The 72089-nt window shown below is 38.6% G+C and overlaps 2 protein-coding genes across 4 annotated transcripts; both read left to right on the top strand.

The window, feature by feature from the left end:
- The first annotated feature begins 19702 nt into the window (after positions 1-19702).
- Positions 19703-24163, top strand: LOC136228397 (uncharacterized). Of its 3 annotated transcripts, none has more exons than XM_066016940.1 (2): positions 19703-19805; positions 21150-24163. In XM_066016940.1, the coding sequence occupies exon 2, from the start codon at positions 21276-21278 to the stop codon at positions 23583-23585; it is 2310 nt and encodes a 769-aa protein (XP_065873012.1). In that variant the 5' UTR covers positions 19703-19805; positions 21150-21275; the 3' UTR covers positions 23586-24163. The 3 variants fall into 3 exon arrangements, with proteins under 3 accessions (XP_065873012.1, XP_065873011.1, XP_065873014.1); XM_066016939.1 differs by having other exon boundaries at positions 19760-19823; XM_066016942.1 differs by lacking the exon at positions 19703-19805 and adding an exon at positions 19880-20078.
- A 591-nt stretch (positions 24164-24754) lies between these two features.
- Positions 24755-28510, top strand: LOC136228433 (nuclear transcription factor Y subunit C-1). The gene is made up of 2 exons (XM_066016943.1): positions 24755-25675; positions 28252-28510. The coding sequence occupies exons 1-2, from the start codon at positions 24990-24992 to the stop codon at positions 28253-28255; spliced, it is 690 nt and encodes a 229-aa protein (XP_065873015.1). The 5' UTR covers positions 24755-24989; the 3' UTR covers positions 28256-28510.
- Positions 28511-72089: the final 43579 nt, after the last annotated feature.

Below are 72089 nucleotides of genomic sequence, written 5' to 3' on the forward strand. Positions count from 1 at the left end.
TACTTAACAGCCAGTAGACCGGACATTCAGTTTTCAGTATGCTACTGTGCTAGATATCAATCTAACCCTAAGGAATCTCATTACATTGCTGTAAAAAGAATCCTTAGATATTTGCAAAGCTCAGTGAACGTAGGTTTGTGGTATCCAAACACTCATGACTTTACACTTATTGGATACACTGACGCTGACTCTGGACGGGATAAGCTGGAACGAAAAAGCACCTCTGGAGGATGCCATTTCTTAGGAAGCTGTCTTGTATCCTGGTTCAGCAAAAAGCAAGCGTCAGTAGCCTTGTCTACCACTGAAGCTGAGTACATTGCTGCTGGTCATTGTGTTGCTCAAGTCCTATGGATTAAGCAACAGCTTGAAGATTATGGTGTTCAAACGAAGACAATTGAAGTCAAATATGACAACAAAAGTGCAATTGATCTCTCAAAGAACCCAATTCAACACAGCAGAATGAAGCATGTCAGCATTCGACATCACTTCATTAGAGACCATGTACTCAAGGGTGAGATCAAGCTGATTTTTGTCCCAACGGACGAACAGCTTGCGGATATCTTCACGAAGCCACTGGCCCGTGATCAGTTCAGCATACTGAGAGAAGCAATTGGTATGTTTAATCCTCTTCAGTAATTTCCTGTGCTAAATGATATGAATGCTGAGTGATTAATTGTTTGCTGAGTAACTCATCGAAACTGATTGAATATACAATGCTGAGTATACTTGCACACTGAGTAAATTAGTCTATAACTTAAAATTAAAAATCATCCATAAATACAATACTGACCACTCAGAATATCAAACGCTTGACATTCTAAATACTGAGTGATTGATCCGTTAGCATAAATGCAAAGCACGCGTATAGCATAGGATGACGTATTCACCGTAATGTGTCATAAATGCCAGGATCATTGTCGCTACATGATCCCAAGGCAAAACTGACACATGGATTTGATTAAGATCCACACCGTTCACTCCGTCTATAAATTATGGGAATTTCCCCATCTTTTATTCTTTACGCTTAATCAATTCTAAAGGCAAAGAAACCACTTTGAACCTTCTCTCTCGCAAATTCCTCTAAGTTCTCCATATTCGAAGAATGACTAAGTTGTCTTTCAACGTCTCCGGTGCCGGCCACCAAAAGTCCAGCTCCGATGAACCTTCACGAAACCCTTCTACACCGAGCAAGGGTAAAACTGGCCAAACTTCTGGCCAAGGGAAAGCTGTTAAGATCAGGACCTACTCCAAGGTCTTCGACAATGTACGTGAATGGAAGGTAGAACCCTCCAGATGGGTTTCGGAGCACTTTGTACAGAACGAACAGCCATTTGCTGAGTGGATTTCCAAGAACTAATGGACTGGGCTGTTCTTGGTCAGGGATGAGACCTATCCTGACCTAGTAAGGAAGTTCTACCACAATCTCAAGGTTGCCAGTGACTCCGCCGACTACCTAAGCACTGAAGTAAGAGGGAAAACCATCTTCATCAACCCTCTGTACATAGGAAATCTCCTCCAGCTCAAAACTGAGGGAGTAAGGCTGAGGAAGTCAGGAGATCAGGACAAGACAAACTATGTCCACACCTTCTGCAAACCTGAGGGTTACTCAGGAGAAATCTTAGCATCTTCAATGGGTCAGCACCAGAAGATGGCTCACTATTTGCTGACGTACTTTATCTATCCCAAGATAAACTGCACTACATCAGCAACAAACTTTGAGCAGTGCTTCATCTGGCACATGCTGACGTACACCCCCATCAACCTACCAGTTTTTCTCGTTGCTGGGTTTCTACGTAGCACTGGTACACTAAGGTTGGGGTCAATCATCACCAGGATCCTCATCGACCACAAGATTGACCTCGAAGGTGAGGAATCTTTCAAAGGAACCGAGATCACAGCTGCCTCGCTGAGGGCACTGAAATTTGGGCAGCCCTTGAAGAAAGGAAAAGCTGCTGCTGCTGCTGCTGGCCAAGCTGGCCAAAATGAGGAAACTGTTGCTGAGCCTAAGAAAGGGCGAAGAACTAAGGCCCCAGCTTCTCGCAAGAGAAAATCTACTGAGTCACCGAATTTTGAGTCTCCTGCAAAGAGGCAGAGGTCAGCTGGAAAGTTAGCTGAGAAGAGAAGCAGGCAAGATGAGCCTGGCACTGAGGAAGCTGCTGAGCTACCTCAGAAGAAGCCAAAGACTTCAACACTGGCACCTCTGGACGTCATGCCGATCGACTTTGTTGTACCGAGTGATTCTCATTTCACTCAATGCCAAGGTACTGATGCTGAGGAAACTGAGGTCCAGTTAGATGACCACTTCATCTCCCAAGTTGAGGAAGAACTTGACGGAGATAGTACTGAGGAGGAAGAGGAAGAAGAAGAAACCAGCGGTCAGGATGACGCTGAGGACTCAGAAGAAACTGCCAGCGAAATTGAAGCTGAGGATGCTAACACTGGGTTAGCTGGTGGAAATGTGCAAACTGACACTGAGTTAGCTGCTGGAGTTGAGCAAGTTGAGCAAGTTGATCAAGCTGACCAGACCCATACTGAGGAAAAAGAACCTACTCCTACTCACTCAGAAGAAGCTACTCCTACTTTCACTCCACCACGAAGAAGGCGAAAGCTGGTTAAAGCCAGTGAGAAGATGGTCAGTGAACCTCCTGTGCAATCACCATCTATTCCTGAACTTGTCCTCTCCAAGACAACAAAGGACCCTTCTACTGTCAAATTGACATTCTTCAAGCGGCAATCCACTTTAACTTCCTCCACGCTGTTAGAAAAACAAGCCTCTGTTTCTTCTCAACAGGAACATGCTGACCATCATACTTCAACCACTTCAACCAGTCAGGTTGAACCGACCACTGCTCATGTTGTCTCCTCAAGCATGGTGCTGACTCCCCATCCTTCCGCCATCAGCACAGACAGTGTTCGGGTTACTACCTCCACAATAAACCTCTCTGCTGATCAATCTACATTACCTCCAACTCAAGTGCAGATTGAGCCAAGTCATCCAGTCATTGACCAGGGCACTCCCTTCACTCCACTTCCTTCTGGTCATACTGATGTACATCGGGATGCCACTGAGTCCGGCCAAAAGCTCATTGACTCAGTGCAAGCACTTATCCACGATCTTCAACATTCCGCTTCGTCTGCTGCTGGATCTTCAATTCCTGAGACAACTCAGCTCTCCCAGGTCACTCAGCTTCTCAACGAAGTTAATGGACTCAAGGATCTGCTGAATGTAGTCTTGTCCTTCCAAGCTCAGCAAGCTAAGCAGGATTCACTTGCCAAGTTGGCAGAGATACAGCTGTCAACAATTCAACATCTGAACTCTCTCCATCAGCAAGTTCAGAAGTTGTCTGCTGTGAACACTGACTACGCCACTTCCTCAGAACTCAAAATGCTTTTTGCTCAGCTTTATACTGAGCAACTTAAGACAAATGAGCAAATGATGTCCTATAGTCAGTGCTCAGTCGAGCAAATCGGTGAGGCCATCAGGCTACTTAACCTCAACAAGCAAGAGATGGATACTAACGTGTTGAAGCAGAATGAGTTGCTGTCTCTCGCACAGCAATCTTTCAACCACATCCGTCATAATAATATCCAGCGTCATCATTATGACTCAGCTCTCTTGAAGACTTTCCACCAAGTCTTTGCTGGCCTCTCTGAAGCTCTCATCTGGCAAGCCAAAGCTCAAGCGTTCAGCATCAATATGCTTAGTGCTGCTGATCTTCGAGTACCAGTCGAAGTATCAGCTGATGGAGTTGCCATTTTTGATGGCGTCAACGATAGTGCTGACAAGCTAAAAGAGCTTTCACAAGAACTGACTCGCGCTGTCTTAACCGATGCGTTCAAGCTCCCTGAAGTTGACAAAACGGGGGAGAAAGCGCAAGCTGCTAGGGCTCAGCATGAGCGACGTCAGTACGAGCGAAGTCAGTCACAGGGCAAGAAAAAGAAATAGATAGGCTAGCATAACTTAGGCCATACCAGTGTAATCTATTTCTCTAGTTTATTTCTTTTACTATGTACTTGCTGACTTCTTTCAATATATATCATACTTACTTTTCTTATTCAAATACCGAGTTATGATATATGCTATTAAGTACTGAGTTGTTATGTATCTTCATCTATATCAGCTATGTTTAATACGTATAATATTTATTGACTAAATGATATGCTGATAACATGTTTGACATTAACCTATGTACTTATGAAACATTCTGATAAGAACTCATTGAACAACAAATTACTCAGCGCGCTCTATATGTCTAAAACTTCCTCTTAACACTGAGTAAATAGAATATGTGATATAGCTGACCTATATCTGAAAACTGACCTTAGACTTACTCATTTAAACCCTTAAATGTTTTAAGTAAAACTAAGTCAGTAGCTCAACCCTTACGGGGGAGTCTGCTAAATTATACTAGGTCAACTATCATGGGGGAGCTCATACTGAGTTCCTTGCTGAATAGTTTTGCCAACATCAAAATGGGGGAGTTTGTTGAAACACCTTTCCACATAATTTTGATTTGACAAAATTGTTTAAGTATAATTAAAATACATATTCTAAACACACTAAGTTTAAATGCTTTGATTTATTTCTACTAATGTGTTTGTTCAATGTTGAGTTAAAATGTTATAAGACATAAGAATCAAAAGGCCCAGGCCCAATACGGAATCCAAGGCCCATGTCAAACAACTCAGTACACTCGGCCCGCGTATGTCAAGACGTTGCCGTTTTGAATGAAATCGCAACTCAGCAAACGGAAGGATCTAGAAGACCTTTGGGAACAACTTCAAGATGAAGCTGCTGAGTAGTCTCGACAAAGCGTACAAAACAGCAGCTGGCAAAGGAAAACTTCCAGACAAAGTGTTTCCTCTTTTGGCAAAGTTCAGACGACACAGTATGCTGTCTAGTTGACCTTACCATAAAAGGAGAGATCATCTGCTGAGCTGACCAAGGACAGAAGATACATGATTGTGATTGGCCGAGAGCTCTGTGCAAGTCAGGATGACAACGACATATAGCCGTTTCCTTCCAACGGTTATTTCGAAATTCGAAATGACCAACGACCCAGACATCTCTATAAATAGTGCCATCACAAGCTTCACAACATACAGAACTTGATCAAGCCATTACGCTGACCAAATCTCTACAAGTTCTGCAAGCAAGAAGCAAAGCAAAATTCTTACACTACATTTCTCATATCTGTGTAAAAGTCTAGAGTGATTGTAAATCGTCTAAAGTGTCTTAGCACATCTTTGTATTAGGACAAAACACTTATCATTTATAGAGATAGAAAGGAGAGGTTGAGTACTCGGTTTTAAGTACTCAGCGAGAGATTAGGATTGAGTAGAAGTATAGAGGAAGGTACTCTTGTCATACTCAATTGCTGATATTGTAAAAGGTTTGAGGCTCTACCTTTAAAGAGCTCAGTAGAGGATTTGAAATCTCGGAACATGTTCCGGGGACAGGACGTAGGCTTAGAAGAAGCCGAACCTGGATAAATCTGCTGAGTGAAGTATTTCTAAACCTTTAACTCCTTATTTATATTGCTTGCTTAAATAATCAAAAACTGACCAAGTAAAGAGGTTAAGTTGAGTTGTGCGCATTAAACGTAAGAGCTCAGGAATAGACTCTAAGTGCTATTTCCTGACTCAAGCTGAGAAACTGACCTAGTCACCAGTTGACTAAGCCAGTATCTTGCTGTTTACTCAGCGCTGCTGTTCAAACCTTTTTCCTTAGAAAAAGAAGTCTGCCCTAATTGTTAAAAAGTTTAAATAGTTCCTAACCCCCCCTCCCCCTTGGAACTATACTTGCAACTAAACAAGGGACCAACAATGTACGCATGTGGGAATGACATGTTTACTATTTTTGATGCCTTATTTATCTTTATTCTCTTTCTGTAGAATGCTTTAAGGGATGAGCGACTGAGGAGTTCTGAGTTGGGCTGCCAACTATCGCATCATATTCGTGCTTCTAGGAGCAGGAACACCATCACTGTGGATGTCGATGATGAGAACTCCAATGACAATGAAAGTACTAGTCAAGAGGAGGCTAATGCTTTCACCACCCCCAGCTTGTGATGCAACGACTTGTTATTTGCTGGTTTCTTTTTTATATTGTTGCAACCTACAGGGTAAAGTACATTGCAGTTCTCTAAGACAAATACTTTATGTGTGACATGGGCCTTTTAGTGCCCATTTTTTTGAATAATTTTTTTTTAGTTGTGCATTTGATGTGTCTTTATTTGCATTTATCTGCATTTTTTTCCTTGCATGGTGATCTTTCAAATGAAATATGATTTTCTACCCATATTTTCTCTTGAGAGTCGATCGCCTCTCATCAAGGTCAGTCAGCCTCAAGGAAGGTTGATCGCCCCTCACTTAAGTCGATTGCCTACTAATATACATGCCTCATGCTAGATTCAAGGGGCGGTAGACCTTCCCACTTTTTAGGTGAGAGCTGATCAACCTTCAACTGCATAATTGTCCATTTAGTCTTTGTTTTGTCAGCATGGACCTCCTTGTCGTTGAATTCAAGGAGTACCTCCATAAATTGTTTGCCATAGACTGGGCGCAAATTTCTCAATTCCATTTCCGCAATCTATAGGTATACACAACCATCGTATCAACCCTATCTTCTTCCATGCTATTTTATTTTTCTGAGACCCTAATACCAGTGTTTTCCATTTATCTTTCCATGAGTTGTGCCCCTTAATAGAGGAATTAAATGCCATTTTAGGTTTTCAGGCTGACACTACCAACCACATTGCCATTCCTTTGGTTGGCTAGTACGATATTAGCCTCTTGGTTCCTCTCTTCGAAGTTCCCTACCACCGGGTGCATGCTCTTCTTTCAGACGACCCTTGCCACCCTGGCCTTAAGGAGAAACAATAGTACATCTCTACATGAGATAAAACACTAATGGTGTCTCTTGGGTGCCCATGATGATCCTCTACTTCTTGCTTCTATTTTTTTGCACCGTAGAACACCCAATCTGCAACTTCTGACTTCCACACCTTGACTCAAATTCTTGAGGGCAGTTCCCCAGTTTCCTTAATGCTAGCTAAGATGCTGCTTGGGCTTACTAGTCATGCTCAGGGTGCCACATATGCACTCACCGGAAGTCCCATCATGCTACTAGTGAACCATATTTGTAGAATTTATCTTTATTATGATCTCGTTTTCTACCCAAACTGGCTCACGGCTGGTCTAATGAGTCACCCTTATTTTGCTTAAGCCGCCATTTTCGGGTTTTCGAATTAATAGGTCTTTTATTTTTCCATTGATTTTCTCATCAAACACTTATTTCGTGACTTAACAAGCATTTTATTTTTATTATCACCATCTTTTTTCCCACAAATATGGTTGACCGAGAAGCTTGAGATTATTGAGGCTCCTCAAGGAAATTAGGCTAAGTATACACCAAAGAATTTCTTGAGTCGAGGGTGTGTTTTAGAAAATTCCCATGACATATCTGTCAGCACAGACTTTTTTCGATCTTAATGATGAAATTTAAGTTACATGTGCTCGGTATGTTATAAGTGGACCCCATGTCGCTTCGAATGGGATCAAAGGCCGAAACTAAAACTCATTTCTCTCAATCTTAGAGCTTAAAGTAATATATATCCCATTTTGAGCCTAACGCACTTTTTCGGGCTCAATTCGAAGGTCAAACGAAGAAGTTATGACTATTCGAAGTTTTCCGGACGGTCTTAGAGCCATATCTTTTTATCGGGTCATTTTTAGCCTTTGACTATAAAATATCAAATGTTTATATAATCGAGACGAATCCAACAGTATAAGAATCATCAAAATCTGAAGTTGGAAGGTTGTATTCAGAAATCGGAATGATCTAGGGATGTTTAGGAGAAAATCTGTCCCTAATTGACTCGTACCCGATCGGGGACCCCCGTAACCAATCGGGGACCACCCATGCCCGATCAGGGGATTGTCGAGAAGCAGTAGTAGTAGTTCTTTTTATAAAAACTACTATAAAGTACTCCAAAACCGCCCAAAACTGCTCTAATTCGGGATAAAAAGGCAACAAACTGCCAATTTCATGGGGGGAGGATCATTTTTGAGAAAACGTGATAGAAAAAGGTGAGAATTATAGAGAGATAAAGCTTCTGTGTTCTTCATCTTCTTCAAATTCAAATCACCCAAAACACTTTCAAATCAATCCCAAATACTTGCAAATCATCTTAAAACATCATTTAAGTTCAAAATTAAGAGTTTAGAGAGAGGTTTCTAGAGAGAAACACTTGAAAGTTAGTGAAAGTGAGTGAAAACTACATTTTCCTTCACTGATTCTTTGGGTAATCACCTAATTTGACATTTTAATCCTTCCACTAGGCAAGGAAAGGGATTAATTCAATCAATTAATATCAATTTAGTTCTGTTCAGGTCCAATTCCACCACTTTAGGAATTTGATCTCGGGTTTCGGTTGTTCCGTTCGTCTGTGTTCGTGAGTCTACCTCTACACAAAATTGGATTATAGCGCCAAATGTAACACTCTGAACGATTTAAAAGCCTTTCGTTTACTGTGTTAATTGATTTCATTTCGATTTATTTAGTAATTACCGGTGTCTGAATTACAGGATTCTATAATATTATGTACGGTAGTTGATCGGCCACCTATAGTAGCCAAACAGTTACTGTCGTAGAATTATAGAAATCTATAATTTTCCATTTTTGGTAAATTTATATTTAATTAGGCGTATAAATGCTCAAACATGTAAAATGTGATTAATTACAAGTTTAGGGGTATTTCTGAAATAAATATTAAATATATTAGAATAGATAGATTTAGTTCACGGGTTTAAATGCATACTATGTGATTAGACAATATGATCAGAATGAGTCCTAATTGATCGAGTCTGGCATCGTAGTTAAATCTGAAAAACAAGCCCTAATGTCTCGCAGCTAATGTTTATTTGTTTTATAGGTTTAATAGATTTAATTTATAAGGCTAGATCGATTATATAAGGCTATTTGTGCCATTTGATTATGCTGTAATTTAATTTATTATTCAGTATTTATTTATTGCTTTCGTATGATGAATGATTATAAATTGAAAATGAATTAGATTATAAATTATATTCTAACAGAAGTCAAGTCTACGTATTTATTAAGTAAACCCTTTAACCATTTAATTTACGAACCTAACTCTGAAGAGATGGAATGTAGTGAGCCCGTGTACCATCTAATCTTTTTACATGTTCCCAAACATTAAAATTCAGGTGGCGACTCTGAAATAATTAATCTAACCTCAAAACATGATAAAAGGGTTAGAGAAATAGTCAATTGAATGCATACACCAGAAGGACACGCTAATCGTTGTCCTTAAAAATGGTAAGTGACAGTTGATAGGGGTAAAAAAAACCCTACCTTTAGGTACGGTTTTAGGACGGTTTAGTTTAGTTTTCTTTCAATAAGCGAAGAATTCTTGCATATATATGCATATGTGTGTTAGTTAGATTTGTACATGTTTTATTTACTTTTGTAGTTTAGGTTCGTTTTCTGATCGTTTTTGGGAAAATATTGCCAAACTAGCACGTATGTTAGCTTTCAATTATTTATCATGCCTAAATGATCCACCAAACGGAGTTTTTACTCAAATTAAGCGATTGGTGGGTCAATTTAGCCTCTGAACTAATATCGTTTGGAGTTTACATGCGTGTGCAGGTCAAAACAGGAACAAGTTCGGGCGAAAATCGCGTCTCGGGGACACCCGTCAGTCATTCACAGCGTTTGGGCACTTGCTGCTCGCCAAACTGGCCATTTTAGGCCAACTCGATGAGCTGGCACTGCCAGTGCGGTGAGCTGGCTTTCAGGGGCCAACTCAGTGAGCTGGCCCTCAAAGGCCAGCTTGGCGAGCTGGCTCGCCCAACTCGGTAAGCTGGCCTGCGGGAATCAGTCTTTTGACTGATTCCCGGTCCCATGACACCACGATTTGTCCCCGACTCTCCCACCTACAATTGGAAACAAATTCGATCAGATTTGGGACTCAAACCACAACTATAAATAGGAATTTTCACATGTAAATTAGATATCTTTCTCTATTGTAAAAACCCTAACTTCCCCCTTGAAGAATGCTCTCCATCTCCTCCATCCTCCATTGAAGAACGTTTGAAGCTCCATTCCCCAAGGATTATTCAAGGTTCCCTCCTTAAGTCCTAGGAAGATGCCTGCAGTGGTAGACAGGTTCCCTGAAAGGGATTTTCTTACTCTTTTACATCTTGTTTATCTCTTGATCCAGTCTATGAATCCTAGGCTTATTGTATCTCCGTGACAATTTTCTCCATCTTTAATGTTAATACAATTCTTGTTTTGTTCAATTAATTCATCTATTTAATCTTTGTCTTACACTTTGTTTGATTGGTTTAACTCATTCATAAATCCAAATATTTTGTTGGCACATATTGCGAGCTGAATCTGACCTACTCAGAACCTATAAGATTGACGACCTTATAGAAGATTAAGCCCAAATTTCTGAGCCTTAGAGCTAGTTTCGACCTAACAAGGGAATCACGAACTAGGAACCATAGAAGGATAAGTAGGGTTAATCGCCTCAAACACAAATGACTTAGATTAGGTTATTAATTGGTTGTCTAAACAGATTATATTCATCATTATCGTATCATTCCATATCCCTTTGGGTAATTACATTATTGAAAGATCACTTAGGAGTAGAATAACTTAGATAGGAGTAGTTTAACTTAATCAAAACCAAGCTTAAACCCCCCAAAGCCTAGATAACACTAGAAACTGAGTAGCTCGATACTTGCAGGAGTAAATCCTGTGGATTCGATACTTGGACTTGTCCAGATTATTACTTGATAACAATGGGGTACACTTATCCCTTAGCGAGTCTCAATCGAGCGATGCTCGAAGGCGCATCAATGGTGTTATGTAAAAATGGAATCCTATTTGCTAAAATCCTTCGAGAGTAGGGTAATTGAGTTCCACGGCCACCTATAATATCGTATTCTGATTAGGAAGCTTGGTTGATCCACCTTTCTGGACTTCATATTTGATGGACTTCCCTCTAGTGCAGGTTGACTTAGGAAGTCGTTTACTATCGAGGTTACCATATTACGCTTTGTAGTCTTCGACAATCCACTTTCTACTTGCCTAATCATTTGTGTCGATAGTATAGTGAGTGACAAACCATCCCGGCTCCATTCCCTACTTCCCTGGTCGAGGGTTTCCTTCTGGACGTCCCTGATATACATTCGTCCTGATGGGCGACTTGCCACTTCCACTCGATGAGCTCTGATTCCTTGATGACCATGGATGTGTCTGAGTTATATTAGGCTTGGATTCAGATGTGGCATACCAAAGTGTCTCCTGTTGTTCATCATCGAATGACTATCGAGCTTCACCTATCAGAGAGCAATGACTGAGAGATATGCGATGAAGACTTTGCCTTTTATTGTTATTCTTACCTTTACCATTGTTGTTGTTTTTTGTTGTTAAGGAGACTTTTTGGAAGTTTATTTAATGCAATTTTCTTAATTATGGGCGTTAATCTAAAGATGAAAACAAATTCATAAAAGAACCTCCAAGTAACACCATAACAAATCACAACCTTTCATTGATAAAATTTCATTGGGTACAATAGGTTGATCCACATTTCAAAATTATAGCCTATTTTGTCATAGACCGACCTTTTTAGGTTTTTCGATCCATCATTTTCTCTTTTGTGCCCTACATTTTTTTTAAGTAATCTCTCTATAGATGTCTTCAACTTAGTATGCTCGCTTTTCAGTTTTTTTATCTCTCCTTTTTCTTCAAATGCAGTACTTCAGTCGATCCTGATTTATAAGGTTGGTGAATTCATTTCCGTTCATGTCCTGTGTGGTGCCCCTCTAGACAATATCCTTTTAATCACAAGCAGGCCCTTCCAATTTGTCTTGAACTTCCTTTTATGTCCATGTTGCTCGGCTTTAATTGCTTAAGCACAAAATCTCCCGCCTTCAACACATGATTTTGGGGATGCACCCTCTTGTTATAAGTTTTTGCCATTCTATTCTGGTACATCTGCAAGTGGTCCAGTGCTTTCAGCCTCTTCTCATCAATCAATGCCAACTGATCAAACCTGTCTTGCTCCCACTCATCTTCAGTGATCTTAGCCTCTAACACTACTCTTAATGAATACGCCTCAATTTTCACAGGCAACACGACTTATGTTCCATATACCGATGAAAATGGGGTCTCGCATATAGGTGTCCTGACACTTGTCTTGTATCCCTATAAAGAAAAAGTCAACTTCTTGGCCCAGTCACGATAAGTGACCACCATCTTGGACAAAATTTTCTCACTAACTTATTCGCTGCTTCTACGACACGTTTGGTCTAAGGTTGATGCAGGGATGACTTGTGGCATTGTATGCTGTGGAATTTTAGTAATTCCTTGGTTTCCCCTTGGAACTGCACTCGGTTGTCCGAAATAATACAGTGAGGCATCCCATATCTTGAGAAGATGTTTTCTAGATGAATTTAGCCATTTTTGCAGCCGTTATGTTAGTATGTGATTCCACCTCTAGCCACTTTGAAAAGTAATCTCATGTTGGGCCCTCTAGGTACATCCTGAATATTGTAGTGGTTTGGGCTCTGTTCCAACCCACTATATGAGTCACTGTTATAAGTCTCAAGACGTGATCAATAGGTTTTCCTACTCTGCCATACCTCTCCATTCTTGAGAGTTTGGCAACTTTCTCCCATTCTAACTCGGGACTGAAAATGCTTAAGTCATCGACTAAATTATCCTCATCATATTCCAACATTTGGACATATTCTACAATCATCTCCTCTTCTTTATTGCTTGAAATTTCCATGGTGATAGAGTGATCCATCAATTTTTAGTGTTACCCACCCCATTTCCAGTGGCCTTGAACAACCCTATATATTCCTTATTTACCGCTTCGATGGTCATAGCATTTAGGCACTCTCGAATCATCTTCATAAAGAAAGTCTCCATCAGCTCATGAAAATCCTTTATATTGACGTAATTCTCCCAAGTTTCAACTTCTAAGTCACTGCCAGCATCAAAGAACTCCTCCCTCAGCTCTCTTACCTTATTGTCACTTTTCTCATTATCTACATCATATATTTCCCCAGACCAATCAATATCTGAATTATTGCTTTTCATATCCTCTGCCCACACTTCTGCTCAGACAAACTCATTCCATATCTTTTGAGCCACTTCATGAGTTTCAAAAACCACCTCACTTGCACCCGAAATTGGTGCCACTAGGAATCCCCCACACGATGGTCCACTCAGAGATACAAATGCTATAGTTGGCATTTCATCCATGGAAGTCGTGATGATTTCCCCCTTATGAGGGAACTTGATCTTTTAGTGTATCATAGACGGGATTCCCCCAAGAGGATGGAACCAAGGTCGCCCCAAAAGTAGAGAAAGGGTCACATGAATGTCCAATATTGTGAAATGCACCAGGGACTTAATGGGCGCTATAATTACGTTGGCCTCAAAATTCCCAAGTACTCTCCTTTTAGAATTGTCATAGGCTCTGATTACAGTCATTGAAGCTTTGAGGCCCTCTGGAGTTAATCCTAATTGAGCAAGCATTTTAAGCAGACATACGTTTAATTTTGATCCATCATCGACCATGACATATGGAATAATCATATCGAGCTATTCGGCTTTGATGTACAATGCACAGTTATGTCTTCTTCTTTCCAAATGGAGGTCCTTATCAGATAATGCTATCTCCAAAGGCCTTTCTTCTATCATGGAGAACATACAACTCAAAATTACAGGTGACGTCATGGGTGCCACTTTGATGTTGGATAGAGCTTTCACCACTACCTCTCGGTGTTCTAGAGATTTTATGAGTAAATTCCAAATGCTTATTTATGCCGACTATTTCTTCGGTTGGGAAATAACCTCATCCTCTTTCTCCCTTGGGGAAATTGGAGGTGGTGTCACCCTATTCTCTCTTGGGCCTCCTTGAATAATTTGGTTGGTGCTAGCATTTTGAGGTTGATATATGATGCATCCTGAGTTGACACTCTAAGGTCCAGTAAAGGATAAGTGTATGCCATTATTATCAAGTAATAATCTGGAGAAATCCAGGTATCGAATCCACATGATTTATACCGCAAGTACCGGAGTACTCAATTCTCGATCATTATTTAGGCGATGATAAGTTGATTTGAGTTGTGTTTATTTTATTTTTTTTTGATAAAAAAAGGTAAATCCTATGAAAATTTATCAATTTTCTCCTTGTTTTATAGTTTCATAACATTCCTCAGCAACCAACAAAGCGTGAGAATTTAGAAACCTGATTCAAATTCAAATACTAAAGCAACTAAAACAAAGAACTTTGATACTGACATAAGAAAATTACAAAGCCTCTGAAAGCAAACTTATTGATAAGAATCCAGCCAGTACAATTGACAGAGGCCTTGCGTCCCGGAAGCATAGTCAAAATCTGAGCAGTCTGCTCCCAGAATTCAGTTCCTATTGAGAGCTATGGCAATAAGTTCAAATGTTAAACTACATTGGTATCCTTTTTCAATCTCTAACTGTGAATGGCACCGCACCAATGTACATCATTCTATAAGAAAGCCCCTGGGAATATATCTTGCCTGACTATAAACATATTATTCAAGTATGTTAACACGGGGAAAAATCCTTGACCAGAGCACGTCCCTGTGAGGCGCCGTTGGGATCGGCCGGGGACACTCCGATGCCAAAGTCAGTAAGGAAGATCAAGAGAGCAAACTGAATTGACAAAGAATAAGTGAATGTGTGTACCTATTTGAGTTGTGTTTATACTAATCTACTTCTAATTTTATCTAGAGCACTTATAAATTCATAAAGGAAAAATGGTGATGATACGATAAAGTAAGTGTTTAACCAATATTCAGATATAATTATGAGTCAAATTAATATTGCATAAAAACAAAATGATTGAACCAACTTATCCTGTTATGGTGCTTAGCACTTGATTTATAGGTAAGGTCGTAACTAACTCTAAAGGTTCAAAAACTCGGGTTCATTACTGTGGTGTCATCAATACCTACAATCTCCGGTATAGATGGCCAGATTAGACTTATAATATGAACCAACAATCAATATTTGGAATTATGAATCATTCAATCAAACATGCAAATACAACAATTAAAGAACTCATAAACAGAGAAATGAAACTGAATTGAAAATTATATTAAAGATGATAGAAAATGTCATAATCTTACAACCAATTTGAAACCAGGAGAGATCTTCTAAAGTTAACAGGAGTAAAAAGGAAAAAAAGTCGCGTTTTGTGAAACCTATTAACTCGAGTGGTCATTGTTCCGAACTGGATGTGGTACCTTGAGAACTTGTGACTGGATGGTAGATGGAGCTTTTGTAGATGAGAATGATGAGTTTAATATGTATCTCAAGTGGATAAGAAATTTACAAAATAACTATGGATACTCAATAATGAAATCTAAAATTACATGGTTTCTTGGGAATGAACACCTAAGGTCTTTAAATACAAAAATAAAAGCCTAAAATAATCCTACAAATTTGCCATAAAATATTCTGCAGATTGTCAATTTTAAATGGGTGAGACTGGGTCAAATGTGTGCAATTCGGATGACCTGCTTATCGAGCTGGCTGATTTTCTTCACACTGGGAGTTTGCTGCCTCTTAGCTCGACGAGCTGGGGCCAAACTGGGCAAATTCTTATTTTAATGGCTAGCTCGACGAGATGGCCTATAGAGCGACTATATCTCTAGCTGGTCCTGGTCAAGATTGCTCTGATGCTGAAATCCCCTGTGAGATAGAATCTAGTTCTAGGGGGGTGAATGGAACTATAAATAAATTTAAGGCTTTATAAATTCTCACAATTAATTTGATAGCCCAAGGCACTTAGAATCAGAGGCAAACTTAGTTAGCTGTTTTGAACAGAATCTAAGCTTAATTCTGCTTCTGGATTTAAACACTTCGGCTGTGCAATTGGGTGCAACCTCTGTGTGACTTGATTGAGTATGCTATTGAGTACAATAGTCAGAATCACAAGTTATATAATTTAAGAACAGAAGCAAGCAATATAATTATATCAGAAGGAAAGGGTTAGAGAGATCGTTACGTAATGATTTATCCTAGTTCAGCCTCCTACCCACATCTAGTCCCCTAGAGTGCCTTCCCTTGAGTTTTAATCCACTAGCAAACTCTTTCAACAGGTAGAGCACAAACCCTTACAATAGATACAGAGCCTCTGTAAAGTACCTTCCTTTACACTCAACACTCAGCTATCTATTCTCCTCTCTTCCTATCTACTTATAACCGAAGCAAACATAAGAGCTTTTGAACTTCTTAAGCTATTGATAGTTTTTGTTCTAACTTAGAACACAATGAGTGAAGGTAGAACTTTTTACACAGATGAATACAATAAGTGTGTATATATTTTACTTTGCTTTTGGAACTTCAATAAATGATTCTCTCTTGAATTCAGCGTTGATGGTCCTCTCCAAATGTAGCATATGATGAGGCTTTTATAGTGACACTTTGAAGGCTGGTTATTTCGAATTTCAAAATAACTGTTGGAGGAAAATGACTCTTTTGTCCCTTTCATCCTCAGAGCCCAATGTCCTCAGCTAATTGTATTTTTTCTCTTTTCTGTTATTTTGTCCGAGATGCCACGCTTCTGATCTTTGACAGAGGCAGTTTGTTTGTCTAACCAAATTAGGCAAAGTTTCCAGGTTGACCAAGGGACAAGCCGTCTAGAGCTTCTGAATTTTTCCTTATTTAGTTGTACATTGTTAGTTGCACAGAGTCAACGTCTGCTCTTGTCTCTTGTACCTTGATCTTCTGTCCTTCGAATAAGTCTTCTTTTGAGGTATGGCTTTGATCTTTTGGATCCTTCTTGCTATTGGGATGAAGTTGATCCATGGGCCTTTGATCCATCTTTTAAGGCCTTTGATTATTGCTTTTAATCTTACACTTAATTTATCAAAACACTTAACAAACACATTAGTCCAAATAAATCAACATTTAATTTTAGTGTGTTATTAATTATGGGAATATTAATTTCCTTTAATATTTTGGGTAAATAATTATAAAGTCCTTATGTTTTTACTTAACATACTAGTAGATCCATCCTATTATTATAAGGTCCTTAAGTTTTATTTTAATCAACTCTTTAATCCTTCCATATGTTTTTGTAGATGAAAGTCCAAATTGCCTCTAGTTATTTACATAAAAAAAACTTATTTTTTAATTTCAAATTTAATCGAAATAGTTTTAATAAAATTTATGAAGTATATATATACCGAAATTTATGTAATTGTATATACTAATCATTAAAAATGTATTTTTATTCTCTTGAATTTTTATTTTTTTAATATAATATCTTTAAAATAGCATTAAATATTAATAAATTTTTTTAAAAAATCATTTTTTTTTCATTTATAAAATTTATTAGAGATAAATAAAGAGTACTTTTTACAATTTATATAGTTTTGCTCTTATTTTTATAATTTTTGAAATATTTTTCATTCATTTTTTTAGTCAATAAAATTTAGGCTACTAAATTAAATTTCTATAATTATATAAAATTTAATAAATTAATTACTCAATATTGTAGAGATTATGCAGGAAAAAAATATTGTAGAGACTATGTTGGAAAAAATGAGAAAAAACATAAAATATAAAAAATAGATGTTTTATTATTAAAATATAGAATAAAGGGTAATTTTGGTATTTTGAAATTTATTTGGTATAGTTTGACCATTGACTCTAACATAAGGACTAAGGAGTTGATGAAACTAAAAACTGAGGGACTATATAATTATTTCTAAAAACAGAGGGACTAACTAGTGTATTACGTAAAAACTTAGGGACTTTATAATTATTTACCCTAATATTTTTGTCATAATCAAAATTAGTGTAGAAATGTGTTTCAACAGAAATGTGTTTCAACAAATGTCAGTTGTCGTGGTAGTGTCCATGGCTCGCCTAGAGTTATTCACGAGTAATGGGGTCACTTGTCCCATCGTACTCCTTCAGTAGTGAGTGTTTGAACCCCCGGGGCATCGGTTTGCTCATGATTTCTTGCATAGGGGTATTTCTATTATTGTGATGTTAGGATGTTCAGCGTCGATTCCCGCCTTGGCAATGGTTCTCTTGAGCTTGTCAAGCTCTTTTTGTATTGCCTCGAGTTTAGCCTCAATGTCCTCGTCTTTGAACAGAGGTCCCTTTTTTATGGCCAATGCTTTCAGGTTCAGGGCTTGGCCGCTCTTTCTTGGCTGACTGACCAGGATTCTTCCGATCGATGATAGGTCTGTCGAGGGTTGGATTCTAGTGTCCAACTGCTTAGAGAGGATCGTCTCCCTTCTCTTTCCCGGACCGATCTCATGAGAGATTATTCCATTCTCTCATGTTGCATTGAGGGAGAGTCTGGGTCCATTTGCACCATACTAGGGAGACTTCTTTCCCCTTGCATTGGGTGTCTATATCTTTCCTTTGGCTCTTCAGAGAACCGTCATATTGGCAGTAGCATCTTTGGACAATGTGGTGTTCGATCGAGTAGTTGGTTTCTTTAGGTTTGTTCACGTACCTGAATGTTTTTTCTCCTATCACCAGTTATCTTTCACCTCTGGCATTTGGATGGCATGCTCTTGCTTTATAATGGTGATGACCTCCTGGATAGAATCAAGGCTTTCTGATAGGCGTCGTGAGATTGCACCCAATAGCCTCTATTACTAGGACTCTAGGGCTTCCTTTTCTTTCACCATTTCCAGGATTGGGTCGTCATTGACCCGATGATTCTGTGTGCTTCTTCTTTGATGTTTTTTTGGATCTCTAATATGGGGAGTGCTTTGGTGGAAGGAATTTTGATATAACTGCTTAAACGATCCATCATTGTATCGTCCACGCTCACGTACTAATTTGATGTGGTTGAGTCCTAAAAGTTCACGTGTTAACTTGCAACTGCCTAAGTCAGTTCGTGGAGAAGACTGAAAGATGATCACAGTCAGTAAATTAAAGTTATAATGCAAATATGTATTTGAACTCGTTTACCTCGAGCTGAGCTTACTCTATTTATGTTGGATGAGCTGTAGAAGACAGTTTACGGATTGCGAAGCAGAGTGGCCACACGTCTCCAGTTGATAGGAGGAGGTGAGCCCAGATATCAGGTCTTTTATCCCTTAAAGCCATTTGGCATGTGATTCCCGGAATTGGGAATGACTATGATAACGTTTGGTTTCTTGACTGGGTTTGACGAGGCTTCCCGAGTTAAACTTCTAATACGCAGCCGTTTTGTTTTTTAAAGACAAAAGATGGTACACATTCTATCTTTAGAGGGTAGATTCGAGCGTCTTACGGTTCCACGTGGCAAAGTTATATTTGCGTGATATCAACACTAAAAAAATGATCGTTAATGACCTCAAAAAAATTATCATTTTTAGGTTTGTTAACGGTCATTTTTTGAGTATCAAATTAAAAGATAATCGCTTTTAGCAAAGCGAGTAACCGCATTCATCTCTTGGCCGCAAAAAATCACAAGTACGCGTTTGACAATTCGTGTAACTATTGGGGTGTTTTTAGGATTTACCCTGTAATAATTTTTTTTGGATTTTATATCTTATATTAGCTATCCAAGTAAATTTTTAACCATATTTAGGAGAGAAAATACATCCAATAACCAGAGTATTTTTTTTTTTTTTTAAGAAAAAAAAAAAGAAAAAACCAAACCATGTGAGTTTAAAAATACAGTTCGAGGCTTTGTTTTTATTTACAGAAAACCAAAATTGAAGAGCTCATTCTTCATCCCTCAACTCTCTGCAAACGGGTATGTCTCTGCAAATTGGTATGCCTTTTCATTCCTTCCTGTTTGTTTCATTCATGAAAAGATTGAATTTTTACACTCGTTTATGCTCTGTTAGGAGATTTCAGACGATTCCTTTCTGCATTCTATCATGTAGTTATGATAAAAAAAAAAAAAGCATGTTCTGCTCAACTCTAAATTACTGGAATTGGGTAGTTTAGAAAATGGAATTCGCTTTTTTCATAGAATTCGAGTCTGCCATTGTCTTTTTTTCATCGGTTTCAATCCGTGAACTAGGTGTTTGCTCTGTCTTATTCCACCAATTTTTTTTATTGTTTTTTGTCTCTTTAGGGCGGTTCTGTTGCTCATTGCGTATTTTAGGGCTTATTTTGTTTCCGATGGTTTTCTGGTGAAGTGTGTTATGTATTAGAAATTTAGGTGAACAATGATTTTTTCTAGATGTTTATGAATCGAAGAATGCAAAGACTGTTTGGAACTTTATTGAGATTTTTTTAATGGAAAACACTGTCTTGTAAGTGAAAACCTTTTTTCTGATTTCTTGTTGATACTTGGTAATCTTAGGTTTCGTTAAGATTCTTTTATTATCATGCCATTGGGACCATTGATCTTCTCAACATATCATGCCATGTTATTCATTAGTGAAGACTTAGGATTTTATGATTGTTGGATGTCTTCATTGTGATAATTGGGATTCTATATCTGCCTGTGGAGTTTCTCAGTTACCGGAAAAAAAATTTGGGGTTTTTACTCAATCTCATATTGTTGGATGGTCCAGTGACTTTCTAGGTGGGTATGGATGGAAAAAGATGCATGATGTTATTACTAAGTTCTCAATAATCGATCATATTTGCAGTACGTCATGGAAGGAACTTCATAATTGTTTCCTTTTACACAGCTTGTTCGTTTATTCAGTTTCTTAGACGAATAGGTGTTAAAAGATTTGACCGTTTTTATATTATATGATCCTGCTTGCTTGTTTTGGAAGTTCGTTACCATACACGTGAGATTTGTAAATGTTGTACGGTTTTTAGTTGATCATTTAATAGGCTTTTAGGTTTATGGATCTTGACAGTTGTGTAGATTGTGCTCTTGTAATTGGATTTTGCTAATTCATTGTTACGCTGAAGTTCGTCACCGAATACTTGGACATTCGTAACTATTTTCCGGTTATTTTGTTTGGATATACGCTCGTGTCAACACGTGTCAAAAAGTTTATAACCGAGAAGCATTGGTTGGCGTTTTCAAGTTTTAAAGCATTGTTTTCAATAAATTGTTTCTATATCTTTAGACTTTATTTGCTTTTTCTTTGTGGTGATGTTTTCCTTTATTATTGTTTTGGTGTTTCAGGGCTTGAGCAATCGCGGTGAGAACACACAGAAACTGTACGTTTTAAGTGCTAGATATTGTGGGCAAGTCTTGTTCCTGGCATTGGCTTAAGCAAGTCGAAGACAGTACTAGTCGGCTGTAGACAAAATGGAATGTAACAGAGAAGAAGCCCTAGTAGCTAAGATGATGGCAGAACAGAAGTTCGTGGAGATGGACGTTGATGGGGCAAAAATTCTTGCTTTGAAGGCGCACAGCTTGTATCCTGATCTTGATGGACTTTCTCAGTTTCTAGCAACTCTGGAAGTGTATATCTCTTCAAAGCAAAGAAGCAATGGTGAAATTAATTGGTATAGAGTTCTGGGTGTAGAATCGTCAGCTGATGATGACACAATCCGGAGACATTACAGGAAACTGGCTCTCACTCTGCATCCAGATAAAAATAAGTCAGTTGGTGCAGAAGGCGCTTTCAAGATTCTATCTGAAGCTTGGGGCAGGCTGTCAAATAGCGCCTGGAGAAGTGCATATGACCAGAAGAGAAATTTATATCATATGCATCAGAATGTTCCAAATAATGGATCATCTATTGCAACTGGTCAGAAAGGTTTCCACAACTTCTTTAAGGGTGACATATCTAGCTCAACAACCCAGAAAAGAGCCATGCATCCAAACCCTGCTCCACCCTCTCGTGTTTTCAAACCTCATACCTTCTGGACTCTCTGTAGTTATTGCAAAACGCAGTTTGAATACATGAGATGTTATGTCAATTCAAACCTTGTTTGCCAAAACTGCCGTCATACCTTCTTTGCTATTGAGTTTCTACCCCCACCTATGAATGGAAACGGGAAGACATGGACTTCTTCCGTGCAGGGGCAGAATTCAATGCAGCATGTGAGGAGTGAGAACTCGAATGCTGCGGGAAATTCCATTTCTAATTCAAATATGAGAGCAGAAGCTAACTTGGGTGCATTTTGTAAAGCAGACACAGGGGGAAGAGTGTCATTGGGAGCTTCAAAATCTGATCTGAGAAAGGAGTTTCTTGACAGGATAATTCATGGTTTGAAGGAACCAGGTGTTGGTTCAGCTAGTGGTGATTTTGTTTCTGTGCCAGCAGGAGATAAGTTAAAGAAGAAGAAGAGGCGCAGTGATGAACTTAGGAGGAACAATCCACCATTTCAAATGCCAAGCGGAAATGGAGGAGTTGGTGATTCTGGTGCTCAAAAGGGTAGTTCTGAAACAGGAAAGAGAAGCCTTTTAGGAAAGTTTAATCAGACGAGAGAGCTGTCCCAGCAGGAACTTCGGAATCTTCTGATAGAGAAAGCTAAGAAGGATATTCAGTTGAAGCTTAATAGCTGCAGGATTCCGCCTGTTGTATCAAGGACATCTGAAAAGGAGATGGGGAAAGGGAAACAGAAGGTTGTAGATACCAATTCTGGAGCTCAATCAGAAGCTCTGCTTGCCGAATCTGATGATAATCCTGACAGAAAGGGTCCCGTTCCAGTAACAATGGCTGTCCCAGATCCAGATTTTCATGATTTTGACAACGACCGTACGGAAAGGTCATTTGCCGCCAACCAGGTTTGGGCTGCTTATGATGATGATGATGGTATGCCTCGATATTATGCTATGATTCATTGTGTGACATCATTGAAACCACTCAGAATGCGAATCAGCTGGCTTAACACCAAAAACAATCGTGAACTGTCCCCGTTAAACTGGATTGGTTCCGGTTTTTTGAAGACCAGTGGAATCTTCTGGATAGGTAAGCATGAAGTTAATAATTCTCTTAATTCTTTTTCGCACAAGGTCAAGTGGGAGAAGGGCAAAAGAGGATTCATCGAAGTCTACCCTAGGAAGGGAGATGTCTGGGCTATGTATAGTAATTGGTCACCTGATTGGGATTCGCTGACCGAAAATGAAGTGATACATAAGTATACCATGGTGGAAGTGCTTGAAGACTACACCGAGGAGGGAGGTGTATCTGTTGCTCCTCTTATCAAAGTTGCTGGTTTCAAGACAGTGTTTTGCCGTCATCCGGACTCTAATACAACAAAGGCAGTTCCAAAAGAGGAGTTGTTTCGACTTTCTCATCAGGTTCCTTCTCATGTGTTGACAGGTCAAGAAGGTCCTAATGTTCCCACAGGTTGCTTGGAACTTGATCCTGCGTCGATGCCTTTGGAATTGCTTCAAGTTTATACAGAAGTTCAGGTAAAAGAAATGGTTGAGAATGCTGAAAAGGCTAACATTCTGCCTGGGAATGGGAAAAAGTCTGAATTACAGTTGACGGAAGATGGTGAAACAGCTAAGGAAACAGTTGGGGTGGTGACTGCTGCTAAAAAGATTGAAGCAGAAACAGAGAAGTTAATCATTGGGGTGGAGACTGGTGCTAAAAAGACCGAAGCAGAAGCAGAAGCAGAGAAGGTAATTGTGTACAAACGAAGGCGGCGAGCACAGAATTAGATCAGTTTACAGTTGTAGATGAAAAGAAGAGAGTTAGATAGAGCTCATACAGGAATTGATTCACCAGCTGTCACGTGGTGGGTCAGAGCTTTTTGTTTTTTTTTATTTTTATTTTGTAGTTAAGATGCCGGCTTGGAATGCTGGGTTTACATACAGGGTTTATGGATGATTAAAGCAATAGGGTGAGGTTATTAGATGTTGCCTCCCAAGCTTTTCATTTATGTTTTGAAATACCAGAAATGCGCTCTTTTTGAAGGTTGTCAATTTTGTGCTGCACTCTAAGGCTTATGCTGTATGGCATGTATTAGTGTATATCTTTGCTTTAATCATGCATCTTATTAGTTTCCTGAGATACATATTGTTGTTGTCTTGATTTCATATTTGATAAATCCCAGGAGAGATGCCTTTCTTCAGTTGTTCCTTGTATACAGAGACGGAACTAAGGTGTCGGGACAGGGCTTGAGAACCCACCGCTCGTCGGAAAACTCCTTGATTTCAATTAAGTACCAATAGATTGTGTTTGCTAGGAAATGATAGAAACTCTTTGTCCAACTATGGAAATTAGGATTTTTTTAACTTATTGTTAACTTAAATAGTTTATTTATATCTATCGGTTATGTATATATACCGCTATTTACATTATTTGTTGTTGGTAATTAATAAAAGTTAACCGTTATTATTTACTTCTGTACGAAACCGGTATATAATTAGGCTGCTAATTAAATTGTTCACAACATTCATATTGTTTCTTATTGTTGGTAATTAATAAAAAGTAACCATACTTATATACTAAACGGATACATAATTTAATAATTAATCGATTAAAAAAATTCCGAACTTATTAAAAAAATTCGAAACTTGTTATTTGTTGTTAACATATATTTGAAAAAATAATAATATATGATTTTAAATATGATGGGTTGGAGCCCTAAATAAAAAAAATGTAAAAACCATTGTTTAAAAAGAAATTTGTTGGAATCTGATGATGTTGCCAGTGAAGAAATTAAATTCAGTTAGAAATGGTCAAAGACAGAGTGTTCTTTTTTAGTGAGAAGACAAAAGACATGCAAAACCAATCAAGAGAAAGAAAGATAAAATAATTGTTATTTAATTAAAATTAAAAAATAATAAAAATAAAGAAAATAAAGAAATCGGAGTCAGAGAGAGAGAGAGACCTAAAAAAGGCCTAAACTCAGACACAACTTTCCCTTCCCCTTTACCTTATCTTCCTTCCGTTTTCAATTCATCCCTCCCTCCCTCCCATCCGTCCATTTTCATCTTCTTCTCCATCTTCATTCTTTCTCCAACATCTGTCAACACGCAACATTCCCTCTTTTTTCACATTTTTTTAATTTCTTCTCTCTTTTTTTGTAATTAACAAATTACAAATTCATAGCCAATCAGATGGATGCCAACAGCCAACAGGCGCAATCCGCCTCTTACCCGCCACAACCACCCACCACTGCCACAGGTGGCGGACCTCCCACCCCTTTCCATCATCTCCTTCAGCAGCAGCAGCATCAGCTTCAAATGTTTTGGAGTTACCAGCGTCAAGAGATCGAACAGGTTAACGATTTCAAGAATCATCAGTTACCTCTTGCTCGCATCAAGAAGATCATGAAGGCTGATGAGGATGTTCGAATGATCTCCGCTGAGGCTCCCATTTTATTTGCTAAGGCATGTGAGCTCTTCATTTTGGAACTCACTATTCGTTCTTGGCTTCATGCCGAGGAAAATAAGCGTCGGACTCTTCAGAAGAATGACATCGCTGCTGCTATTACTAGGACCGATATTTTTGATTTTTTGGTCGATATTGTTCCTAGAGATGAGATCAAGGAGGAGCCTGGCCTTGGAGGGATGGTTGGGGCTACTGCTAGTGGTGTTCCGTATTATTATCCCCCGATGGGACAACCGGCCGGTGCTGGACCTGGTGGAATGATGATTGGGAGGCCTGCTGTTGATCCTACTGGTGTTTATGTTCAGCCTCCTTCACAGGCTTGGCAATCTGTCTGGCAGACGGCTGCTGCTGCCGATGATGTTTCATATGGAAGTGGAGGTAGCAGTGGGCAGGGAAACCTCGACGGACAAGGGTAAGTATGCGATTCTTTTTATGTTTTATGCATTGTTGATATCAACAATGATTCCAATGAATGTGAAATTGTTTGAACTTTGTTTCTATTTTGGCTTCTTTGTTTCTTGGATTTTCTTGCATTAATTCACTAAGATAAGCCAAATAGGTTTATATTGTAGAGATGTTGTGTTTCTATGAATTACTTAGGGTTTTGATAAATGAGAGTCTTTTAGTGGATACTTTGGCTGTTTTTCTTGCATGTTCCTGTATCAGTGGTCTTTATTCATGCTGATTAAAACTTGAGCGAGCAATAGATAAATGTGATAGAAAGGAGGCTATGTTGGACGTAAACTCTTCTTCATTAGCGTTTCTGGGTTTTGTATCCGTTTCCGTTTCCATAACTGTTTCCTAGCTATAATGTTTTAGAAATAAAGTTTCCTGTTTCCGTTTCAGTTTCAGTTTCCGCGCAACATAGAAAGGAGGTTTTGATTGTGTATTTGTTTAACAATTGATGTTTAATCCAAATGGTGTCAAATATTGTGGTCATGACAACATGCTATATTCATGGAGTTGGAATTAGAGAACAAGAGAGAACATGATTTTTGTTGCATGCATGATAATTTAATTGTTGTAACACCATTACCGCAAGCTTACTCCGTTTTTGTGTTCATTGTGATAATGTTGCTTAACTGGGGTCACTTCAAGAATTTTCTTGAAAGGAGGGGGAAATGGGATGCAGTCATTGGATTGTTAATGCATTATAGTATATCTCTCATTAAGTTCAGAAGGAAAACTAGATCTTTTCTTTTCTTAATTGTTCTCTGGAATTTGCTGGTTGGCCTTAAATACTTAATGTGTCATGTGTTTGAATCTTGTCTCATATTGGACCAGTAAAATTAGCCTATGAAGTTGGTGTCGATGGGAAATGAGTCCCTGTTGATCATCTGTTGTTTGAGCATTGCCTGTCCAGAGATAGAAAGTTGGAGTCTGGCTGAGAGCTGAAAAGCTTGGAGGCAATTTGGTAGGCACATGAGTTGTCTCATTTAGGAGAAAGCTTGGCCAGATGATGACTGTGACTATAATTCATTTTGCCATTAGAAATGAATAAGAACTTTTAAACGAGCCATGATAATAAAATGAGGTATTCAGTTGACATAAGGTGACATGACATCAATATAGTTTGAAACAATTTAGTTTTAATATAACTACAGGTGTTTTCCCCACTGAATCGTTGTGTAACTTGTGTTGAAAGTCCATTTCTAAGTGAAAATGAACAACCATTTTTAAAGTGGGGATAGGGTATCAGGTTATGTATTCATAGAAACAAGAGGTTTGGAATTTCTACAAGGTTTATTTCCAATTCCATATTAGGAACCTCTCGTTACTTCATCATATGTTTTCTTATTAAACAAGCCTATTTTATGGGCTTAAGTTTAGATTAATTTTGGTGGATGAGCAATGAGCATTTAAGGATAAATTACAAATTTTGAGTTTATGTGTAGCTGAGAAGTGTGGATTTAGCTGGACTTAGCTATTTTTGTTATCAGTCGAAGTCTATGAGGCCTACCGTTCTATGTACATTTTTTTCCTGTGGTTGGAAATGATGAAATACTTAACCAACACATACTATCTTTTGATGGATTCAAACTTCAGAATGTCTAACTGTAGACAATCCAAGAAGTCATGACATTAGGCCCTATATGCACACCTAAGCTTTCTAGCTGAGTGACAAATCTGCATTGTATAAATACAAAAGCTTAGTTATTGATTTTGAATTCTAATGCTCAGTTATGGCTGCTCATTTCAGTATATATTTGTCGACATGGATTCTTTTACTACTTTTTCTGCCTCACTGTCTGTTTCTTCTGGAGAGTAAGGGTTGTCTCATTTTAAAATAAGCAAACGGAGAGCAGAATTGTTGCACACTATGGTTATTCACTTCCAGTGAAGTTTGATACTATGAGCTCATGACATCTTGGTTTTAAAATGGCATCCTCGTTTTATGATGGCATTATGCTTTCTACATCTCACAAAGTGGATTTTATAACTAAAATCTATTACAGCATTATAATGGTAATGAATAGTCCTAAATGTTCATGTCAAGAGGATATGGGCATGGTTACTATCAGCAAAAATTTGTACATTAGTCTATACATAAGGTGCATTGTATAGGCATTTCCAAATTACCTGCATATATAAATTTTCTCCCTGAACCTGAATAAACATCAGGCAGGTTGTCTTTTCATTATTTACTTTCGTAAAGACAGTGGAAAATCCAGTATAAGCAAATGCTGGTCTAATACAGATGTGCGTTGCTCAAATTCCAGTGTTTCCACACTTCTCCAATGTCGCCGGCCATTGTTTGTCATTCTGTTTTATTGTAGAAAACTTCTACACATCATTCTTTTCTACATATATTCTTTGATATTATATAAAATGTTCTTTAACTTCTATAATGCCTCGGTTAGTTTTCATTTTCGCCTATGATTGTAACCCTTGTTTTATCGCGTGATATTATAGACGTTTGATGTTATGTTTGTGTCAATTTTCATTTTGGCATATGATTGTAACCCTTGTTCATACTGTTTAATGCAGTTAAGCAACTTTCAGAAAAACAGTGATGTTCAGTGGCAAAGCAGGAGGCAATGAGCTGTAGCTGATACAACCTTGATTTTTGATTTTGCTTATGATGTTTAATGTACCTGTCTTCTATTATTTATCGAAATCTGTCTTTAATTGTAATGGATTAACTAGAAACTCCTTCAAACTTTTAACTTAATTTTGTAGCAGCCACACAATTGCTGCCATGACTTTGCCTAATTATATTTAATGTGCAGGTCCATGACTTATGATCCTTTTGTTGGTTGTGTAACATCCTATTAGAAATTCCCATCCTTTTTTTTTAAAATGCAATTATGACATTGTGAATGATCTAACCTTGATCATCATGTTATGTTGTGAATTAAAATATAAGGTGAATGTATATTTAAAACACTGCCGATGGAAAAAAAATTAAAGAGTAAAATGTAAAGATATTGCAAATTTAGTCAATGACCAGAAATACCATAATACTTTCACAACTTTATAATAGTAAATAGATGTGAACAATAAACATAAAAGTGTTTTTGTTGCCAGAGAAAAAAGAGCTTAATTTTCTCCAATCCTACTCCTGTTGAGAGTTTTACTCTTGTTGAGAGTCCCCCTTTCGCTCCTCCTTCATCGGTGAGTTTCTAGGGTTTCGCCTGCTTTTCCGCAGACACCGCCGTCCTCTTTCCCGGCGATCACTTTCACTGACATCTTGGCTTATCTCTGTCCTGGAATGGAGGACCAGCTCAAGCAATTAACAATTATCGACGATGGGTTCGAATTCGGAGGAGAATCGGACGGCTCGACTGAGGTGAATTATGATCTCTGTTTAGTTGGTTCCCTGGTTACAGACCGCAATTTCAATTTCGAAGTCTTCAAGCACCGGATGGCGAGCCTTTGGAGGCCGGGGAAAGGTCTTTCCATCACAGAACTTGGGGGCAAACTCATTCTTTTTAGGTTTTACCACCAGTATGATCTCCGTTGGGTTGTAGACAACAGTCCATGGACTTTCGAGAATAATCTTTTGATTTTATATGCCTTGAAGGAAGGCGAATCACCAGCAAAGGCTCCTATGACTCATGCGAACTTCTGGGTTCAAGTTCATGGTCTAATCCCTACTCTGTTTAACGAAGTTGTGGCGCAGGCCCTAGGCAATTTCGTAGGTTCGTATGTGGCTTTTGATCCTAAAAATAAATGGTTACATGATCAGAGTTACCTCCGTATGCGAGTTAGTATTGACATCCGGAAGCCTTTGCAGCGAGAGAAGAAGGTTAGAAGAGCGGGAGGAGAGTGGCTGACGGTTAAGTTCCGCTTCGAGAAACTTCCCACGTTCTGCTTCGTATGTGGACTCATCGGCCACCTTGACAGGCATTGTGATATATTCTTTCAGAGCAAGGAGGAAGAGCTAATCAGGCCCTGGGACGTTTAAGTTAGAGCCCCAGCGAGGAGGGCGAATCTACTAGGTGGGGAGCGCTGGTTGAAGGAGGAGGAAGGCTCGGGTTCAGGTAGGAACTTCAACTCTGATAATCTCTCTATTATTCAGAAGGGAGGAACACAAGCCGAGTGGGGACAAAGGCAGAATTTGCAACATCTGACCCGTAATTTTGGAACCAGTATATTTGAAGGAGAGCCAGGCAAGGTTATGCAGCAGACTGAAACTTCAGCTAAATTTGGGCTGGAAATGACGGATGAGCGAAAAAGGAGAAGGGAAGGAAATGGTCCGGAGAGCCGAATGAAGGAAATTCAGATACAAGAAATGGAAGTGGACACGACCTCAGTAGAGAACTCAGATAAGGTATTGAATGAGGAACTGGATAAGGAACAAACCAACCCTAATGTTCACTCAGAATCACAGCAGAATCAATCTCAACTGGCAGGCGCTAGCGTCTTCCCGATTAAATGAAAATCCTCAGCTGGAACTGTCAAGGCCTGGGCAATGCCAAGGCAGTTCCTATCCTTTCTGAGCTGCTCAGAGCTCAGCGGCCCGATGTGGTGTTCCTCTGCGAAACTCTGGTATGTCAGTCCCGAATTGAGTTTATCCGTAATAAGATTGGCTTTGAAGGTAGTTTCGCTGTTGATTGTGTGGGACGTAGTGGTGGTATTTGTGCTTTCTGGAGGAAAGCGAGTGATTGTTCCTTGTTGTCCTTTTCTATAAACCATATTGATCTCAAAATTCACGATCTTGTGAAAGGGGACTGGCGCCTGACAGGGTTTTATGGGTGCCCGGAGAGAGCTAGACGAAAGGTTTCTTGGAATATTTTGAGAAACCTTGCTGCCGCCTCTCCGCTCCCTTGGGCTGTTACTAGTGATTTCAACGACCTACTGTATCATAACGACAAGAAAGGGCAGGTGGACCATCCTGAGTGGTGTTTCAGGGGCTTCAGAGATACCTTATCAGCTTGTGGTCTGCAGGATATCCCTTTAGAAGGCTTCCCGTATACGTGAATTCGGCATAGGGGGAAGCTAATGAGGTTTAGGAGAAGTTGGATCGGTGCTTGTGTACGGACCCGTGGGCAATGCTTTTCCCTAACTTCAGTAGCTTCAACGCTATTGCGCATTCGTCTGATCATTCACCGATTTTTCTCCTCACCGAGTCGGACACACCGAGGGGCCCTAAACAGTTTCGGTTTGAGCAAAAATGGATGAGGGAGGCTGATATCAGAGATGTTGTGGGATCGGCTTGGGTTTCGGCTGGAGGTGAGTCTGTTACTTACAAATTACACCTTTTGGCTGCGGAATTGGGTCAGTGGGGCAGAATTAAGCGAAGGGAAGAGAGGAAAGCCGTTGCTACACTTCAATCACGTCTAGAGAGGCTAAGGAATTGTACCGGAAGTAGGGAGGCTGATCTGTATGAAGCTACAAGATCAGAATTGGTGAGAGGGCTGCTTAAGGAGGAAGATTACTGGAGACAGCGGTCAAAAGTCCTATGGTTACAAGAAGGGGACAACAATACACGATTCTATCATTCCTTTGCAAATGGGAGACGTAAGCAAAATCGCATCGTCAGGTTAAAGGATGAAGCAGAGGACTGGAAGTATGACAGTGCAGACATTGGTGAATTAGCTCAAAGCTATTTTTGTAATCTGTTTTCGGAAAGCAATAGCGACTAGGAACCTGTAGTGGATTGCATTTCAACCCGCATTACTGGAGATGTCATTAGACAGTTGTTAAGACCGTTTAGTAAAGAAGAGTTCGGAAAGGCATTATTTGAGATGCATCCCGAGAAAGCTCCTGGGCCGGACGATTTTAACCCTGGTTTTTTTCAACAATTCTGGGATTTAATCGGGGATGATATCTTCAGAGCTAGGATCTCGTGGCTTGACCAAGGTATGTTACCTCCTGGGCTAAACAACACCATTATTTCTTTAATCCCAAAATGTGAGAACCATGTTGATATGACTCATTTAAGACCAATTGCACTCTGCAATGTTATTTACAAGATTCTGGCTAAAGTTTTGGCTAATAGGTTGAAGCCTTTCTTACCATCTTTAATCTCTGATGTTCAATCTGCATTTGTCAAAGGTCGATCTATTCATGATAATGTGTTAATTGCGTTTGAAACAATACATAGCATTACTAGTAACTGTGCTAATAAGGGTAATGTGGCTCTGAAAGTAGATATGAGCAAGGCCTACGACAGGGTAGACCGGAATTATCTTCAGGCTATAATGCGGAAAATGGGGTTTGATGACAAGTGGGTCAGTCTAATTATGATGTGTGTGAACTCTCTCGAATATATGGTCAAAGTTAACGATAGGTTGGTTGGTCCGATCACTCCGAAGAGGGGACTGAGACAAGGAGACCCGCTGTCCCCCTATCTCTTCCTGGTCTGTGTGGAAGGGTTGACGGCCCTGTTAAATAGCGCTGAAAGTAAAGGAGAGCTCCACGGGTGTAGAGTCACCAGAGGGGCACCGTCTGTGTCCCACTTATAATTTGCTGACGACGCCCTACTTTTCTGTCAAGCTTCTATCTCGGAAGCTCGGATCCTAAAAGACTTGCTCCATACCTATGAAAAAGCTTCTGGTCAAGCAGTGAACTTTGAAAAGTCTGGTATTCTGTTTAGTAGAAATGTCGCTCATGAATTAGCGGAAGGAATCTCTGCGATAATTGGGGTGAATAAGCCTTTGAATACTGGTAAATACCTGGGGCTGCCTTCACTAGTTGGTAGGACAAAAAAAGCAATTTTTGCACATTTTAAAGACAGACTATGGACACGTCTCCAACGTTGGAGAGGGAAAGGCATTTCTAAGGCAGGGAAAGCCACTTTGATAAGAGCAGCAGGTCAGGCTATACCTATGTATTTCATGAGCGTGTTTATTCTTCCTGTCTCTACTACTGACGAATTGCAAAAAATGTTGAATTCCTTTTGGTGGGGAAATAAGAAGTCTGGTGAGAGAGGTCTAAACTGGATGGCCTGGGAGAGATTATGTGCACCTAAGTTGTTTGAAGGTCTCGGTTTCAGAAACTTCACGACATTTAATCTTGCAATGCTGGGAAAACAGGGATGGCGGTTATTCTCTAATCCATATTCGCTGGTCAGTAAAATTTACAAAGCCAAATACTACCCTAAAGGGGATTTTCTGGGAGCCGCGTTAGGGCACTCACCCAGCTTCATATGGCAAAGTTTGTGGAGTTCACAATTAGTGATTAGAGAAGGCGTTAGGTGGAAAGTGGGAAATGGTACCCAAATTAATGTTTGGAATGACAGGTGGTTGCGAGAAGGGTCGAATGGTTTTATCCAAACACCACGGATCGAGGGTCTAGAGAATCTGAAAGTTTGTGACCTGTTTATTCCAAATTCATGAGATTGGGATATTGAGTTGTTGGAGGAATTATTTGAGAACAGTGATATACAGGCGCTGAATATTCTTCCCCCACAGATTGTCAATGCTAAGGATTGTATCTTATGGCAAGCTCACCCTTCGGGGAGATATACGGTTAAAAGCGCATACCGAGTGGCGGTTGGGATGGAAGACGGGGAAAGACATCATGTAGAGGGGGCGTGGAAAGTGTTATGGTCGGCTGATGTTCCGTTTAAAGTCAGATACTTTGGCTGGCAGGTTGCTCAGGGTTGTTTGCCGTCTCGTGTGAACCTCCAAAGACGTGGGATGCAGGTCCCGACGGAATGCGTGGTCTGTAACGGACAATGGGAAGATGATTGGCACCTCTTTATCGAGTGCCGGGAGGCGAGAAGGGTTTGGCAGCTTGCGGGCTGGTTGGAGAAAGTAGTGGAGGTAGCAGATTCTTCAACTAACCTAGCTGAATGGTTTTGCAGGTACCTGTTATCTCACTTTAGTTCTGTGGCGGAAGGCTTTCTGGTTCGCCTTTGGAGCCTTTGGCGGGCTAGGAACGCTCGACTATGGGACTACGAGACATCCACGGCGGAACAGATTACTGTTGCTTCTGTCAACTGCCAGGGGGATTGGAAAAGAGCCCAGCTGTTACGCCGGGAAGCAGGGAACGCAACGGGAGAGCCCCGTGCTTGCATCCAGTGGCACAAACCGAGCCACGGTAGGCTCTTCTGCTGTACTGATGCAGCAACATTTGAAGATAGCAGAACGACAGGCATCGGAGCGGCGGTACGGGACTCGGAGGGGCGTTTTATCTTTGGACGAGCAGAGGCCCTGAACTGCAATCCGCAGATCAAGGAATGTGAAGATGTCGCCTTATTAAATGCGATGAAATCGCTCGGCGAACAGGAAATACAAGGTGTGACGTTCGAAACAGACGCGAAAACTGTCGTCGACGCGATCAATTCGGCTGCCCCGGACGATTCGGAGTTCGGTGACTTAATTGCACAATGTCGTGCAATCCTGATTACAAATGACACTTACTCTGTCAAGTGGATACGGAGACAAGCTAACGGGTTGGCTCATGCAATTGCAAGGTCTTCTCGCTTCATGACTTGTCCCTCATTCTTTCATTCTTTACCGAGTTTTGCTTCTATTGATTTGTTGAACTATTGTCGTATGCCGGCCCATTAATTCATTCATTCTTTATTGGTTAAAAAAAAAAGTGTTTTTGTTGCCCATGGTGTATTCAAAATTTTATCATTTAGCTTTGAACTATTATTCGGTCACATTGCATGTTTTAAAATTTATTTGCTGCATAGAATTTATTTGTTGCATATATTTTCCCATGTGAAAATAATTAATTAGATTTAAAAATTAAATATAAATTTTTAAATGTCAAAATTTCATAACATATTAATAAAATAATAGTTTTCTAGTTGAGATAGATAAGTCAAATGTGATTAAATAATACTACTAGATTAATAATAAGATGATAAAATTTTGAATAAATCCGTAACCAATAGTTTAAGCTTCAAAATATAGATAAATCCATAACCAAATAGTTAAAGACAGTATTACAGTTTTGTTGTTAAAAATAAAAAAAAATAATTAAAATATCGGGGTTGCGCCGGTTTCGGTTCAATCCCGATTCTATCCGATTTGTTAAGAATTCAACAAACTGATGAAATTTAGACCAGACATCTAGCTTGTTCCCGATTCGATCGTCGAACTAATCGGTCCGATCAGAGTCTTATAACATTAATTGGATATCGGATCTCGAATCTCTTATTTATTTATTTTATGTAAACCAAAACTACACCGTTTTAAAATTAAATACGCACACACCAACCCATATCCACTCCACTGTCTTTTTCTTGTAGAGATACATGTATATAAAGATTAAGGAAAAAAGTAAAAAGAAATCAACAAACTAAAAATATCAAAAACCATTGAGAGGTTGGATTTCGGTTTTAAAAAAATAGATGGGGAACATGTATTAGGATTAATTAGGAAGGTTTGTTAGGTGTTTTATTATTTTAATTGTATATTTACATAACACGTGTGTTAAGTTGGGGATTTTATAGGAGGGTCCGGGTTCTCCAACTCAATTAAGGACCCTCCATACAATAATTGACAAGTGTCTTCTATTTATCTAAATTATAATTAAAAAACTCATTAATCATTAAATAAAATGTTTTAACCTTCTTTTTCCTCTATCTTTTTTACGCAGTCCTTCCCTTTTATTTTTCAGAACCGCCGTTCTCCATCTGTCGCCACCGCTCTCGTCGACTCTCTCCATCCACTCCCACTGCCGACTTCTGCCTCGGATCTTGAAATTTTAGTATTTGATTGATTGTATGTGCTTTGATTCAAAGCTTTAATTCTGGAAACTCACACTTATCATAGAGTATTTAAAGATTCCCACTTCGGTTTTTGGGTTTAATTTGGCCAAATCTGCAGTTCAAAGACTAATTCTTTCTCAGTTCAGGACCTCCAATTTGTAGTTTTTATCAGAACCTCCAATTTGTAGTTTTTATCGTGCAAATAAACTAGACCTGTAGAAATTATTTTTTCCTGCAATTGGAAGAAAACATGGCAGCAGGTGTTGCTTGAAATGATTTTGCTGCTCTCCCATTGTGAACTCACTCCAGAATTTTTCAACTTTGTAAATAAGAAAAAAAAAGAGATGCTCCAACTAATCAATTCGTAAATCGACAACGGATCTACAAATAGCGGATGGTGGTAGAGATCATCGGGGCTGTGGATGAATATCGACGAGCAGCGAACTGCGATGTTAATTGGGGGCGGTGGATGAAGATCGGCAGAGTCAGTAAGGTGAATGATAATTACAAATAATAAAAGTTTTTCTTATCTGTTGACTTAGAATAAATAATACAGATGTCAATTGGTGTATGGAGGGTCCTTTTAGTGAGTTGGAGAGCCAAGACCCTCCTATAAAATCCCGTTAAGTTGTCCTTAATACATAAGAGGAAAATAGAGCAAGTTAGGTAATTTGTTTATTCCAATTATCAATCTTATCCTTTTCCTTATTCAATTAAAGGCCATTCAATTCTTCATTCTTTTCAGATTCTTGTTATTAAAAAGAATTTTTTTTTTGTAAGTGAATGTTCTTTTACTTGCCTCTCAAGATGTATAATTGTTATTTGACTTTGAATGATGTCCTTCATAATTAATTGAGTGTCTTTTTAATTAAAGGAATATCCCTTATTTATTAAACAAGCATTAACAAATAGAAAATCACATTTTTTCTACTCTTTCATTATGTATATATAATAAACTTGATCTTCTTCATAAAAATATGTAGAATAAATAGAATTAAGTTCTAAAAAAAATATTTACATAATTTTTCCTCATTATCTTCTATTATTTCTTTGTTTCGATGGTAATTCTATACACACGGTAGAGTTCGATCAAGTTCGCTGCTGTATCCTGAGAGACGATTGTTCTGTAGCGGGAAAATTTTATCTTAAGGAAACTGTCTACTATAGGCCTTAACTTTTCATTCCGCTTATTTACGTTCCAAATAGAAGGTTGCAAGTATTTTGTAACTCTAATTATTTTTTTTTTGTAATTTTAGATTATAAACGCAGTTATTATGTTCGTTTTTTCTTTTTGGATTAATATTATCTAATAATTTTAAGACAAAATTTTATCTATTCTTTTTTTCATGAAAGATTGGGACGCGATTAAGTAGCTAGACATCCCAACTAGGATGGCACCCCTAACACACCAAATCAACCTGAAATATTATTAATAAAAAAAGGAAAATTACAAAGGGAGGAAAGAAAAAAGAAGGTTCAAAGCAGAAAATTTAAGGAAAACGAACATGTACCACATTACAAAGGTCGTCAAAAACAAACGATTGGCAAAAATGAGGAGCTGAGTGCCACCATGTAAGAGCAGAAGCTGTTTTGTCAAAGCGGGCAAGTTGATCCGCCGCCTGATTGCCCTCCCGATAGATATGAGTGATTCTGCAATTCATATTCGTGAATCTAGCCAAACACTAAAGTCAGTCTTGTCTAATTTTCTAGGGAGCCATGGTAGACTTTCTGTTTAGCAAATCAACCGCATAAGCAGAATCCGATTCAATCCAAAGATTGTGCCACCCCCATTCCCAGGCAGATTCTACTGCGAAAATAATGGCAGTCAGCTCGGCAATGTACGCATAGGAACTAGAGAGGTTAGTAGCATAGCAGCCAATAACAAAACCTCGAGAATTTCTGAAAATCCCACCAGCTCCGGCGATACCAGGCGCACCGTCCGCCGCGCCATCGGTATTCACTTTTATACAACCCGTCGACGGCGGACACCAGCGAACAATGATAGGGTCCGGCGGAGGCCTAGCACGGCTCGGCAAATTGACAATCCATTTTGGTTCCTGAATGTAAAAGTGAAGCCGATTCTAAAGGAATTGGATTGAAGGGAGATCATTTTCAAAAATAGCCAAATTCCTGATGTACCAAATGTACCAAACAGCATTTATAGCAGTCAAATTCCACCATTTTCTTATAGAAATATGCAAACGGACAGCTCTAATCTCCCGAAAAAGATTCCCAAATGTCAATATACTACTACGGTGTATGCCGAATACAGAGAAGACCACATTTCAAAGACTATTCGACACAGGGCACGTGACGAAAAGATGATCAATTGATTCAATATGGCATTTACACAGTTCACATCTCGAGGCAAGAGAAAAACCACATACCTGTAAATTGGTTTGTACCGCAATTTTCCTATGAATCACAAGCCAGCAGGTGACAGACCGCCTAGACGGCACAAAGGCATTCTAAAGGAATTTGTTCCACTCAACCGGAGTGTTGTTGCAGAAGGAGCTATAGAAACCTTTAGCAGTATACATACCTGACAAAGCCGGTTTCCACACACACGTGTCTGTTCCGTCCCAACTTCCAGAAACCCTTTGAATGTTCAATTGGACAAGATCAGGTAGTCGATGCAAATTAGTCCAGGATTCATCAGCTCGAAAGGAGTGAAGCGGGTCATAAAGCTTGCGCTGTATATTTTTCGGTATGCCGAGCTGATTTGCAACTGTCGGTGCAATCCAGGAGTCAGTCCAGAAATTTAGTTCAGAATTGTCTCCAAACCACCAGGTCATTTCCAAACTGATCTGATCATAAATTGGTCGAACAGAGGTCCAAATCGAAGAATTTGAAATATAGCGCTTAGGCATACCAGATTGATAAAGGAAACGATTTCGCAGCAAAGAAGGGATATATCCATTTTTTTGAATCAAATCCCAGCTGAATTTACCAAGAAGAGAGTTGTTGAACAGTCCAATATCCTTGATTCCAAGCCCCCCAAATTCATACAATTGACAACACTTCTTCCATTTGACAGTAAGGAGCTTTCTCTGGTCCTTGTCCCCAGTCCAAAGGAAGTTTCTGGGAGCTTTAGCAATCTTTGTAGTGAGAGAGGCTGGCCACTTGTAAATCATAAGTGAATGTATGAGAGCACTCGTTAAAGCAGATTTTTATCAGAGTTAGCCTACCAGCTAAAGAGAGAGACTACCCCTTCCAGAGACTAAATTTAGCAAGGAACCGGTCCATAAGCGGTTGTAAATGACGAGCCTTTGGCGCCCCCTAAAAAATTGGTACCCCAAGATAATTAAACGGTAGCCGAGCAACACGAATACCCAGAATATCAGTGAGCCGATTCCTACGCTGAATGTTGATACTGTTTCCAAAATAAATTGCGGATTTATCCCAGTTAACCGTCTGACCCGATATGGCTGCATAAAAGTTGAAGAGATCCTTTACACATTTCATATTTTGAGAGTAGCCCTGCCAAAAATTAACATATCATCTGCATATAGGAGGTGAGAAGGAAAGGGAGTAGAGTTGTGATAAACCATGGGTTGAAACTTGCCTTCATCCACCAACTTGTCCAACCAACGACTGAAGGAGTCCTCTGCAATACCAAATAGAATTGGAGAAAGCGGATCCCCTTGCCGAACCCCACATGAGCAGCTAAAATAACCCTTGCTACCCCCTCTAAAAGCAATTGACATACGAGCATACCGAAGAACTTCCAAAATCCAGCTTCTAAAATGCAAAGAAAACCCAAAAGATTCAAGAACATCCAGGAGAAATTTCCAGTCAATGGTGTCAAAAGCTTTCCTGATATCAATCTTCAAAGCCATATTTCCGCCAAAGGAATTCTTGTTTAGCATATTTACCCCTTCCGAGGCCGCAACAATGCAATGATGAATGCTTCTACTAGAGATGAATCTGAACTGGTTATCTGAAACAATGCGTGTGGCGACAGATGCGTGCCGTCTAGTGTAGTGTTTTCTATGACAAAATGTATATTACGATAAGTGCGTTACGACTATGGATGTGATCTTTCTAAATGCTCTATCTTTACTAGATGTCACTACTTAGGGGCAAGTGTACCCCCTCGTATCAAGTAATAATCCGGTTAAGACCGGGTATCGAATCCACGGGATTTATAATTGCAAGTATTAAACGACTCGGTTTTATACGTTATTTAAGCGGTGAATACTTTGGGGTTGATATGGGAACCAACTACAAACTACTCCTAACTATTGGTGAGACAATTTTATGTAACAAAACTCTCCGAAATGATATGGATGGCGATAAGTTATAAATATGATAAACAACGACTCCTAGTATATATATGGTTAATGATTTATTCTTGCAATGACGACTACGTGTAGTGTGACCGACCCGTGAAGTACTTAGACTACGTGGTTCCTAGTCAAGGCGTGTCTAATGCTTGGGACCAGAAGTTAGGGCCCGTAAGTTCCGTGGCTTGTCAATTCCTACGGTTTCCGGAGCGTCACTTCCGGTAAGGCAACACCTATATGAATCCCTAAAGATAGCCCGAATGGCGTCGGAAATCGCGTTCTCCTACATAATAATCAATTACGAGTATCAAAACAAGTAACAAACATCAACACATATATAGAGAAGAAGATTATGAATCATGAATTATAAATATGTAGAATGTAAATATGAAATACAACCAAGCCTAGTACATAGGAAGAGTACAAGTTAATTAGCAAGTAAAAAGGGAAGAATCCACCCTCGGAACTAGCTAACCGGACTCAAGGCCGTCTCTTAGGACTTGGAGGTGGAGCTTTCGAGCTTGGTGAACGGAGAAGGAACGGAACTTTGACGGAATGCCGTAATCAGCGAACAAGCCCGAAAGGTGATAGAGTTTTGCTAAAATAAAATGAAATCTCAAACTATATAACAAGAACTTAATTTATACAAAAAGTTGTATATCAAAAGGGTGTATCAAATGAGTGCTAGTCACTCTTATTTATACACATCAAGCTAGGGGCAAAATCATAATTCCACAAGATACAAGCATAGAGCAACATGATTTTGTGCATATTTCCCATTCCTACAAGCATGGAGCAACATGATCATAATGACCCATTCCTTCAATAATTTCCTGCATGTGGACTTAATCCGGGTCTTGTTGTCTCAACCACGCCCCGCGTATAGTGATATACGCCGCGCGTGTTCGAGCTCCTGGCGTTTTATTGCTTGAAATACACCATTTATGCCTTGTGTAGCCTGAAACACGCCTCGCGTATCGATGGTTGACTTAGGAGACAATGCAGTCTGACGTTTATGATTGGGCTCATCATTGCATCTACGCCCCGCGTAGATTGGGGTACGCCCCGCGTATCAATGGTTGGATCCCACGTGGAGTCTGCGGATAAGGCAATTATTTCTGACTAAGTGTTCCACGCCCCGCGTGAGGAGTGATACGTCCCGCATATTTTGGTAGATTTCCACTCCTTGCTCATACCTGAAATACAATTCTCGAGAGCCGAGTTAGCTTGACGTTTTATTTTCTAATAATAATCAAACATAAAAAAAAATTAACCGAAAGTACGGAATTTATTTTTATTTTGTTATTTTATTAAAACACTCTATTTTTGTAATTAAACTTATTTATTTCATCCAAAATTAACCCGTAAATCACGCTAAAAGATAGGGGTAGAATACCCCTATCAAACCTCCTCAGACTTTAAAGTTTTACTTGTCCTCAAGTAAAAGAAATCAAAAGACAAGGGATTGAGGCTATTAAGAAACAAACCGTCGGTTGGTTTTACCAAGTGCATGATTTCAAAGTTAAAGTTTTATGCAAAGTTTTCGGTAAGTACCTACGCAAACAAACGAGTGACCAAAACTTGTTTGAAACCTCCATGATCAAAGTTAATAGGCAATATTAACGGGGGTTGATTATCTTTTGAGAACCCGATAGTACCTCACCAAGGGATTTCACTCTTTCGCTCAAATTTTGGTGGATCGGTGTTTTAGCACTCTTCTTTGCACTTACTCGAAGTCACTTTGAGTTTGCATTTTCATCCGGGTTTTTCCTCCTATGTTATGGTTTATGCAATATTAAAAATGAACCCGGAGGGGGGTTGTAATGTGGGTGGCTTTTTAGCAGTTAGTTTTTAGAAACTCGAGTTTAAATACCAATTTAGTGATCGTACCGCATTTTCATTTTGGCCTCGGTGAGTTCATAAGATATAACTCGAAATTGCTCGGGTAGAGCTTGAGAATGCCTTTTTGCTCTTTATTGTATTTTTCTTTTTCATTTTAGAGCCACAAAAACGGTTTCGAAAGCTTTTGGTGCTTACTTGTCAAGGCATTTGGCTTATTTCGGGTGCGACTTGATTTTATTGGTATTTAATCTAGAGGAAAAAGGGTTAAATGTTAAATAGGGTGTTAACAACAAAAAGTTGGTTAATAGGCTCGAGGGGGTTTCCTAGAGGTTAATGAAAACGAGAAAAATAATTTAAGAAAAGGATTAGACTAAGTGGATTCGTTTTATCATCTATTGCCATTTTAACCAAAATAAGTGTACTAAACCCGGTATTAGGTGCAAACTCTATGATTCGAGTGAAGTCAAAGCTCTCAAAAAATTGTGAAGGACATAGAGTTCTCGTACGAACTCTTTTAGGCTCAAAAATATCTCACAAAGATTCGGGTTAAATTTTGTACTATCGAGTCTTCGCTAAATTTTCAAACATCCCGTTTTTATTGCCTTTTTAAGTTTCATTATGGAGATGACATGTGGGTTAGGACACAATGTTTTTGTTTAGTATCATCTAAGCTTTGCATAAATTCTAGAACTTCAAAATTAAGACTAAAATTTCTTACTAAAACTGATCCTTTGTGTCGACGTCTTTTTATTTAAGGACAAATAACGAAACATTTAATTGATTTCCGAGGGGGGTAGTGTGTCGGAAGAATTTTAGGGATCAATAAATTAGTTTAATTATTTTATTGTTTATTTGATTTTTATTTTTATTTTTGTTTTTGTTAGTGCAAAACAAACTGAAGGTGCGGGGTTGCACGGCCCTCCGCGTTATTAAAATGACGTCTATTCCCAGGACGTCGCAAAAGAAAAAAAAAACAAAAACAAAAAGAAAGATAGAATTTAAATTGAAAGATAGAGGGTTATCTACCCTATCCCTCCTCACACTTAAAAACGCAATAAGTTCCAACATTGCGAAATAAATTTGAAGCACAAAGTGTAAAGAAAAAGAGTAAGGTAGAGAAGACTCCCTCAAACATCTTCCGATGGTGGTGGATATGACATGTTCCGCTCCCGATAGTAATGACGTGTGAAGTGTTCGAGGCATCAACTCTCGAACTCGGTTGGCATTTATTTAAAATATGAAATTTAAAATTTAAATTGGGTGTAAGATTATTCATGTAAATATTTTTATTGATTTATTAATTTATATATATATATTTTTGTTTTTTTATTAAGAAAAAAACTAGAAATTTCAACTCGTTGCGGCCGGCGGGCGTCGCACAGCGGCGGTGCCCAGCGCTGCTGCCGCAGCTCCTGGAGCTGTGGCAGCGCTTGCGCGCGCCCCGCGTGCCGCAGCTCCTGGAGCTGCGGCCAGCAGCACCCTTTTTTTTAATTTTATAAAAGCAACATAAATATATTATATATAAAAAAATAAAAATAAAAAAAATAATTTTTTCATTTTTTCCATTTTTGTTTTATTTTTGCCAACGTCAATACTTACGATTCTCTTCCAGATCGTCCCACCGAATTGACACAAAATTACACGAACACCTAATAAAATGTAAGAAAAAATAATCAAGCACACAATAATAACTTAAATGTAAAAACTTAAAAGTAAATTAAAGACATAAAATTAAACTTTATTCGAGCTTGGGTTGCCTCCCAAGAAGCGCTACTTTATAGTCGGTGAGCTCGACTTAGAATTTTCTCTTAGGTGTATGCTTCCATTCGCGTTAGAAATGCAAATTCTTGAATAAACAATCCGTACCTACAAAACGGGTTGTTAGTTTCAAAGAAATTTAACGAAAACCAAAAGCTATATTTAAAGAAATTATTGAAGAGTTTAGTTTGCTCCCTTTTTGACTCTTTTGGCAGTTCAAAAAGAGTGAAATATTCCGAGTTAGAATAAACCTCAAACTCTTCTAGTTTTGGATTCTTTTCCATGGGTTCACACGCAACCGGTGCATCGATTAGGATCTCCGGCTCCTCGCAGTTGAGACAACCTTCGGTATTTGGAGAGTCTTCTTGAGAAGGCTCAATTAACTCGAGCTTTACATTTTGACCAACCAGATTGGCGTCTCTAATTGATTCGTCCGCGGTTGAATCGATACGAGACTTCAATCTAGCGATTTGATTTCCCAAATCCCTACAAAATGCCTCAGTGTTAGATAATCTCACATGAATATCTTTAAGCATAGAGAGTACCACATCGAGTTGCGAAATTGATTGTTGGTGTGAACATCCATCATCCTTGTGGTCGTCCCACAAATGACGACTATAAGGCATCATACCATGAAAAAGATCATTACTAACAACAAAATAAATTATTCACAAAAAGAGAATAATATTTACGAATGCTCAAAAGAAGTCAATATAAACAATTTATACAAAAAGAATGCTTAAACTAACAATAAAACGTTTTTGTCTAATATTGCAAGAAATTATAAATCCCCGGCAACGGTGCCAAAAACTTGATAACGTGCCGTCTAGTGTAGTGTTTTCTATGACAAAATGTATATTACGATAAGTGCGTTATGACTATGGATGTGATCTTTCTAAATGCTCTATCTTTACTAGACGTCACTACTTAGGGGCAACTGTACCCCGTCATATCAAGTAATAATCCGGTTAAGACCGGGTATCGAATCCACGGGATTTATAATTGCAAGTATTAAACGACTCGGTTTTATACGTTATTTAAGCGGTGAATACTTTGGGGTTGATATGGGAACCAACTACAAACTACTCCTAACTATTGGTGAGACAATTTTATGTAACAAAACTCTCCGAAATGATATGGATGGCGATAAGTTATAAATATGATAAACAACGACTCCTAGTATATATATGGTTAATGATTTATTCTTGCAATGACGACTACGTGTAGTGTGACCGACCCGTGAAGTACTTAGACTACGTGGTTCCTAGTCAAGGCGTGTCTAATGCTTGGGACCAGAAGTTAGGGCCCGTAAGTTCCGTGGCTTGTCAATTCCTACGATTTCCGGAGCGTCACTTCCGGTAAGGCAACACTTATATGAATCCCTAAAGATAGCCCGAATGGCGTCGGAAATCGCGTTCTCCTACACAATAATCAATTACGAGTATCAAAACAAGTAACAAACATCAACACATATATAGAGAAGAAGATTATGAATCATGAATTATAAATATGTAGAATGTAAATATGAAATACAACCAAGCCTAGTACATAGGAAGAGTACAAGTTAATTAGCAAGTAAAAAGGGAAGAATCCACCCTCAGAACTAGCTAACCGGACTCAAGGCCGTCTCTTAGGACTTGGAGGTGGAGCTTTCGAGCTTGGTGAACGGAGAAGGAACGGAACTTTGACGGAATGCCGGAATCAACGAACAAGCCCGAAAGGTGATAGAGTTTTGCTAAAATAAAATGAAATCTCAAACTATATAACAAGAACTTAATTTGTACAAAAAGTTGTATATCAAAAGGGTGTATCAAATGAGTGCTAGTCACTCTTATTTATACACATCAAGCTAGGGGCAAAATCATAATTCCACAAGATACAAGCATGGAGCAACATGATTTTGTGCATATTTCCCATTCCTACAAGCATGGAGCAAAGTATGGAGCAAAATGATCATAATGACCCATTCCTTCAATAATTTCCTGCATGTGGACTTAATCCGGGTCTTGTTGTCTCAACCACGCCCCGCGTATAGCGATATACGCCGCGCGTGTTCGAGCTCCTGGCGTTTTATTGCTTGAAATACACCATTTATGCCTTGCGTAGCCTGAAACACGCCTCGCGTACCGATGGTTGACTTAGGAGACAATGCAGTCTGACGTTTATGATTGGGCTCATCATTGCATCTACGCCCCGCGTAGATTGGGGTACGCCCCGCGTATCAATGGTTGGATCCCACGTGGAGTCTGCGGATAAGGCAATTATTTCTGACTAAGTGTTCCACGCCCCGTGTGAGGAGTGATACGCCCCGCATATTTTGGTAGATTTCCACTCCTTGCTCGTACCTGAAATACAATTCTCACGAGCCGAGTTAGCTTGACGTTTTATTTTCTAATATTAATCAAACATAAGGAAAATTAACCGAAAGTACGGAATTTATTTTTATTTTGTTATTTTATTAAAACACTCTATTTTTGTAATTAAACTTATTTATTTCATCCAAAATTAACCCGTAAATCACGCTAAAAGATAGGGGTAAAATACCCCTATCAAACCTCCTCAGACTTTAAAGTTTTACTTGTCCTCAAGTAAAAGAAATCGAAAGACAAGGGATTGAGGCTATTAAGAAACAAACCGTTGGTTGGTTTTACCAAGTGCATGATTTCAAAGTTAAAGTTTAATGCAAAGTTTTCGGTAAGTACCTACGCAAACAAACGAGTGACCAAAACTTGTTTGAAACCTCCATGATCAAAGTTAATAGGCAATATTAATGGGGGTTGATTATCTTTTGAGAACCCGATAGTACCTCACTAAGGGATTTCACTCTTTCGCTCAAATTTTGGTGGGTCGGTGTTTTAGCACTCTTCTTTGCACTTACTCGAAGTCACTTTGAGTTTGCATTTTCATCCGGGTTTTTCCTCCTATGTTATGGTTTAGGCAATATTAAAAATGAACCCGGAGGGGGGTTGTAATGTGGGTGGCTTTTTAGCGGTTAGTTTTTAGAAACTCGAGTTTAAATACCAATTTAGTGATCGTACCGCATTTTCATTTTGGCCTCGGTGAGTTCATAAGATATAACTCGAAATTGCTCGGGTAGAGCTTGAGAATGCCTTTTTGCTCTTTATTGTATTTTTCTTTTTCATTTTAGAGCGGCACAAAAACGGTTTCGAAAGCATTTGGTGCTTACTTGTCAAGGCCTTTAGCTTATTTCGGGTGCGACTTGATTTTGTTGGTATTTAATCTAGAGGAAAAAGGGTTAAATGTTAAATAGGGTGTTAACAACAAAAAGTTGGTTAATAGGCTCGAGGGGGTTTCCTAGAGGTTAATGAAAACGAGAAAAATAATTTAAGAAAAGGATTAGACTAAGTGGATTCGTTTTATCATCTATTGCCATTTTAACCAAAATAAGTGTACTAAACCCGGTATTAGGTGCAAACTCTATGATTCGAGTGAAGTCAAAGCTCTCAAAAAATTGTGAAGGACATAGAGTTCTCGTATGAACTCTTTTAGGCTCAAAAATATCTCACAAAGATTCGGGTTAAATTTTGTACTATCGAGTCTTCGCTAAATTTTCAAACATCCCATTTTTATTGCCTTTTTAAGTTTCATTATGGAGATGACATGTGGGTTAGGACACAATGTTTTTGTTTAGTATCATCTAAGCTTTGCATAAATTCTAGAACTTCAAAATTAAGACTAAAATTTCTTACTAAAACTGATCCTTTGTGTCGACGTCTTTTTATTTAAGGACAAATAACGGAACATTTAATTGATTTCCGAGGGGGGTAGTGTGTCGGAAGAATTTTAGGGATCAATAAATTAGTTTAATTATTTTATTGTTTATTTGATTTTTATTTTTATTTTTGTTTTTGTTAGTGCAAAACAAACTGAAGGTGCGGGGTTGCACGGCCCTCTGCGTTATTAAAATGACGTCTATTCCCAGGACGTCGCAAAAGAAAAGAAAACAAAAACAAAAAGAAAGATAGAATTTAAATTGAAAGATAGAGGGTTATCTACCCTATCCCTCCTCACACTTAAAAACGCAATAAGTTCCAACATTGCGAAATAAATTTGAAGCACAAAGTGTAAAGAAAAAAAGTAAGGTAGAGAAGACTCCCTCAAACATCTTCCGATGGTGGTGGATATGACATGTTCCGCTCCCGACAGAAATGACGTGTGAAGTGTTCGAGGCATCAACTCTCGAACTCGGTTGGCATTTATTTAAAATATGAAATTTAAAATTTAAATTGGGTGTAAGATTATTAATGTAAATATTTTTATTGATTTATTAATTTATATATATATATATATTTTTTATTATTATTATTTTTATATGTATATATTTTTGTTTTTTTTATTAAGAAAAAAAACTAGAAATTTCAACTCGTTGCGGCCGGCGGGCGTCGCACAGCGGCGGTGCCCAGCGCTGCGCGCGGAGCGTGCTGCCGCAGCTCCTTGAGTTGTGGCAGCGCTTGCCCGCGCCCCGCGTGCCGCAGCTCCTGGAGCTGCGGCAGCGCTTGCGCGCGGAGCGTGCTGCCGCGCGCCCCGCGTGCCGCAGTGGCCAGCAGCACCCTTTTTTTTAATTTTATAAAAGCAACATAAATATATTATATATAAAAAAAATAAAAATAAAAAAAAATAAATTTTTCATTTTTTCCATTTTTGTTTTATTTTTGCCAACGTCAATACTTACGATTCTCTTCCAGATCGTGCCACCGAATTGACACAAAATTACACGAACACCTAATAAAATGTAAGAAAAAATAATCAAGCACACAATAATAACTTAAATGTAAAAACTTAAAAGTAAATTAAAGACATAAAATTAAACTTTATTCGAGCTTGGGTTGCCTCCCAAGAAGCGCTACTTTATAGTCGGTGAGCTCGACTTAGAATTTCCTCTTAGGTGTATGCTTCCATTCGCGTTAGAAATGCAAATTCTTGAATAAACAATCCGTACCTACAAAACGGGTTGTTAGTTTCAAAGAAATTTAACGAAAACCAAAAGCTATATTTAAAGAAATTATTGAAGAGTTTAGTTTGCTCCCTTTTTGACTCTTTTGGCAGTTCAAAAAGAGTGAAATATTCCGAGTTAGAATAAACCTCAAACTCTTCTAGTTTTGGATTCTTTTCCATGGGTTCACACGCAACCGGTGCATTGATTAGGATCTCCGGCTCCTCGCAGTTGAGACAACCTTCGGTATTTGGAGAGTCTTCTTGAGAAGGCTCAATTAACTCGAGCTTTACATTTTGACCAACCAGATTGGCGTCTCTAATTGATTCGTCCGCGGTTGAATCGATACGAGACTTCAATCTAGCGATTTGATTTCCCAAATCCCTACAAAATGCCTCAGTGTTAGATAATCTCACATGAATATCTTTAAGCATAGAGAGTACCACATCGAGTTGCGAGGTTGATTGTTGGTGTGAACATCCATCATCCTTGTGGTCGTCCCACAGATGACGACTATAATGCATCATACCATGAAAAAGATCATTACTAACAACAAAATAAATTATTCACAAAAAGAGAATAATATTTACGAATGCTCAAAAGAAGTCAATATAAACAATTTATACAAAAAGAATGCTTAAATTAACAATAAAACATTTTTGTCTAATATTGCAAGAAATTATAAATCCCCGGCAACGGCGCCAAAAACTTGATAGCGTGCCGTCTAGTGTAGTGTTTTCTATGACAAAATGTATATTACGATAAGTGCGTTACGACTATGGATGTGATCTTTCTAAATGCTCTATCTTTACTAGACGTCACTACTTAGGGGCAACTGTACCCCGTCGTATCAAGTAATAATCCGGTTAAGACCGGGTATCGAATCCACGGGATTTATAATTGCAAGTATTAAACGACTCGGTTTTATACGTTATTTAAGCGGTGAATACTTTGGGGTTGATATGGGAACCAACTACAAACTACTCCTAACTATTGGTGAGACAATTTTATGTAACAAAACTCTCCGAAATGATATGAATGGCGATAAGTTATAAATATGATAAACAACGACTCCTAGTATATATATGGTTAATGATTTATTCTTGCAATGATGACTACGTGTAGTGTGACCGACCCGTGAAGTACTTAGACTACGTGGTTCCTAGTCAAGGCGTGTCTAATGCTTGGGACCAGAAGTTAGGGCCCGTAAGTTCCGTGGCTTGTCAATTCCTACGGTTTCCGGAGCGTCACTTCCGGTAAGGCAACACCTATATGAATCCCTAAAGATAGCCCGAATGGCGTCGGAAATCGCGTTCTCCTACACAATAATCAATTACGAGTATCAAAACAAGTAACAAACATCAACACATATATAGAGAAGAAGATTATGAATCATGAATTATAAATATGTAGAATGTAAATATGAAATACAACCAAGCCTAGTACATAGGAAGAGTACAAGTTAATTAGCAAGTAAAAAGGGAAGAATCCACCCTCGGAACTAGCTAACCGGACTCAAGGCCGTCTCTTAGGACTTGGAGGTGGAGCTTTCGAGCTTGGTGAACGGAGAAGGAACGGAACTTTGACGGAATGCCGGAATCAACGAACAATCCCGAAAGGTGATAGAGTTTTGCTAAAATAAAATGAAATCTCAAACTATATAACAAGAACTTAATTTATACAAAAAGTTGTATATCAAAAGGGTGTATCAAATGAGTGCTAGTCACTCTTATTTATACACATCAAGCTAGGGGCAAAATCATAATTCGACAAGATACAAGCATGGAGCAACATGATTTTGTGCATATCTCCCATTCCTACAAGCATGGAGCAAAGCATGGAGCAACATGATCATAATGACTCATTCCTTCAATAATTTCCTGCATGTGGACTTAATCCGGGTCTTGTTGTCTCAACCACGCCCCGCGTATAGTGATATACGCCGCGCGTGTTCGAGCTCCTGGCGTTTTATTGCTTGAAATACACCATTTATGCCTTGCGTAGCCTGAAACACGCCTCGCGTACCGATGGTTGACTTAGGAGACAATGCAGTCTGACATTTATGATTGGGCTCATCATTGCATCTACGCCCCGCGTAGATTGGGGTACGCCCCGCGTATCAATGGTTGGATCCCACGTGGAGTCTGCGGATAAGGCAATTATTTCTGACTAAGTGTTCCACGCCCCGCGTGAGGAGTGATACGCCCCGCATATTTTGGTAGATTTCCACTCCTTGCTCATACCTGAAATACAATTCTCGAGAGCCGAGTTAGCTTGACGTTTTATTTTCTAATATTAATCAAACATAAGGAAAATTAACCGAAAGTACGGAATTTATTTTTATTTTGTTATTTTATTAAAACACTCTATTTTTGTAATTAAACTTATTTATTTCATCCAAAATTAACCCGTAAATCACGCTAAAAGATAGGGGTAAAATACCCCAATCAAACCTCCTCAGACTTTAAAGTTTTACTTGTCCTCAAGTAAAAGAAATCGAAAGACAAGGGATTGAGGCTATTAAGAAACAAACCGTCGGTTGGTTTTACCAAGTGCATGATTTCAAAGTTAAAGTTTTATGCAAAGTTTTCGGTAAGTACCTACGCAAACAAACGAGTGACCAAAACTTGTTTGAAACCTCCATGATCAAAGTTAATAGGCAATATTAACGGGGGTTGATTATCTTTTGAGAACCTGATAGTACCTCACTAAGGGATTTCACTCTTTCGCTCAAATTTTGGTGGGTCGGTGTTTTAGCACTCTTCTTTGCACTTACTTGAAGTCACTTTGAGTTTGCATTTTCATCCGGGTTTTTCCTCCTATGTTATGGTTTAGGCAATATTAAAAATGAACCCGGAGGGGGGTTGTAATGTGGGTGGCTTTTTAGCGGTTAGTTTTTAGAAACTCGAGTTTAAATACCAATTTAGTGATCGTACCGCATTTTCATTTTGGCCTCGGTGAGTTCATAAGATATAACTCGAAATTGCTCAGGTATAGCTTGAGAATGCCTTTTTGCTCTTTATTGTATTTTTCTTTTTCATTTTAGAGCGGCACAAAAACGGTTTCGAAAGCTTTTGGTGCTTACTTGTCAAGGCCTTTGGCTTATTTCGGGTGCGACTTGATTTTGTTGGTATTTAATCTAGAGGAAAAAGGGTTAAATGTTAAATAGGGTGTTAACAACAAAAAGTTGGTTAATAGGCTCGAGGGGGTTTCCTAGAGGTTAATGAAAACGAGAAAAATAATTTAAGAAAAGGATTAGACTAAGTGGATTCGTTTTATCATCTATTGCCATTTTAACCAAAATAAGTGTACTAAACCCGGTATTAGGTGCAAACTCTATGATTCGAGTGAAGTCAAAGCTCTCAAAAAATTGTGAAGGACATAGAGTTCTCGTATGAACTCTTTTAGGCTCAAAAATATCTCACAAAGATTCGGGTTAAATTTTGTACTATCGAGTCTTCGCTAAATTTTCAAACATCCCATTTTTATTGCCTTGTTAAGTTTCATTATGGAGATGACATGTGGGTTAGGACACAATGTTTTTGTTTAGTATCATCTAAGCTTTGCATAAATTCTAGAACTTCAAAATTAAGACTAAAATTTCTTACTAAAACTGATCCTTTGTGTCGACGTCTTTTTATTTAAGGACAAATAACGGAACATTTAATTGATTTCCGAGGGGGGTAGTGTGTCGGAAGAATTTTAGGGATCAATAAATTAGTTTAATTATTTTATTGTTTATTTGATTTTTATTTTTATTTTTGTTTTTGTTAGTGCAAAACAAACTGAAGGTGCGGGGTTGCACGGCCCTCTGCGTTATTAAAATGACGTCTATTCCCAGGACGTCGCAAAAGAAAAGAAAACAAAAACAAAAAGAAAGATAGAATTTAAATTGAAAGATAGAGGGTTATCTACCCTATCCCTCCTCACACTTAAAAACGCAATAAGTTCCAACATTGCGAAATAAATTTGAAGCACAAAGTGTAAAGAAAAAGAGTAAGGTAGAGAAGACTCCCTCAAACATCTTCCGATGGTGGTGGATATGACATGTTCCGCTCCCGACAGAAATGACGTGTGAAGTGTTCGAGGCATCAACTCTCGAACTCGGTTGGCATTTATTTAAAATATGAAATTTAAAATTTAAATTGGGTGTAAGATTATTAATGTAAATATTTTTATTGATTTATTAATTTATATATATATATATTTTTTTTATTATTATTATTTTTATATGTATATATTTTTGTTTTTTTATTAAGAAAAAAAACTAGAAATTTCAACTCGTTGCGGCCGGCGGGCGTCGCACAGCGGCGGTGCCCAGCGCTGCGCGCGGAGCGTGCTGCCGCAGCTCCTTGAGTTGTGGCAGCGCTTGCCCGCGCCCCGCGTGCCGCAGCTCCTGGAGCTGCGGCAGCGCTTGCGCGCGGAGCGTGCTGCCGCGCGCCCCGCGTGCCGCAGTGGCCAGCAGCACCCTTTTTTTTAATTTTATAAAAGCAACATAAATATATTATATATAAAAAAAATAAAAATAAAAAAAAATAAATTTTTCATTTTTTCCATTTTTGTTTTATTTTTGCCAACGTCAATACTTACGATTCTCTTCCAGATCGTGCCACCGAATTGACACAAAATTACACGAACACCTAATAAAATGTAAGAAAAAATAATCAAGCACACAATAATAACTTAAATGTAAAAACTTAAAAGTAAATTAAAGACATAAAATTAAACTTTATTCGAGCTTGGGTTGCCTCCCAAGAAGCGCTACTTTATAGTCGTTGAGCTCGACTTAGAATTTCCTCTTAGGTGTATGCTTCCATTCGCGTTAGAAATGCAAATTCTTGAATAAACAATCCGTACCTACAAAATGGGTTGTTAGTTTCAAAGAAATTTAACGAAAACCAAAAGCTATATTTAAAGAAATTATTGAAGAGTTTAGTTTGCTCCCTTTTTGACTCTTTTGGCAGTTCAAAAAGAGTGAAATATTCCGAGTTAGAATAAACCTCAAACTCTTCTAGTTTTGGATTCTTTTCCATGGGTTCACACGCAACCGGTGCATTGATTAGGATCTCCGGCTCCTCGCAGTTGAGACAACCTTCGGTATTTGGAGAGTCTTCTTGAGAAGGCTCAATTAACTCGAGCTTTACATTTTGACCAACCAGATTGGCGTCTCTAATTGATTCGTCCGCGGTTGAATCGATACGAGACTTCAATCTAGCGATTTGATTTCCCAAATCCCTACAAAATGCCTCAGTGTTAGATAATCTCACATGAATATCTTTAAGCATAGAGAGTACCACATCGAGTTGCGAGGTTGATTGTTGGTGTGAACATCCATCATCCTTGTGGTCGTCCCACAGATGACGACTATAATGCATCATACCATGAAAAAGATCATTACTAACAACAAAATAAATTATTCACAAAAAGAGAATAATATTTACGAATGCTCAAAAGAAGTCAATATAAACAATTTATACAAAAAGAATGCTTAAATTAACAATAAAACATTTTTGTCTAATATTGCAAGAAATTATAAATCCCCGGCAACGGCGCCAAAAACTTGATAGCGTGCCGTCTAGTGTAGTGTTTTCTATGACAAAATGTATATTACGATAAGTGCGTTACGACTATGGATGTGATCTTTCTAAATGCTCTATCTTTACTAGACGTCACTACTTAGGGGCAACTGTACCCCGTCGTATCAAGTAATAATCCGGTTAAGACCGGGTATCGAATCCACGGGATTTATAATTGCAAGTATTAAACGACTCGGTTTTATACGTTATTTAAGCGGTGAATACTTTAGGGTTGATATGGGAACCAACTACAAACTACTCCTAACTATTGGTGAGACAATTTTATGTAACAAAACTCTCCGAAATGATATGAATGGCGATAAGTTATAAATATGATAAACAACGACTCCTAGTATATATATGGTTAATGATTTATTCTTGCAATGATGACTACGTGTAGTGTGACCGACCCGTGAAGTACTTAGACTACGTGGTTCCTAGTCAAGGCGTGTCTAATGCTTGGGACCAGAAGTTAGGGCCCGTAAGTTCCGTGGCTTGTCAATTCCTACGGTTTCCGGAGCGTCACTTCCGGTAAGGCAACACCTATATGAATCCCTAAAGATAGCCCGAATGGCGCCGGAAATCGCGTTCTCCTACACAATAATCAATTACGAGTATCAAAACAAGTAACAAACATCAACACATATATAGAGAAGAAGATTATGAATCATGAATTATAAATATGTAGAATGTAAATATGAAATACAACCAAGCCTAGTACATAGGAAGAGTACAAGTTAATTAGCAAGTAAAAAGGGAAGAATCCACCCTCGGAACTAGCTAACCGGACTCAAGGCCGTCTCTTAGGACTTGGAGGTGGAGCTTTCGAGCTTGGTGAACGGAGAAGGAACGGAACTTTGACGGAATGCCGGAATCAACGAACAATCCCGAAAGGTGATAGAGTTTTGCTAAAATAAAATGAAATCTCAAACTATATAACAAGAACTTAATTTATACAAAAAGTTGTATATCAAAAGGGTGTATCAAATGAGTGCTAGTCACTCTTATTTATACACATCAAGCTAGGGGCAAAATCATAATTCGACAAGATACAAGCATGGAGCAACATGATTTTGTGCATATTTCCCATTCCTACAAGCATGGAGCAAAGCATGGAGCAACATGATCATAATGACCCATTCCTTCAATAATTTCCTGCATGTGGACTTAATCCGGGTCTTGTTGTCTCAACCACGCCCCGCGTATAGTGATATACGCCGCGCGTGTTCGAGCTCCTGGCGTTTTATTGCTTGAAATACACCATTTATGCCTTGCGTAGCCTGAAACACGCCTCGCGTACCGATGGTTGACTTAGGAGACAATGCAGTCTGACATTTATGATTGGGCTCATCATTGCATCTACGCCCCGCGTAGATTGGGGTACGCCCCGCGTATCAATGGTTGGATCCCACGTGGAGTCTGCGGATAAGGCAATTATTTCTGACTAAGTGTTCCACGCCCCGCGTGAGGAGTGATACGCCCCGCATATTTTGGTAGATTTCCACTCCTTGCTCATACCTGAAATACAATTCTCGAGAGCCGAGTTAGCTTGACGTTTTATTTTCTAATATTAATCAAACATAAGGAAAATTAACCGAAAGTACGGAATTTATTTTTATTTTGTTATTTTATTAAAACACTCTATTTTTGTAATTAAACTTATTTATTTCATCCAAAATTAACCCGTAAATCACGCTAAAAGATAGGGGTAAAATACCCCAATCAAACCTCCTCAGACTTTAAAGTTTTACTTGTCCTCAAGTAAAAGAAATCGAAAGACAAGGGATTGAGGCTATTAAGAAACAAACCGTCGGTTGGTTTTACCAAGTGCATGATTTCAAAGTTAAAGTTTTATGCAAAGTTTTCGGTAAGTACCTACGCAAACAAACGAGTGACCAAAACTTGTTTGAAACCTCCATGATCAAAGTTAATAGGCAATATTAACGGGGGTTGATTATCTTTTGAGAACCTGATAGTACCTCACTAAGGGATTTCACTCTTTCGCTCAAATTTTGGTGGGTCGGTGTTTTAGCACTCTTCTTTGCACTTACTTGAAGTCACTTTGAGTTTGCATTTTCATCCGGGTTTTTCCTCCTATGTTATGGTTTAGGCAATATTAAAAATGAACCCGGAGGGGGGTTGTAATGTGGGTGGCTTTTTAGCGGTTAGTTTTTAGAAACTCGAGTTTAAATACCAATTTAGTGATCGTACCGCATTTTCATTTTGGCCTCGGTGAGTTCATAAGATATAACTCGAAATTGCTCAGGTATAGCTTGAGAATGCCTTTTTGCTCTTTATTGTATTTTTCTTTTTCATTTTAGAGCGGCACAAAAACGGTTTCGAAAGCTTTTGGTGCTTACTTGTCAAGGCCTTTGGCTTATTTCGGGTGCGACTTGATTTTGTTGGTATTTAATCTAGAGGAAAAAGGGTTAAATGTTAAATAGGGTGTTAACAACAAAAAGTTGGTTAATAGGCTCGAGGGGGTTTCCTAGAGGTTAATGAAAACGAGAAAAATAATTTAAGAAAAGGATTAGACTAAGTGGATTCGTTTTATCATCTATTGCCATTTTAACCAAAATAAGTGTACTAAACCCGGTATTAGGTGCAAACTCTATGATTCGAGTGAAGTCAAAGCTCTCAAAAAATTGTGAAGGACATAGAGTTCTCGTATGAACTCTTTTAGGCTCAAAAATATCTCACAAAGATTCGGGTTAAATTTTGTACTATCGAGTCTTCGCTAAATTTTCAAACATCCCATTTTTATTGCCTTGTTAAGTTTCATTATGGAGATGACATGTGGGTTAGGACACAATGTTTTTGTTTAGTATCATCTAAGCTTTGCATAAATTCTAGAACTTCAAAATTAAGACTAAAATTTCTTACTAAAACTGATCCTTTGTGTCGACGTCTTTTTATTTAAGGACAAATAACGGAACATTTAATTGATTTCCGAGGGGGGTAGTGTGTCGGAAGAATTTTAGGGATCAATAAATTAGTTTAATTATTTTATTGTTTATTTGATTTTTATTTTTATTTTTGTTTTTGTTAGTGCAAAACAAACTGAAGGTGCGGGGTTGCACGGCCCTCTGCGTTATTAAAATGACGTCTATTCCCAGGACGTCGCAAAAGAAAAGAAAACAAAAACAAAAAGAAAGATAGAATTTAAATTGAAAGATAGAGGGTTATCTACCCTATCCCTCCTCACACTTAAAAACGCAATAAGTTCCAACATTGCGAAATAAATTTGAAGCACAAAGTGTAAAGAAAAAGAGTAAGGTAGAGAAGACTCCCTCAAACATCTTCCGATGGTGGTGGATATGACATGTTCCGCTCCCGACAGAAATGACGTGTGAAGTGTTCGAGGCATCAACTCTCGAACTCGGTTGGCATTTATTTAAAATATGAAATTTAAAATTTAAATTGGGTGTAAGATTATTAATGTAAATATTTTTATTGATTTATTAATTTATATATATATATATTTTTTTTATTATTATTATTTTTATATGTATATATTTTTGTTTTTTTTATTAAGAAAAAAAACTAGAAATTTCAACTCGTTGCGGCCGGCGGGCGTCGCACAGCGGCGGTGCCCAGCGCTGCGCGCGGAGCGTGCTGCCGCAGCTCCTTGAGTTGTGGCAGCGCTTGCCCGCGCCCCGCGTGCCGCAGCTCCTGGAGCTGCGGCAGCGCTTGCGCGCGGAGCGTGCTGCCGCGCGCCCCGCGTGCCGCAGTGGCCAGCAGCACCCTTTTTTTTAATTTTATAAAAGCAACATAAATATATTATATATAAAAAAAATAAAAATAAAAAAAAATAAATTTTTCATTTTTTCCATTTTTGTTTTATTTTTGCCAACGTCAATACTTACGATTCTCTTCCAGATCGTGCCACCGAATTGACACAAAATTACACGAACACCTAATAAAATGTAAGAAAAAATAATCAAGCACACAATAATAACTTAAATGTAAAAACTTAAAAGTAAATTAAAGACATAAAATTAAACTTTATTCGAGCTTGGGTTGCCTCCCAAGAAGCGCTACTTTATAGTCGTTGAGCTCGACTTAGAATTTCCTCTTAGGTGTATGCTTCCATTCGCGTTAGAAATGCAAATTCTTGAATAAACAATCCGTACCTACAAAATGGGTTGTTAGTTTCAAAGAAATTTAACGAAAACCAAAAGCTATATTTAAAGAAATTATTGAAGAGTTTAGTTTGCTCCCTTTTTGACTCTTTTGGCAGTTCAAAAAGAGTGAAATATTCCGAGTTAGAATAAACCTCAAACTCTTCTAGTTTTGGATTCTTTTCCATGGGTTCACACGCAACCGGTGCATTGATTAGGATCTCCGGCTCCTCGCAGTTGAGACAACCTTCGGTATTTGGAGAGTCTTCTTGAGAAGGCTCAATTAACTCGAGCTTTACATTTTGACCAACCAGATTGGCGTCTCTAATTGATTCGTCCGCGGTTGAATCGATACGAGACTTCAATCTAGCGATTTGATTTCCCAAATCCCTACAAAATGCCTCAGTGTTAGATAATCTCACATGAATATCTTTAAGCATAGAGAGTACCACATCGAGTTGCGAGGTTGATTGTTGGTGTGAACATCCATCATCCTTGTGGTCGTCCCACAGATGACGACTATAATGCATCATACCATGAAAAAGATCATTACTAACAACAAAATAAATTATTCACAAAAAGAGAATAATATTTACGAATGCTCAAAAGAAGTCAATATAAACAATTTATACAAAAAGAATGCTTAAATTAACAATAAAACATTTTTGTCTAATATTGCAAGAAATTATAAATCCCCGGCAACGGCGCCAAAAACTTGATAGCGTGCCGTCTAGTGTAGTGTTTTCTATGACAAAATGTATATTACGATAAGTGCGTTACGACTATGGATGTGATCTTTCTAAATGCTCTATCTTTACTAGACGTCACTACTTAGGGGCAACTGTACCCCGTCGTATCAAGTAATAATCCGGTTAAGACCGGGTATCGAATCCACGGGATTTATAATTGCAAGTATTAAACGACTCGGTTTTATACGTTATTTAAGCGGTGAATACTTTAGGGTTGATATGGGAACCAACTACAAACTACTCCTAACTATTGGTGAGACAATTTTATGTAACAAAACTCTCCGAAATGATATGAATGGCGATAAGTTATAAATATGATAAACAACGACTCCTAGTATATATATGGTTAATGATTTATTCTTGCAATGATGACTACGTGTAGTGTGACCGACCCGTGAAGTACTTAGACTACGTGGTTCCTAGTCAAGGCGTGTCTAATGCTTGGGACCAGAAGTTAGGGCCCGTAAGTTCCGTGGCTTGTCAATTCCTACGGTTTCCGGAGCGTCACTTCCGGTAAGGCAACACCTATATGAATCCCTAAAGATAGCCCGAATGGCGCCGGAAATCGCGTTCTCCTACACAATAATCAATTACGAGTATCAAAACAAGTAACAAACATCAACACATATATAGAGAAGAAGATTATGAATCATGAATTATAAATATGTAGAATGTAAATATGAAATACAACCAAGCCTAGTACATAGGAAGAGTACAAGTTAATTAGCAAGTAAAAAGGGAAGAATCCACCCTCGGAACTAGCTAACCGGACTCAAGGCCGTCTCTTAGGACTTGGAGGTGGAGCTTTCGAGCTTGGTGAACGGAGAAGGAACGGAACTTTGACGGAATGCCGGAATCAACGAACAATCCCGAAAGGTGATAGAGTTTTGCTAAAATAAAATGAAATCTCAAACTATATAACAAGAACTTAATTTATACAAAAAGTTGTATATCAAAAGGGTGTATCAAATGAGTGCTAGTCACTCTTATTTATACACATCAAGCTAGGGGCAAAATCATAATTCGACAAGATACAAGCATGGAGCAACATGATTTTGTGCATATTTCCCATTCCTACAAGCATGGAGCAAAGCATGGAGCAACATGATCATAATGACCCATTCCTTCAATAATTTCCTGCATGTGGACTTAATCCGGGTCTTGTTGTCTCAACCACGCCCCGCGTATAGTGATATACGCCGCGCGTGTTCGAGCTCCTGGCGTTTTATTGCTTGAAATACACCATTTATGCCTTGCGTAGCCTGAAACACGCCTCGCGTACCGATGGTTGACTTAGGAGACAATGCAGTCTGACATTTATGATTGGGCTCATCATTGCATCTACGCCCCGCGTAGATTGGGGTACGCCCCGCGTATCAATGGTTGGATCCCACGTGGAGTCTGCGGATAAGGCAATTATTTCTGACTAAGTGTTCCACGCCCCGCGTGAGGAGTGATACGCCCCGCATATTTTGGTAGATTTCCACTCCTTGCTCATACCTGAAATACAATTCTCGAGAGCCGAGTTAGCTTGACGTTTTATTTTCTAATATTAATCAAACATAAGGAAAATTAACCGAAAGTACGGAATTTATTTTTATTTTGTTATTTTATTAAAACACTCTATTTTTGTAATTAAACTTATTTATTTCATCCAAAATTAACCCGTAAATCACGCTAAAAGATAGGGGTAAAATACCCCAATCAAACCTCCTCAGACTTTAAAGTTTTACTTGTCCTCAAGTAAAAGAAATCGAAAGACAAGGGATTGAGGCTATTAAGAAACAAACCGTCGGTTGGTTTTACCAAGTGCATGATTTCAAAGTTAAAGTTTTATGCAAAGTTTTCGGTAAGTACCTACGCAAACAAACGAGTGACCAAAACTTGTTTGAAACCTCCATGATCAAAGTTAATAGGCAATATTAACGGGGGTTGATTATCTTTTGAGAACCTGATAGTACCTCACTAAGGGATTTCACTCTTTCGCTCAAATTTTGGTGGGTCGGTGTTTTAGCACTCTTCTTTGCACTTACTTGAAGTCACTTTGAGTTTGCATTTTCATCCGGGTTTTTCCTCCTATGTTATGGTTTAGGCAATATTAAAAATGAACCCGGAGGGGGGTTGTAATGTGGGTGGCTTTTTAGCGGTTAGTTTTTAGAAACTCGAGTTTAAATACCAATTTAGTGATCGTACCGCATTTTCATTTTGGCCTCGGTGAGTTCATAAGATATAACTCGAAATTGCTCAGGTATAGCTTGAGAATGCCTTTTTGCTCTTTATTGTATTTTTCTTTTTCATTTTAGAGCGGCACAAAAACGGTTTCGAAAGCTTTTGGTGCTTACTTGTCAAGGCCTTTGGCTTATGTCGGGTGCGACTTGATTTTGTTGGTATTTAATCTAGAGGAAAAAGGGTTAAATGTTAAATAGGGTGTTAACAACAAAAAGTTGGTTAATAGGCTCGAGGGGGTTTCCTAGAGGTTAATGAAAACGAGAAAAATAATTTAAGAAAAAGATTAGACTAAGTGGATTCGTTTTATCATCTATTGCCATTTTAACCAAAATAAGTGTACTAAACCCGGTATTAGGTGCAAACTCTATGATTCGAGTGAAGTCAAAGCTCTCAAAAAATTGTGAAGGACATAGAGTTCTCGTATGAACTCTTTTAGGCTCAAAAATATCTCACAAAGATTCGGGTTAAATTTTGTACTATCGAGTCTTCGCTAAATTTTCAAACATCCCGTTTTTATTGTCTTTTTAAGTTTCATTATGGAGATGACATGTGGGTTAGGACTCAATGTTTTTGTTTAGTATCATTTAAGCTTTGCATAAATTCTAGAATTCAAAATTAAGACTAAAATTTCTTACTAAAACTGATCCTTTGTGTCGACGTCTTTTTATTTAAGGACAAATAACGGAACATTTAATTGATTTCCGAGGGGGGTAGTGTGTCGGAAGAATTTTAGGGATCAATAAATTAGTTTAATTATTTTGTTGTTTATTTGATTTTTTTTTATTTTTTTTTTTGTTAGTGCAAAACAAACTGAAGGTGCGGGGTTGCACGGCCCTCCGCGTTATTAAAATGACGTCTATTCCCAGGACGTCGCAAAAGAAAAGAAAACAAAAACAAAAAGAAAGATAGAATTTAAATTGAAAGATAGAGGGTTATCTACTCTATCCCTCCTCACACTTAAAAACGCAATAAGTTCCACCATTGCGAAATAAATTTGAAGCACAAAGTGTAAAGAAAAAGAGTAAGGTAGAGAAGACTCCCTCAAACATCTTCCGATGGTGGTGGATATGACATGTTCCGCTCCCGATAGTAATGACGTGTGAAGTGTTCGAGGCATCAACTCTCGAACTCGGTTGGCATTTATTTAAAATATTAAATTTAAAATTTAAATTGGGTGTAAGATTATTAATGTAAATATTTTTATTGATTTATTAATTTATATATATATATTATATATATATATATTTTTTTATTATTATTATTTTATATGTATATATTTTTGTTTTTTATTAAGAAAAAAAACTAGAAATTTCAACTCATTGCGGCGGGCGGGCGTCGCACAGCGGCGGTGCCCAGCGCTGCGCGCGGAGCGTGCTGCCGCGCGCGCCCCGCGTGCCGCAGCTCCTGGAGGTGCGGCAGCGCTTGCGCGCGGAGCGTGCTGCCGCGCGCCCCGCGTGCCGCAGCGGCCAGCAGCACCCTTTTTTTTAATTTTATAAAAGCAACATAAATATATTATATATAAAAAAATAAAAATAAAAAAAAATAATTTTTTCATTTTTTCCATTTTTGTTTTATTTTTGCCAACGTCAATACTTACGATTCTCTTCCAGATCGTCCCACCGAATTGACACAAAATTACACGAACACCTAATAAAATGTAAGAAAAAATAATCAAGCACACAATAATAACTTAAATGTAAAAACTTAAAAGTAAATTAAAGACATAAAATTAAACTTTATTCGAGCTTGGGTTGCCTCCCAAGAAGCGCTACTTTATAGTCGGTGAGCTCGACTTAGAATTTCCTCTTAGGTGTATGCTTCCATTCGCGTTAGAAATGCAAATTCTTGAATAAACAATCCATACCTACAAAACGGGTTGTTAGTTTCAAAGAAATTTAACGAAAACCAAAAGCTATATTTAAAGAAATTATTGAAGAGTTTAGTTTGCTCCCTTTTTGACTCTTTTGGCAGTTCAAAAAGAGTGAAATATTCCGAGTTAGAATAAACCTCAAACTCTTCTAGTTTTGGATTCTTTTCCATGGGTTCACACGCAACCGGTGCATCGATTAGGATCTCCGGCTCCTCGCAGTTGAGACAACCTTCGGTATTTGGAGAGTCTTCTTGAGAAGGCTCAATTAACTCGAGCTTTACATTTTGACCAACCAGATTGGCGTCTCTAATTGATTCGTCCGCGGTTGAATCGATACGAGACTTCAATCTAGCGATTTGATTTCCCAAATCCCTACAAAATGCCTCAGTGTTAGATAATCTCACATGAATATCTTTAAGCATAGAGAGTACCACATCGAGTTGCGAGGTTGATTGTTGGTGTGAACATCCATCATCCTTGTGGTCGTCCCACAGATGACGACTATAAGGCATCATACCATGAAAAACATCATTACTAACAACAAAATAAATTATTCAAAAAAAGAGAATAATATTTACGAATGCTCAAAAGAAGTCGATATAAACAATTTATACAAAAAGAATGCTTAAACTAACAATAAAACGTTTTTGTCTAATATTGCAAGAAATTATAAATCCCCGGCAACGGCGCCAAAAACTTGATAGCGTGCCGTCTAGTGTAGTGTTTTCTACGACAAAATGTATATTACGATAAGTGCGTTACGACTATGGATGTGATCTTTCTAAATGCTCTATCTTTACTAGACGTCACTACTTAGGGGCAAGTGTACCCCGTCGTATCAAGTAATAATCCGGTTAAGACCGGGTATCGAATCCACGGGATTTATAATTGCAAGTATTAAACGACTCGGTTTTATACGCTATTTAAGCGGTGAATACTTTGGGGTTGATATGGGAACCAACTACAAACTACTCCTAACTATTGGTGAGACAATTTTATGTAACAAAACTCTCCGAAATGATATGGATGGCGATAAGTTATAAATATGATAAACAACGACTCCTAGTATATATATGGTTAATGATTTATTCTTGCAATGACGACTACGTGTAGTGTGACCGACCCGTGAAGTACTTAGACTACGTGGTTCCTAGTCAAGGCGTGTCTAATGCTTGGGACCAGAAGTTAGGGCCCGTAAGTTCTGTGGCTTGTCAATTCCTACGGTTTTCGGAGCGTCACTTCCGGTAAGGCAACACCTATATGAATCCCTAAAGATAGCCCGAATGGCATCGGAAATCGCGTTCTCCTACACAATAATCAATTACGAGTATCAAAACAAGTAACAAACATCAACACATATATAGAGAAGAAGATTATGAATCATGAATTATAAATATGTAGAATGTAAATATGAAATACAACCAAGGCTAGTACATAGGAAGAGTACAAGTTAATTAGCAAGTAAAAAGGGAAGAATCCACCCTCAGAACTAGCTAACCGGACTCAAGGCCGTCTCTTAGGACTTGGAGGTGGAGCTTTCGAGCTTGGTGAACAGAGAAGGAACGGAACTTTGACGGAATGCCGGAATCAACGAACAAGCCCGAAAGGTGATAGAGTTTTGCTAAAATAAAATGAAATCTCAAACTATATAACAAGAACTTAATTTATACAAAAAGTTGTATATCAAAAGGGTGTATCAAATGAGTGCTACTCACTCTTATTTATACACATCAAGCTAGGGGCAAAATCATAATTCCACAAGATACAAGCATGGAGCAACATGATTTTGTGCATATTTCCCATTCCTACAAGCATGGAGCAACATGATCATAATGACCCATTCCTTCAATAATTTCCTGCATGTGGACTTAATCTGGGTCTTGTTGTCTCAACCACGCCCCGTGTATAGTGATATACGCCGCGCGTGTTCGAGCTCCTGGCGTTTTATTGCTTGAAATACACCATTTATGCCTTGCGTATCCTGAAACACGCCTCGCGTACCGATGGTTGACTTAGGAGACAATGTAGTCTGACGTTTATGATTGGGCTCATCATTGCATCTACGCCCCGCGTAGATTGGGGTACGCCCCGCGTATCAATGGTTGGATCCCACGTGGAGTCTGCGGATAAGGCAATTATTTCTGACTAAGTGTTCCACGCCCCGCGTGAGGAGTGATACGCCCCGCATATTTTGGTAGATTTCCACTCCTTGCTCGTACCTGAAATACAATTCTCGAGAGCCGAGTTAGCTTGACGTTTTATTTTCTAATATTAATCAAACATAAGGAAAATTAACTGAAAGTACGGAATTTATTTTTATTTTTTTATTTTATTAAAACACTCTATTTTTGTAATTAAACTTATTTATTTCATCCAAAATTAACCCGTAAATCACGCTAAAAGATAGGGGTAAAATACCCCTATCAGCGACAGGCGACAGGCGCCAGCCTATCAGCAAGGACAGTCTTGATCATATGCACCTTAATGAGCATGTAAAATTTGCTCATTCACCATTAGATCTAAACTTATTAGAATCCTAAGGTGTTGATTCAAAGCATCCTGAGGCATAGATTTAATAAGCCTATATCTAACGGTGAATGAGTAAATTCACTTGCTCATTAAGGTGCATGTGAAAATTCCTGCAGCAATGATCTTTGAAATGATCTTATAATTAAAATTGCTTATGGCGATAGGTCGAAAATGCTGAATTTCACTTGCTTCAGCAACTTTGGGAAGAAGAATCATAATACTAGAGTTCATACCTGGAAGCATACAGCTAGTATCAAAGAAACTCTGCACCATCTTACAAACATCTGAACCAATTACATCCCAAAAGTGCTGGTTGAATAACCCCCCATATCCATCTGGACCTGGAGAGCTATCACAGCTAAGACTGAAAACCGCAGCACGAATCTCATTAAGCGTTGGCCGCCACGTGAATTTATCATTGTCCACCAAATTGACCAAATCCGAAATAACCGCAGCAATAGCACCCTGATCGATAGCTAGCCTGGTGCTAGTAAAAAGAGTGGAAAAGTATTCTACAACATGCTGAGAAATGATATTCTCATCATCAACCAAAATTCCATTAATGAGAAGAGAATCCATTGATGATTGAATTTTTCTACCTTTGGCCGAACGGTGAAAAAAGTTGGAGTTCCGATCCCCTGCCTCAAGCCATTTTTCTCTGCTTTTATCACGGAGAAGCAATTCCTACCGGTGTAGTTGAAGATCAAGATCGCGCTGAGCTTTTGCCTCAATCAGACGCCAATTCTCATTCAATCCCTGCACTGAGATGTCCCTTTGAATTTCAGCTAGTCTGGACTGAGCAACAACAATATTCACTTCCACCCTACCAAAAACCTCTTTGTTCCATATACGTAGTTTAGGCTTCAAAGATTTAAGCTTATGACAAAGAAGTTGCACCGAAGGAAGGGAAACATGGCTGTTACGCCAATGATCGGCAATCAAACCCCTTAGTGAAACATGTGTAGTCCACATAGAGAGAAAACAAAAGTGGGTTTGCCGAGCCAAGCCATTTTTGCATACCAGAAGTAACGGACTGTGATCGGGTTGATGGCGAGGGAGAACCAAACAGCTGATTGAATCCCAAAAATCAACAAAATCATCAGACACAAGAGCCCTGTCAAGTTTACATTCAACATGTTCAGGGCTAATATGACCATTAGACCATGTAAAATGCATACCAGAGCTATTAATTTCCTCAAGGCCGTTATTATTAATAAACCCGCGAAAGTCCCTACAACTAATGACAGAAGGACTACAACCCGTCTTTTCGTGAGCACCGATGATTGCATTGAAATCATCGATAACCAGCTTTTTTCTGCTGCCCACAATAGCACTAAGAGAATCCCAAAGCATATGTCGTCTACCAAAAAACTTACTACCATAGACAAAAGAGAGCTGAGTGTAATCCGTGGCACTACCATAATTGATAGAGATGTGGGGTACCCATTTTACAAAATAGCCAAATAGAATTACAAGGATTCCCAATGACAAACTGCAAGCCTATAGAATTCCAGAAAGAAGAGTGAATCCTATCCAAAGCAACCATAAGTTCAGAGATACATACCAGATCCGGATGATTGACAGAACAAAAGAGTTTCAGAGCCCTCTGCGTACCAGGGTTATTAATACCCATGCAGTTCCAGTAGAGAGTGATCATTTAGGGACTGAAGAGCTGCCCCGCTCCTTAGAACGGGAGTCTGCATAATCTTTTTTTGTCTTAGATTTAGCTTTCTTCCTAGTGGTAATCCATTCGGTATTTACCTCGGGGATGCAATTGATATCAACCATTGGAGAAAAAGGCTCCGGGGATCCATCAGAACCCGATACAGAACTGTTATCTTCATCATTTCGCTCACCCCAACTTTTCTTTTCCTCCTCATGTCCCAGACTGTTATTGTTAGCCAATTGGTGCAACATAAGTTGCAAATGAGCAGCAATTTCGCCCTCCTCTACATCCACTGGCTCCTGAACAAAAGTTTGAGAATCCTTTTGAACCTTGGCCTGCTCAGTGTTAGATCGGTTCGCCCTCAGCCCCTTTTCAGAATGAACAATCCTCTGGACCTGTGGCTTAGGATGTTCCTTGAGATTTCTCCTACATTTAGCTGAGGTATGTCCAATTGATGAACAAGTTCCACAAAGCACTGACAAACACTCATATTCGAGATAAACCCATTGCTTATGACTATCAGTGTCAACTCTAAGTTTTGATTGTATTTCACAAGAAAGATCAACATCAACAAGCACCCTAGCATAATGCCCAAATTCTCCATTCATAGTGTTATGATCAAAGCGAATTGGAACCCCAATCACTCGTGCAATACTGGCAATTATTCGAGTGTCCCAAAACTCCCAAGGCAAATTATATCATCTAACCCATACTTGTGCAGAAGTGGACTTATGAGTATCATGATTGAATCTTGGAGTCCACGGAGTAAACCGAATAATTCTCGGCTTAAGAGAAATAGCACCCATTCCCCAAATAGTTTGCAAAGCATTCTCATCAGGCATAATAATTTGATAAAAACCTTTACCCAAAGATATAAGTTGCCAATCCATAGAACATTTCCATACATGGTTCAGACGTTGCTTTAATTCAGCATGCTTCCAAGGGCTCTCGCCTTTGTTCAACGAAATTCTCCCAATTACAGAGTGCTGGAATAATTTCACCCGCTCCTCGTATATTGATTGTGAAATTTTGATGGCTCTGAACCCTCCTTCTTCAGAAATCAGAGGCAGAGTCGGGGTCGGGATAGCCATAGGAATAATAGCCTTTTTAACCACAGCAGCAAATGTCAGTGCCGGCAGAGGAATCGCCGGATCAAACGGATAAGAAACAGAACCAGAAACATGTTTGGAGAAAGCCCTCCATTCGAATAAAAATGCAATGGACTCCGGTTCTGAAATGGACGGCTCGGTGGATGATATTGGTGGCATAATGGCAGACCGGTGGTGAGCTGAAACCGGCGGGGCAGAGGGAGGCGCTGGCCTCAGACGTCCATACTAAGAAACCCGCACAACACCAACGTCGCAAGAACAAAAGCGAGTCATCGAAATAGAGCAGATAAGACCGGCAGCCAGATGAGACTGGCGACGCAGAGGCGAGGGGAGGAGGCGCGGCCACGAGATGGGAGGCACTGGCCTCGGACGTCCGCGCAAGGTTACGCCTCGAACACCATCGCCGCTAGGAGAGAGAAAGCGATGCTGCGTCTCAAACTTGCTTAAAATTTTATCTATTCTATAAAAGGATGACAATGTTACTTTAAATGTTAAATTACCTTGACTACATACTTTACAGACTATACCTCGTCTACAAACTTACGAATTGTACCTTGATTACAGACTTTACATATTGTACCTTGACCACAGGTTTTTTTACGGACTGTTTGGACAAAATATAAACAGATTCTAGTTAATTTGTTTGAATGGACATTAATTAAAATACAAAAACGAGCTTTATTTTATTTTGTTGTTCATTTTTTTTGTTAATTTTTATTTTACTAAACATACTGTATTTTCTTACTAACATTATTTGTCCCAATTTCAAGTAATAAATACTGGAATTGTTAGTATTGTTCCATCTAGTCCCCCAATTAAACCAACAGTCATTTCCGAGACTCTATGTCTAGCCTTACTAGTGGCAATGCCTATTAGCCACACTGAAAACCCAAAGAAATTCACCGATGTGAATTTCAAGACATGGCAATAAAAAATGTTGTTTTACTTGACTATGCTAAATCTTGCAAAATATTTGAAGGATGGTCCTCCTGTTATCAGGGAGGATGAGGTAGATCTTGTTAATACTTTCACTGTTGTTTCATGGAAAAACTTTGACTTTCTTTGCGGGAATTATATTTTAAATGGATTAACTGATGCACTTTACAATATTTATAGTGTTAAAAATGGTAAAGGAATTTTGGAAATCTCTGAACTGTAAATATAAATAAAAGGATGCAAGTGCTAAGAAATTCTTAGTTAGAAAATTCTTAAATTATAATATGGTACATTCCAAGAAAGTTTTAAGTCGGGTGCAAGAATTACAGCTCATTTTTCAAGAAATACATGTCGAATATATGGTAACACTGCGTCGATAACCCCTTCAGATGACTGTTAAAAACTGTCATCCCGACAAAAATAAAACTGTCACAGGGCTCGATGTCGTCTATTAATGCTTCAGATAATGGTTTGAATCTGTCATCTAAAATAACGTCACATGACAGCGACCAAATTGCTACCTGTCATTTGACCATTAATTATATGACGTATTATTGATGGGGCATCTGGTAGATCGGTAATAATATAACAATAAGTGTGTGCTAGGGTTATGGATATGATCTTTCTAAGTGCTCTAACTCTACTAGACGCTACTTCGTAGGGGCAAGTGTACCCCGTCATATCAAGTAATAATCCGGTTAAGACCGAGTATCGAATCCATGGGATTTATAACTACAAGTATTAAACTACTCGGTTTTACATGTTATCTAAGCGGTGAGTACTTTAGTTGGTTGGGTGACAACTATAAACTACTCCTAAACTACGGGTGAGACAATTTTCATGTATTTCAAGCCCTCTTTGAATGATACGGGTGATGATAAGTTATAACCTATGATAAACGACACGAAATATACACGATTAATAGTTTTACTCTTGCAAAGACGACTATTAATAGACCGAACAACTCCGTGAGGTTCTAGAGTCGTGATTTCCCTTTAAGGTGACTCTAATTCTCAGGATCAAAAACTAGGGCCCGTAAGTTCCGTGGCTCGTTAATTCCTACGGTTTCCGGTTTGTCAACTCCGGTGAGGCAACACCTATGTGATTCCTAACAGATTTCGGAGCTCGTAAACGACCTACACAATAATCAATTATAAGTATCAAAGCAAGCAATAAACATTAACACGTATAGTGAAAACGGAATCGTAAATCATGTATTATAAATATGGAATATGAAAGTACGAGTGTTAAGCCCAAAATATACCTAAAATATCATTAATATTTACATCAGTTTTACTACGAATTTGTGCTGTTTATATCTATTTAGCATACTTTTACGTCCGAATATGTTTCTTTCATGTAAGGTACGTAAATATTTGGTAAAATCCAAATAGGAACGAAAAGAGGTCAAAAACGAAGGAAAAACCCTAAGTTAGGAGCCAAAAGACGAAGAAATCAGCACACCGATATGAGGAAGACGAGAACGAAGTCAGAAATGAGAAGAATATTCCAAAATTCTCGGTAGAGAATCCAAATTCTCGGTAGAGATTATGGGTCGCGACCGAGAATCCAAATTCTCGGTCGCGACACGCTAAATTCTGGCGCCTCTCTCCTTCATTTCAAAGATAAATCAACAGTTCCCTATTCTCGGCATCGAATTTCCATTCTCGGTAAGATCAGAAATTCTGGCAGCACTACATTCACATGTTGAAAATCAAAGAAATGCGTTCGTTCGGGTGGATAGGAACGTCTCTTCACAGCGGATATGACTCTTCACAACGGACACGACACTTCAATCACGACTCTTCAACATCTATAAATAAAGAGTTGATTCAGAGTTGAAAATATGAGAGTTAGATTTGTAAGATTAGTGCAGAAGTTATGTAGAAACTCTGACTCAGAAAGGAGTCAGAGATTAGATTTCGTTTCTGTGAAGCAAACTTGCCGTACACAAGATTGTTCTTAGATTACTTACAAACACAGTAGCATTTAGATTTAGATTAAGATTTGTTCATATTAGTTTACATTTTGGTAGTAGAAGTACCCGTCTCTATTCCGAAGATTCAGCGAGAAGATTAAGTAGCGGATTCGACCCCGGAGCCTGACAAACTCTAACGAGGTTTGAGGAAAGGATTGACAACCCGGAACTTGAATGTCGTTTTGAATGCTTCCATACTTTCTGTTCTCTGTAAACTTGTATCAAATTCATACTTCATCTAATAAAGTTCATGCAATTCAATAAATTTTTATGTAGCCCTTCTGTAATTGATCTGAAGTGAGTTCTGGTATTTTCATTAATACGTAGTTGAATTCAATATCTTTACAAGGAAACTTTGTTGAACACTTAGGCAAATTAATTCTTACGCAAATAAGTATTAATTTGGTTAAGGTAGCAATCTAACCCGACTGTAGGAGGATTATCTGCGGTTCAAAGCCCTTTAATTGAAGGAGTTTACATTATTACACTTTCATAATTTATACAAAGTTTAAAGTTGTTTTCTTTGCTTAATGCAAACGAACACAATTATTCTCTTATTTTAAACACTAAACGTTTCTGTTTTGTAATTCATACTCAAAATAGAATTGATTTCTAACATTCTACATATATTCTAATCTGATTCTTATTAATTCAATCTCAAAACCAAATCCAATTAAACGATTTTCCATATTATAAACCTAAAACGTGAATCAAACTGTATTAATATAAGTTTTCGTTAAAAAGCGTTCCCTGTGGGATCAATATCTTTTTACTACTACAAGCGAAACCGTGCACTTGCGGAAATCGCTCAACAATGGGATACAACCAAGCCTAGTACATACAAAGAGTACAAGCTAATTAACAAGTAGAAAGGGAAGAAGAATCAGCCCTTAAGACTAGCTAACCGGACTCAAAGTCGTCTCTTAGGACTTGGAGGTGGAACTCTCGAGCTTGGTGAATGCGGATGAGGCGGAACTTCGACGGAGTAACGGGAAGATTATACAAGCTCTCAAGGTGTGAGGAACTCTAATACATGGAAAATTGAATACTGAAATGAATGCTAATCATTCTGAAGGAAATTAAGGCTAAGGTATAGCAGCGGAAATATA

The sequence above is a fragment of the Euphorbia lathyris genome, chromosome 1, assembly GCF_963576675.1.
Source record: "Euphorbia lathyris chromosome 1, ddEupLath1.1, whole genome shotgun sequence".
Taxonomy (NCBI): domain Eukaryota; kingdom Viridiplantae; phylum Streptophyta; class Magnoliopsida; order Malpighiales; family Euphorbiaceae; genus Euphorbia; species Euphorbia lathyris.

Coding starts and splice junctions, on each gene's coding strand:
- LOC136228397 (XM_066016940.1), top strand. CDS start 21,276: ATGGAATGTAACAGAGAAGAAGCCCTAGTAGCTAAGATGATGGCAGAA.
- LOC136228433 (XM_066016943.1), top strand. CDS start 24,990: ATGGATGCCAACAGCCAACAGGCGCAATCCGCCTCTTACCCGCCACAA.